We start from the raw sequence: 72,089 nt of genomic DNA on the forward strand, positions 1-72,089 counted from the left end.
AAACACCCAAATATGCTAGGATTTAGACTTAAAAAAACTTTCTCCTTTTGCCTTGTTTGTGCCAAAATCAAGAGAAGAAAAAGAGAGAGTTTTTGCACTTGAGAGTTGAGAGAACACTATAGCAAATGCATGTAACAATTGTGTGTTTCCAATGTAGCTAGTGGGTTATGTAAAACAAGCAAATGCATGTGCATTTTTGGGTGGGGTTGGCTGGCCACAAGGTGAGACCACATGGGTCTCACCAACTCAAAATCCACTTGCATTTTCCTTTTATACAATATATATAAATGTATTATAACATGTTATATACCTTATGTAACATATTATGTATTATACATAACACACATAAGTGTTTATTTTGCCAAATAAACACATTCACATATTTCTCAAAATAAATATCCATATAATTTACTTATATTTCTTAAGTGCATTTATTTAGAAACCCATTTCCTAAATGCTTCAAGTATTGATATTTATTTAAAGATCATATCATATAAATACATATCATAAGTGTTTGTCTAACTTGTTATTGGGTATGACCTGACTTGGATCATCACATACTAGCCACGTCAATTTAATATGTGTCTTGGGCATCCGAAATTCCAACAATATGGTTATTTACGGTGAAAGAAATCAAGACTCATTGCCTTTATGCACCTTTTCTCGAGCCCGCCGACTTATCTCTCGAGGGTGCAAAGCTTTTCTTGCTTATGTTGTTGATTCCAATAAGGAATCTAAGTTGATATCGGAAATTCCTATTGTGAATGAGTTCGTAGATGTTTTTCCTGAAGATCTACTGGGTCTTCCTCCCGATAGACAAATTGATTTTAAAATTGATCTCATTCCGGGTGCTACACCTATCGCTAAGGCTCCATATCATCTCGCTCCAACCGAAATGCGAGAAATGATGGATCAACTCCAAGAACTACTTGATAAGGGTTTTATTCGCCCAAGTAGTTCTCCATGGGGTGCCCCCGTATTGTTAAGAAGAAGGATGGTAGTTTACGGATGTGCATTGACTACCGTGAACTCAATAAAGTTACTATCAAAAACAAGTATCCTTTGCCTCGTATTGATGATCTTTTTGATCAACTTCAAGGAGCCTCATATTTCTCAAAGATTCATCTCTGATCGGGATATCATCAGCTTAAAATCTGTGAAGAAGATACCTCGAAAACTGCATTTAGGACTCGATATGGTCATTATAAATTCATGGTTATGCCTTTTGGGTTGACTAATGCTCCGGCAGCCTTCATGGATCTTATGAATCGTGTATGTCGTCCTTTCCTTGATAAATCCGTTATCGTTTTTATTGACGACATTTTGATCTATTCGAAGTGTCCATCCGCTCATGAGAAACATCTCCGTGAAGTCCTGGAAACCCTTCGCCGAGAGAAGTTATACGCTAAATTTTTGAAATGTGAATTTTGGTTGTTGGAAGTGAAATTTCTCGGTCATGTTGTTAATCAAGATGGAATTAAAGTCGATCCGTAGAAAATAAGCGCCATCATGAAGTGGGAATCTCCTAAGTCTACGACGGAAATTCATAGTTTTCTTGGTTTGGCGGGTTATTACCGTCAATTCATTCAAGATTTTTCTAAGTTGGCGTCACCTCTTACAAAATTGACTCGGAAGAACGAGAAGTTTTATTGGAAAAGTGAGCAAGAAGGTGCATTTCAAACACTAAAAGAAAAGTTTAGTCAAGCACCTATTCTTACCTTGCCGGATGGAGTTGATGATTTCTCGGTGTATTGTGATGCCTCGTTCAATGGTCTTGGGTGTGTCCTCATGCAAAAAGGGGCGAGTTATAGCTTATGCATCGAGACAATTAAAAACTCATGAGAAGTCTTATCCCGTTCACGATTTAGAGCTTGCGGCGGTCGTCTTTGCATTGAAGATTTGGCGTCATTACTTGTATGGCGTTAAATTCTCCATTTATTCGGATCATAAAAGTCTTAAGTATTTCTTTGAGCAACGTGATCTTAATAATCGTCAACGGAGGTGGTTAGATTTATTGAAGGATTACGATTGTGAAATTTTGTATCACCCCGGGAAGGCCAATGTGGTAGCCGACGCCTTGAGCAGAAAAAGCTCTCATTTTTCGATTCGTGTTTCACCTCTTTGGGTAATGCTTACCAACGATTTCTTCGAACGAATAAAGGAAGCTCAAGAAGAAGCCTTGAAACGCGACCCCAAGCAAGAGAGAATTAAAGGGCAATTACAACACCTCTCTAAAGACTCCCGTGGTCTCATGGTTCGTTATGGGAGAATTTGGATCCCATTCTCGTGTACGATGAAGGAAATTCTTCTTGATGAAGCACATAAGTCCAAGTACTCTATTCACCCCGGCGCAACGAAAATGTCTCAAGATTTTAAGGTCGATTATTGGTGGCCGGGCATGAAACGTGACATCGTCAAGTATGTGGAAAAGTGTTTGACTTGTTTACAAGTGAAGGCGGAACACCAAAAGCCATATGGGAAGCTTCAACCGCTTGATATACCACAGTGGAAATGGTAGCATTTGACAATGGATTTTATTACTAAACTCCCCAAGACGCCCAAACATCAATTTGATTCCATTTGGGTAATTGTAGATCGATTAACGAAAAGTACCTTGTTTCTGCCCATCCGTGAGTCATCATCTTCCAAAGTTCTAGCTGATATATATGTGAAAGAAGTTGTAGCTCGTCATGGCATCCCCGTCTCTATTGTTTCAGACAGGGATACTCGATTTACCTCCCATTTTTGGAGGAAACACAAAGATATGGGTACTAAGTTACATTTTAGTACTGCATACCACCCGCAAACGGACGGTCAAAGAGAAAGAACCATCCAAACATTAGAAGATATGTTACGTGCTTGTATAATTGATTTTGGGGGACCATGGGATGCATACTTACCTTTGGCGGAATTCTCGTACAATAATAGCTACCATTCTAGCATTAAGATGCCACCGTACGAAATGCTTTATGGTAGAAGATGCCGAACTCCCATCTGTTGGGGAGACGTGGGCCAACGGGAATTAGGAGGAACCGATGTCATTCTTGAAACTACGCAAAAGATAGACGAGATTCGTGAGAGACTTAAGGCGGCTCTAGATAGACAAAAGTCGTATGTCGATGTTAGAAGAAGGCCCATTGAGTTTATGGTTGGTGATCGGGTTATGCTAAAGGTATCTCCATGGAAGGGTTTGCTACGATTTTGCAAACATGGAAAGTTGAGTCCACGGTTCATAGGCCCGTTTCGGATTACTGCTCGTATTGGCAAAGTGGCATACCAATTGGAGTTACCCGAAGAGTTATCTCGTATTCATAACACTTTTCATGTATCACAACTCCGAAAATGCCTTGTCGATGATGCAATGTGTGTTCCATTGAATGAAATTGAACTAGACAAGAAGTTAACTTACGTTGAAGAACCGGTTGCTATTGTTGAAGAAGAATTGAGAAAGATGAACAATAAGACGGTACGGACTTTCAAGGTACAATGGAAGCATCATCAGAACTCTGAGTATACGTGGGAAACCGAACATGACATGTTGGTGTACTATCCGTCTTTACACATGGCATGGATCACGGGGACGTAATCGATTCTAAGTGGGGGAGATTTGTAACATCCCAGTGTTTTAAAGTAATAGAAAATTAACCTTTTTCGTAGTTTCGACATTAAATTAGTTTCCTAGTATTTTGTTTTGAGTTAAGGGGTTAATTTAGTTGGAACTTTAGTGGCTAGCGGGTATTTTACCTACAAAATACAAAGTGGGACGTGGCTAGCAGGGAGAAAAGCCAGCCACTATGTTGATGATTCATGTTTTCCCACTCAAACTCTTTTCTCTTATAACTACTTCGCCTTCTCAAAATCCTTAAAACCCATGCAATTGAAGCTTCAAAACCAAAAGTAAAGAATTGTAATCCTGAAGCAATAACTATAATCATCTCCAATTGGTTTAGAAATTGAACTTTGGGGCTTTTTTGGAGGTGGTGGTGGCCGAAATATTAAGGGGAAGAATTTCAATTTGAAAAACCCTAATTCTTTGTCTCTCATTCTTGAGGTATTGATTTCATAACCCTAGTTTGATTTGTTATTAAAATTAGGGTTCTTAGCCTTGAAGTTGGGGATTTTTGCTATTGGGGTTTTCAACTAAAACCCTAACTAAATTTGAATGATAAATGGATTATTGTTTAAAAGAATTTGTTGTTAGTGAGAATCCCCTTTGGTAAGAATATCATGGTGTTTGGCTAGTGTTTATGAAATAAAGCTTTATTTTGAGAAATTGGAGATTTGTTGGAAAGTGTTTAGTAGCCAAACACCATAATCTTAGAGTTGTTGAATATAAGTAGTTGAGTCATGGAACTCATAGATGATATGTGATTACTCTTGTATAGGTGTGGAAGATTAAATTGTTAATCTTGTAGCCTTGTTGTGTCAACTAGCCAAGTTTAAGGTGAGTGTATATGCATATAATCATGTTCTTGTTACTAGAGGTCATAGGTGGGTAAATTCCTATGACCCATTTGATAGTTGTTTGTTAGAACTAGTAGGTGGGTAAATTCTTACTAGTCAATTTGTTTGGAAGAGCTAGTAGGTGGGTAAATTCCTACTAGCCAAATTATCCATGGCCATGTTGAAAATGAATGTATGTTGTTTGGAATGTATGAAAAGGCTAGCTTGCTAGGATTATATGGTGCTTGATGCACAAAGTTGAAATGACATGATTATGATTATATGTGTATGCATTCACTAAGCGTTGCTTATGTTTTAGTTGTTTAACTCTTTTATTGGAGTTGGTAGTAGCAAAGGTAAAGAAGCAATCGAGTAAAGTTAGAATTGGAAGCTCTTGCCATTTGGAAGGTTGGCATTTTCGATGATTTGGGTAGATGATCCCTTTAGTACCCATTGGTTTATGATACATGTTATTTGGTTAAATTATTTTGGATGAACTTTTGAAAAGTTGTTGTTGCGTTAGAAACATTAGTAATGGTAGAATTTGTATCTAACTTGACAATTACCCAAGTAAGGTTATCGACCCGCTTGTGGAATTTTGTAGTCAAAAGTCTTAGTAAAAAAAAGAATGATTTTCATGTATGGGTGATTTATATGATTTAAAGGTCATGTTTTGGTATTTGGAGATGTTGAAGTTGAAATGGTGTTTTGGTTTTAACAAAAAGAGTCAAGTGCAGGAAAAACCTGATTTTTGTACAAAAGTCAGCTATAGGTAGTAGCTCCACTGCGCCACAGTGGGAGCCTGTCTTAGCTCACTGCACCGCAGTGGGCTTTTGGGTAATTGTTGCCGAGGAATAACACTGCGCCGCAGTGGGTGTGAGGTGCCTCACTGCGCCGTAGTGAGCCTCCTTTCATTTTCTGCCGAAGTTTTCCACTGCGCCGTAGTGGGTATAAAAGAAATATATATTTATACGATTTTGTTTAAAAAGGTTTGGGTTCTTACACTCATGCTGACATCATCACGACCTTGATGATGCCTTCTCTTCATCATAATCAGCCCTTGGAATTACATTGCAATGGACAATAATCTATGCACGAAACGTGCATCTACAGACTCCCCTTTTTCCGTTGCAATCAATTCTAGATGAACTTTGATAATCAATAGCTACCGAAAAACCTGAATCCACTGGCTTTCCCTTAACTCATGATATCAAGTCTTCTTGTTGAAACTCGATCTTGTAACATCACATCCTGATCTTCAAACTGCAAAGTTCCTGTCCCTCTATGACAACCAACTAACCCAAGACATCTCATTGTAGTTCTCCCCCTCAAAAGTTAATCACCTCTGAATTAAGCATTGCCACCTTCCACTTAGGATTGTCGCTCTCCCTGCCTAATCGGCATAAAATAGAGAAGTTGAATTTCCAGCAATCAGCATCAAATCAACCAGCTATCACAAAGATAAGAAACTCTACAACCTGCATCACAAAATGTAATACCATAGACCATGTCTCAACTATAGCAGCATCAAACTCCGTTTTGTATCTCCACAACTCTACTAATCACCTGAAGTCTTTCTTATCGGATCTCCCCTTCAGTTATATAAACCGCCAATGACATAAAGATCTTAATCTCACAATGAAACTTATATATTGCCTGATTATTATCCTTACATCGTGGAATATAGATAGGTTCAATCTTCAAATACTCAAACAACAAATAACCAGCTTCATCATTTCAATACATCAACAAAGTTTTAACTATGTCTCGTATCTTCATCGCTCCAATACATCAACATTTATTGAATAGTGTAAATCAAAACAGAAAACACTATGATCTTCATTACTCGAGAGTTTTGAAAGTGTAAACACCGTCAATTATTAATTCTAACAGAATAACACTTTGATCACCACTTTGTCTCGAGCATATCAGAGTTTTGCGGAGAAAACCGAAGAACATTCTTGAAAATTTTATTGCCCCCTTTTTCTCGGCAAATACTCTCAAAATCAGCCTATAATAGGTTACGGTATCTCTCATTCTTGAGGTTCTTCAAAATGCTTTAGAGCTCACGACGTTTAAAGCTCTTCGCCAAACAGGGTATACCCGTTTTCCCTCCAAATTTTCAGGGAAAACTCATTTACGTGAAACATTGGTATTCACGTAAATTTTTATTAATAAGGCTCTGGGAAAAATTTGATAATTGCCGAAAATTTTCATCCTAAACGTGCCGAAAACGCACAAAAAAAAAGGACCGAAATTTTTTTGACCGCTACGAAACTTCAAATCTCCATGAATCATGACATTTTAAGACCATGGGCAAAAATAATTTTTTCCCGCCAAAAAACTTTTTTTTGGCTTTTCTACTACCCTGTCTTGTGTGCTTTAATATATATGTATGCACACAACTTGGAACCTCTTTACTCGATTTGCTTCTTGTTATAAGATTCAAACAAGGAAGTATACATCTTCGTGATAATGTAACCACGAACTTGTTTCAGATCGACATATCATCTTCAGCATGACGTCAGTGCGAAATAAAGAATACTAAGGCATGACGTAAGCACGAACTTGATTATGATAATATGATTATCTTCGTCATGATGTCAGCACAAGGGAAGGTCCTCTTTGTGGTGTCGTTCACACGAACTTAATCATTAATTCGTGATAACTTGTCCATTAACTCGTGGTGACATAAGCACGAAACAAACATCTTTGTGGTGACATAAGTCATGAATTTCACGCGAAGAACTGAGTTCGTGTTGATGTAAGCACTAAGCAGAACTCTCTTCGTGCTGATGTAAGCACGAAGTAACACGCGAATTTCATCATCTTCACGAATTTGAACACAAATTCAACAGAAAATCCTCAATTCAGATCGCGATTGAGAACAAAATCGTTCCCCCCGCTCTGATACCAATTAAAAGTGCGGTTTGGATCGATTAAATCACGATCTAACAACATCTAAATGTGCGGAATCCACTTAGATTTGTCTTAGAGGTTTCTGAATAATTATGAACATATAATCATGAATACACATAGAATAAGAGATAAGAATAGATGTAAAACTCGTGAATACCATTAATCATAAGATTGCAATCACCAAATCAGTATACATCTGACTGGCACAGGGTATAGATCCCTACCCCGTGCGTGTTGAATAGGCTGTAGAAACGGACTGGGCTTCCATCTTGTTCATGGGCTTCGACTTCCTTCACACGAACTAGATGCCTCATGCTGACGTCATCACGAGGTGATGATGACATCATCACGACCTTGAAGATGCCTTCTCTTCATCATAATCAGCCCTTGGAATTGCATTGCAATGGACAATAATCTATGCACGAAACGTGCATCTACAGTGATGATAATAATTCGCTACTTTGCAGCTGAACTACCTCAAGACGGTCCTACATTTAAATTAGGATGTCTTACGCATAAAGCGTTTGTAGAGAGTATGAAACACTTGTCAGGTAGAAATGTTCTGGATCATGTTGATAATCCACCATTGTTCGAACATTTGATTAATCCTAACTATGTTGCTCCTCGACAAGGTTGAGAAGATGAAGAACCCGTTGCTGTTATTGCTGATGATCAGGCTCAAGATAATCCTCAAGAAGAGGGAGTTGATCAGTTTGAGGGACTCAATGATGGAGATCTGGAGAATGATCCAGATATGGATGCTCTTATGCAGGATGTTGATGATCCCGCAAATCTTGTTTCACCAACTACTGGAGTTTCTTCTTCTGCCTCTGCTCCAGTTGTTGATGATGTTGGTCCTTCTGAGCTACCAGTTACTGTTAATGCGGGTGATGACTCAGAAGATGATGAAGAAGAAGAAGAAGAAAGATTGCCAAAATGAAGAAGGAGACAAGGGAAAGGAGTTGACGCTGTTGAGCGATTACAGCGTTCTCAGACTGAAGTTGATAGAGATTTTGCTGCATATCAAGCTGCTATGGAGAGGTCTCATGCACCTAATGTTGGTGATACTCCATCAGTTGCTGCTTTAAGAGCTTTTGTGTCTGAGATTCCTGTTTCTGTGCCTCCTACTTCTGCTGGTGTTGTTATTGGGGAGAGAAGGTCGAGACCAAAGTTTATTATAAGAGGAACTGGTTCTCGCGCACAAGTTGTCACTGAGGCTACAACTGTTACGATTCCTACTGCTCCGGAGTCTATAGTTCGTCAAGAGCCAAAGTCGACAGCTACTGTTCCTAGACCTTCTTTTACTTCCATTCAGGTTATAGTTCCTGTTTCTACTGTCATGGGTCGTTTGTTTCTACGATGCCTCCAACAGGAACTTTCAGTGCTCGTATGCCTTCATTTGAAGCTACGATGCCACCCCATGCCTCTACATCTGATGTTGCTTCTATTTCACGTCCAGTTCCTCCGGTTCAAGTGCAGCTGATTTGTCTGTTTTCTGAGAAGAAGATGTTAGAGATAAGGGTTACAGCTTTGGAGAGTCAGCTTAAGCTCCAAGCTGCTAAGCATCAAGAAGAGATGGACTTGATGACAACTCTTGTTCATTCTCTTGGTTCTAGACTTAACCAATTCTTGGCTCAAGGAGGAGATAAGGATGGTTGTAAGGATGATGAGCTAGCTAAGAAGACTAGCGATGATGATCATGAAGATCAAGATCCGGCTAAAAATCCAAACCATGGACAACCAATAGATGGTGAGCCAGAGAATCAGGGTCAAGGTCAAGATGCTGATGCTACTATAGATTCAGAGACTGATTCAGGGTCAGAGATTGCTGGTACCGCTGGTGCTAGTACTTCTGGGACTCAAGATAAACGTAAAGCTGTGGTGGTTGCTCCAGATGCAGATCCTAATGATCCAAATGATGATGATGAGAAAGATTCCAATTCAGGTAACTCCAATTCTAATTCTGATAGAATAGAAAGGGAGAGTCGAGAAAAGTTAGTGAATGATCCTCATAATCATATTGAAAAAGAAAATCTTAGCAAAGGAAAATCTGCTCATGATAGTGAGTCAACTAAGATTGATTCTACTACCAATATTTCTACAGAGTCAGATTTGTACCCATTGATTGTGCATAGACTAGAAAAGAGATTGGGATATGATCCACGGGCTCATATGAGAGCTAGAGCTGAGATTATGGATTATGATGATTATTATGATCCTGGATCACTTAGGGATCAAATGAAAGAACGGTTAGGGTTAACTCATACTTCTTCAGAGTCAGAGTTAGATACGGATTATGAACCTTAGTGCTGATGATTTAGTATTTTTGATGATTATTAATAATGATTATAAGATAAATATGAATGTAATTGCTATATTATATTTATGATATAATATTATTGTTGTAAGTTAAAATAGATAAAAATTATAATATATTAATGTAATTGTTGCATTATATTTATGATATAATATTATTGTTGTAAGTTAAAATCGATAAAATTTATAAGATAAATATTAATGTAATTGTTGCATTATATTTCTGATATAGTATTATTTATTTTAATTTCTTTTATGTATTTATACTATTTATTATGTCTTGACTTACGTTTTAGGTTCTTTATCTTTGCATATTTGAATTGTTTAAATTGCAGATAAGCTTCAAAAGATAGGTGCATTGGACGATCTTGATGCTGAAGATGACTGTTTCGGTCAAAAATTACCTAAGATAAATTTAGAAAGGATTTTAGACAACTAATGAACCGAAGATTTGTCAGTGGGGTTTGGTGATCAAGGATCTTCAAATAAAAAGGAAAGTTTTCTTATCAAAAATAATTAAACTAAGAGTTTGTTCTAGAAACGAGTTCGAAATGATCTTTGAGATCGAAATACTTTGAGTAAATAAGAAAACGGTTGAAGATAATCTAAATAGTGCCAAATAAAGTATAAATCTTAACGAAATACGAATAAAAGTAAAGATCTTAATGAAATGCAAATAAAAGTAAAGACACCAGAATTTTGTTGACGAGGAAAAACCCTTGATCCAGTTAAATGATCTTAGGTAAAAAAAACCCCGGGAGGATACAATCGAGCCTTCCTATGTTCTTTTATTATTTATGTTGATTACAATACAATGAATGAGTGAGTGATTTGATCGAAGTTATGAAAGTAAAGCAATGAATGAGTGTGTGTGATTACAAGTGTGAGTACTGAATGCTAAGTGCCTAGACTTCTATCAATCACTTGTTATTTATAATGTAAACAACTAACTAACTATCCGAAATATCCGGGATCTTCCGCGTCTTGTTAATCAACATGTTGAAGTGGGAAAATACACGTTGAGTCTCCTTTGACACGTTTATTCTTCTAGTCTGTTCCGATATCCATGGGATTGCATATTGACTCTCTCATGAAACCCGTTGCGTAAGTGTTGATACACATTTTTGACTGTTAGCCATTTCCTGAATATCTTGTATCTTGATTATAGAATCCAGGATCCTGCAAAACGTATAAATATTATCGTGTACAACAGAATTTCATGTTAGTGATATCTTTATTCAGGATCACAATTATACAAAATCTGACCCTAAACAATTGTCCCCAAATTAATATTTAACTTTGTCTTCTAAGTAAATATAAATTTCATAACCATAGTTTTCAAAAGTATCATGTTTGCTATCGTTACTAGAATCTAGACGGTTTATGCCCATTAATTATTTTTAAAGTGCGTTGCAGAGCTACAGTGAAGTAATCATGTAAAATCTTTTAAGTTACTCGGTGATGAGACGTTTAACCTATCCTTTTGTCCCCATGACTCCTTATTACTCCGCCTATATATATTCCTTTTAGTTTTCAACCGTTCCCCACAAATCTTATCCCATATCTTCCTCTATAATCTTCAAAGTTTCCTTTTTTCTCTCAAAAACCTTTAGTTTCTCATACATGGCGTCTTCATCTTCATCACCAGTTTGGATGAACAAGGTAAAAATCTATCCCCCTTTTTCCATTTTATAATCCCTCTTATCTATCTTATACTTGTCTTTATTTTGTAGCATCTCGATGAAATTACTACTCGTTGCGAAGAACAATCAAAACCTCACAGTAAACTGCTTCAAGACATCATTTCCTGTTATTTATCATCCAAATCCCTTTGCCTACTTCAACAAGACCTTACCACTGAGATCATCAGCAAATGGAGCGATGATCTTCAAGCTCTCAGGGGGGAAATCCTCCAAACTTATGCTGAAGCCAACGCTGCCCGTGATGAACTACTGGAGGCCAAGAAGAAGATCACCTCCCTGATACCTGTGGTGATTTCTTTAAAGAAAGAATTCCCTGAAGTCAATGCTAGTCTCTCTGACGTAATTCTTGAAGGAGGCTCCTATTTCTAGGGTTTTTTAGGATTATGTGTGACGTAATGGTCATGGTCTAGTCAGTTTTAATACCTTTGCAAAAACCAAGACTCATTGAACTTTATTCTCCTGTTACAAGACAAAAAACATTCACAAAGAAAGTTATTGATTAAATCATTTGTTAGTCCTATTAACCACTTTATTTTCTTTTTCACCAATCGTTTTTACTTCCAATAGAGATATTGTCCCTATTCTCGTTTGAGTGATCGTAGAGATCGCGAACCCGTTTGAGTTAATGGAAAAGTCAACAACCATTTGTTTAAGTCCTAATTGTGAGGTTCTTCCCACAATTAAGAGTTTTTTAACGTGCGACCCGGGCGAAATGAGGTGTGAATGTTAAGCCTCAGTTGTTTGGGAAGGTGTACCCTTCAACCTATGATTGAAATGTTTAATCCACCGTAACTTAACTACGGAATTCAAATTTTGTAAGAAACCGCCTCGTCTTGTACCTTGGGTAGCAACTTATGATCTTCATTAGCCAAGATCATGAACGTTATTATACACAAATAAATCAAAATAATTTGCACACCAAGAATAGACATTAATCGACTTTGACTAATGCCACTCCGACGCTCAAGTTAGTATCATATTAAAACCATAGTTTCCTACTGATAATAAGCTTTAAGATGAATTGTATTCCATGCTCTTTGGAGCATTCTACCTTCTGGCTCTTGGAGCCAATAAGATCCTTTACCTGCTTCTGAATGTATAAAGTAAGGACCTTCCCATTTTGGTGAAAGCTTTCCATCAGACTTCTTCGTAGTGTTTCTGAATGCTTTTCTCAACACTAAATCTCCAACTTTGAATCTTCTGATCCTTATGTTCTTATTGTATGCCTTTGTTACTTGATGTTGGTATGCAGCTATTCGAATTTTTGCAGCTTCCCTTAATTTGTCAACCAAGTCAAGATTTTCAAATAATGCTTGATTATTATCTTGAACCGCCTGCAAACTGCATCTTGCTGTTGGCACCATCATTTCCGCTGGGAGTACTGCTTCAGCTCCAAACACCAAAGAGAATGGCGTGTGTCCCGTTGCGTGCTTTACAGTAGTCCTATCATCCTATAATACAAATGGCAACTCTTCTACCCACAAGCCCTTCTTGCCTTTCAACCTTTTCTTAAGATTATTGACAATTATCTTATTGCTCGACTCTGCTTGTCTATTAGTTTGAGGGTAAACGGGATTAGTAGTAATCATTTCTATACCATAACTCTCACAAAATCCAGTTGTCCTTCTTCCAATAAATTGTAAGGCATTATCACAAATTATTTCAGGTGGTACTCCAAATCTGGTGAGTATATTTCTTTTGATGAAAGAAATCACTTATGTTTCTTCTATTTGAACAAAAGCTTCAGCTTCTATCCACTTCAAAAAGTAATCCGTCATTGCCAGCATAAATCTTTTTCCACATGGTGCCTTTGGCATTGGTCCAACTATATCTATCCCCCATTTCATGAAAGGCCATGAAGAAACAATGGGATACATCTTCGTATCTCTATCCATAGTTGGCCAGTAATATCTTGTTCTTAATATCTTAGCGCATAATACTCTAGCTCCAGAATGATTTCCACATTCCCCATCATGTATTTCTCTCATGACTTCTCGTGCTTCCTCTTTTTCCAAGCATCTTAAATATGGACCTGCAAGTGATTTCCTTTACAACCTATCTTGTATGATAGAGAAATATAAATCCTTCATCTTGAAAGCTCTGTGATTTTCCTGTTCTAGAATAATTCCTTCTAGCAAATATTTCATAATTGGTTCAATCCAGGATTCTGAATTGTCACCAGAGCTAGACTTTCCTGATACTTGTTCATCAACTGCTTTAATTTGTAATGTTTCTATGGCCGAATTCATTATTTTTATTATAGGTATCTTAGTATCGGGTGGAATATTGAGTGAGAATCCTAAATAAGCTAAAGCATCTGCTTCCATATTCTCTTGAGTCGGGACTTGTTCAATGCTTAAGGAATCAAAGTGTTTAGCTAAAGTTCTTACTATTTCTAAATAAGCTATTAATTTTTCACCTCTAACCGCATAAGATCTATTAAAATGATTCGCTAACAATAAAAAATCTACATAAACTTGCAAGCATTTAATACCCATATTTTTTGCTAATTCTAATCCTGCTATTAAAGTTTCATATTCTGTTTCATTATTAGTAGCAGTAAATTTACAACTAATAGACTAAGGTAACATATCCCCTGTAGCGATTTTAGTATGATTCCTAAACCTATTCCTCTTACATTTCCTGCACCATCAGTATGCAATATCCACTTTTCACACAGTTAACATTTTAACTTCTAAATCAACTTCTGGTTGTAAATCATTAGTAAAATCAGCCACAAAATCAGCTAAGGCTTGCGATTTAATAGCAGTTCTAGGTTCATAAGTTATATTAAAAGCACTTAACTTAACAGACCATTTAGCCAATTTTCCTGATAATTATGGTTTCCGAAGCACACTTTTTATAGGATAATTAGTTTTTATATGGATTGGGTGTGTTTCAAAATAATGCCTAAGTTTAGTTGAGGCCATTATTAAAGCTAATATTAATTTTTCTAAATGTGAGTACCCAGTTTTAGCATTTAGTAAACTTTTGCTAACATAATAAATAGGATGTTGTTTACCTTCGTGTTCTTTTACGAGCACAACACTTACTGCTTCTGATGATACCGAGAGATATAGAAAAAGTATTTCACCTTTTTCTGGTTTCATTAATAATGGTGGAGTTGATAAATAGACCTTCAATGCTTGGAATGCTTCTTCTTGTTTTTCACCCCATTCAAACTTTCTATTTTTCTTCAGCATATCATAGAATTCCTTGCATCTGTCCGATGATCTTGATATAAATCTGTTCAGCGCTACTAATATGCCAGTTAATCTCTGAATATCCTTTACATTCCTGGGTGGTTTCAGATCCATAATTGTCTTTATCTGCTCTGGACTTGCCTCAATTCCTCTTTTGGTTACTAAATAACCTAGGAATTTTCCTGCACCTACTCCAAAGTTGCATTTTGCTGGATTGAGTTTCATATTGAAGCGATCCAATATGTCAAAAGCAACTTCAAGATCCTTTAGATGATCTTCCGCATTCTTCGATTTCACAACCATATCATCGATGTAAACTTCCATTGTATCCCCTAGTTGGTCTTTAAACATCATGTTCACCAACCTTTGGTATGTTGCACCTGCTTTTTTAATCCAAAAGGCATAGCAGTGTAACAATATATACCTATCGGGGTCATAAAAGTTGTTGCTTCTTGATCCTCAGGCTCCATCTGAATTTGTTGAAAACCTGAGGCTGCATCCATGAATGTCAACATTTCATGTCTAGCTGTGGCATCTACCATTGCATCTATGTGGGGTAATGGAAAAGGATCCTTAGGACAGGCTTTGTTAAGATCCATGAAGTCCACACAGACCCTCCATTTCCCATTCTTTTTCTGCACTACCATGACATTCGCAAGCCACTCTGGAAACTTCACTTCTCTTATCATCTTTGCCTTCAGTAGCCTTTCAACATCTTCTTGAATAATTGCATTTCTTTCCGGAGCAAACTTTCTTCTCTTTTGTTGAATAGGCCTGAAACTTTTATCAATTCCTAATTTATGAGTAATAATATCTTTAGAGATACCTGTCATATCTTCCTGCTTCCAAGCAAATGTAGATCTTCTCTTGCTTAGAAAATCGACGAGATCCTTCTCTAGATTTTCTGGTATCTTCTTTCCTATGAACACCTTAATATCAGGATCTTCATTTGATATCTGGACCTCTTTTACATCTTGATTTTCAGATTCCCTGATAACAAAAATGTTCTTCCTTGATTGCTATGCTTCATTAGATTTATTTGTAGATTTCATGGAAGCCGTATAACATTCATTAGCATCTTGCTGGTCTCCCTTTATCTTCACTACTCCCCAGGGTGTTGGGATCTACACGCATTGATGATAAGTTGAAGGAACAACTCTCATTTCATGTATCCATGGCCTACCTAAAATAATATTGCAACCAGGTAAAGAGTCAATAACACAAAACTTTTGCATTGAATTTACCCCTTCGACATAAACTGGCAATTTTATTTCGCCATAAGTATTCTTTGTTTCTCTGCTGAAACCAACAAGAACTGTGGATTTCCCGCCAATTTCTTCTTCAGAGATTCCCATCCTTTTCAAGGTTTCTAATCTAATGATATTGACTGAACTGCCATTATCAATTAAGATCCTGCGCACAAAATGGTTAGCCACATATAAAGTTACTACCAACCCATCGTGGTGAGGATCCTGGACGCTTTCCATATCATCCTCTTCAAAAGTCACTTTATCCATTCGTAGCACATTGGATTTCTGCAGTGGCTTTTCTCCTTTTTCTGATTTAGCTTCCTTTGCATTCCTCTTTGCTACCGAATAGGATGTACCACATACTTCCGATCTCTCTGAAATATAATTAATAATTCTAGCATTAGTCGGAGGTGATTTGGGCCTCGCTGGCTGCTGTTGAATCTGCTTGCCCAAATCTTTAATATCGATATCTTGAGCCTTCTTTTTGCCAAATAGTTCTGTTAAATATCCTTTGCCAAGGAGTATCCCGACTTCCCTCCAGAAAGCAAAACACTCTTCAGTAGTATGCCCAAAATCTTCATGATAGGCACACCATCTTGACTTGTCTTTGTTTGCATCATTCTTAGGATTCTTAGGAGGCCATTTGACTTTGTCCCCAAGATTCTTCATTGCTGCTACTATTCCTGCAACATCAACAGGGAAACAATATTTAGATAAGTCAGGATATTGACAACTTCTAGGCCTCTAGACTGTATTTTGTTGCACAGCTCTCGTATATGGCTTGTTTCTGCTTGGTCGAAATATAGGAGTTTCTGTTCTCTAATTTGGATGATCATATATTGATGGTGTCTCCATCTTCTTCTCAGTATTTCGTCTTCTTCTAACATGATGAACCTCAAAGCACGATTTCTTGCTTCGTCAAGTGACCTGCAAGGTGTCATAACAAGATCCTGATAATATAAAGAATCTTTGCTTAATCCCATCTTCAGAGCTTGAACTTCTGTGTTCATGTCTAATTTTGGAATCTGCAGAAATTCCCTTGTAAACCTATTGAGACATTCTTTCAAAGATTCATTATTTCTTTGAGTGACTTGATAAAGAACACTCGTTATCTTTTCAAAAAGTCTCCTATAGGAAAATTGTAAATTAAACTGATTAACTAAATGTGCAAAAGAAATAATAGATCCATTTGGTAAATTTAATAACCACTTCAGGGCTTCTCCTGACAATGTAGCCCCAAAATCTTTGCATAAGCATACTTCCCTCAGATCCATTGGAATTGGAACTGTTTCCATTCTTTCCAAATATTTGGCCCCATGTTCTTCTGGGTCAGTGGTCCCATCATATGTTTTCATATGAGGTGCTGAGAATTTCTTCGGAATTTCCACGCTAACAATAGCCGGTATAAACCTGGAAACCCTATACATATGTGGATCGGCTTCTGGGATTGGCTGGCAGTATCCCAGAACTGTTGAGATTAGTTCCTTCATTTTCTGCAACTCGCTCGCTAAATACGCATTTGCCACATTGTCTTGCATACCGTTAGCATTATTTTCATAATTAAGAGGGGAATTAGTCAAACCTGGAGTTACCTTATAAGACAGAGGAGTTTGTTCATTATTATTGTTATTGTTGTTATTATTTGAACTATTTCCTCCGTAAAAGAAGGAAGCAGATCCGGGTTTTGCAGGAGGAGTAGAGAATAAATGACCCAATGATTGAGACGTCGACGCTCCTTGAGTACTGGTTCTTTCAAAGTTAACACTCCTATTAATTGCAGGTGAATTCTCTTGAGCTTCTAAGTCATGAATTCTGACTTCTTGACTTCTAGATCGTTGGCTCCCACTTCCTATCATTCTAGATGCCAAAATATCGAATCTAGCAATATTTTATGATTGTGCCGTTGCTAATTGTGCTTACAAACCTTTAATCATGGAAGCAACATCTGGGTTAGCGTTAGTTTCGCCATGATTAGTTCTTACCTGTGATCCTGCAAATGGATAGAAATAGGGTTCCGACTCCTTAGGTTTCGGGCCAATTGGATCAGATCCTGCAGATGAATCATCAATAGCTTTTCATTAAATTCTTCAAAGTTGTAGATCCAGAAACAACAGAAGAATCATTTTGGGAGGTCGACATTCTTAGCTCATTAATTTGGTAAAAAACTCTTGAAATCAGGATTAAGATAATGTGATCAAATTACAAAAACACCTTTTTGCCCCCATAGTGGGCGCCAAATTGTTTCGGTCAAAAATTACCTAAGATTATTTTAGAAAGGATTTTAGACAACTAATGAACCGAAGATTTGTAAGTGGGGTTTGGTGTTCAAGAATCTTCAAATAAAAAGGAAAGTTTTCTTATCAAAAATGATTAAACTAAGAGTTTGTTCTAGAAACAAGTTCGAAATGATCTTTGAGATCGAAATACTTTGAGTAAATAAGAAAACGGTTGAAGATAATCTAAAATAGTGCCAAATAAAGTATAAATCTTAACGAAATACGAATAAAAGTAAAGATCTTAATGAAATGCAAATAAAAGTAAAGACACCAGAATTTTGTTGACGAGGAAAAACCCTTGATCCAGTTAAGTAATCTTCGGTAAAAAACCCCGGGATGATACAATCGACCCTTCCTATGTTCTTTTATCATTTATGTTGATTACAATACAATGAATGAGTGAGTGATTTGATCGAAGTTATGAAAGTAAAGCAATGAATGAGTGTGTGTGATTACAAGTGTGAGTACTGAATGCTAAGTGCCTAGACTTCGATCAATCACTTGTTATTTATAATGTAAACATCTAACTAACTATCTGAAATATCCGGGATCTTCCGCGTCTTGTTAATCAACGTGTTGAAGTGGGAAAATAGACGTTGAGTCTCCTTTGACACATTTATTCTTCTAGTCTGTTCCGATATCCATGGGATTGCATATTGACTCTCTCATGAAACCTGTTGCGTAAGTGTTGATACACATTTTCGACCGTTAGCCATTTCCTGAATATCCTGTATCTCGATTATAGAATCCAGGATCCTGCAAAACATATAAATATTATCGTGTACAACAGAATTTCATGTTAGTGATATCTTTATTCAGGATCACAGTTATAGAAAATCTGACCCTAAACAATGAGTTAGACAGTATCAATGATGAAGATATGGAAGAAGGAGAGTTCATTACTTCAGAAGTTGATAGGAAAAGGTTTCTTGATATACCTTATGACTTTGATCGTGTCTTTAATGAAGATGAAGTCTTTCCAGTTGAACCGATAGCTGAAGTAGAACATCTCAATCTTAATCCAATTAGAGACAGTCCAGATGAACCTGGGAATGCAGCAAATTTGAGGTTTGATGTATCTGCAAATATAATAGATGAAGGGCATCACAATATATTTGTGTTATATTGGAATATTGATGCTACACGAGAGGTTAATCTTAGAAGATTTAATATACTGTAAGTCCTAATTTATGAGCAGATATATATATATATATATATTTAACCCGACTGGAAAGTACACACAAACTGGAAGAAGACTAGTTTGTGGTATGATCCAGATTATGGATATAAACAAGTAATGAATGCAAGTAACTTAAAGAACAAGTGCAGAAACTATATAAATACTAGATATAATCAAGTATGGAGCATTGAGACACTTAGTATTTTTCAATGTATTTTCTTTATTGGTATAAACAAAATACAAGGATTGTTGTGGAACAAAGACAAACACGAAGTGTGTAAGTATCTAAACAATCCCGAAATACAAGTGATCTAATAACTTGGAAATACTCATAAGAATTACTTAGAGTATATCTCACAAGTTGCAATGCAAGAGTTTCTAACATTTTGCAAGTTATGAGAAGTCTTGTATTTATAGGCCAAGATGTCTTTGATGACATGGCATGGCCGTACAAATATGGTTGGGAGCATTTATGGATTTGTAGGACAAATTCATAACATGCTTGTTTAAGGTAAAAGTATGTAAGTCAATTGATGTGACTTGACACTCTTTATTCCCAACCTTTAACGCAAACTAGCACAATACCAGGTATAATGTTATTAACCGGTTAATGGCTGTTAAAGCACTTTTGAAAAGACTTCCTCGTAATCAGTGTAAAAGTGTTGTAAGGGCTTTTACACTGAGTTGCTTCAGTTTCATCTTCAGATAGAATCCTCTCTCAGCTCTGCTTCTGAGATGATTCTCTTCTTCAGTCTTCAGTCTTTGACTTCAGTCTGAATGTCTTAAGTGGTGTTGATTCTGAAACTGAAGTGAAGCTTCAGTGAGCTTTATTCTGAATGACTTCAGAATCCTGAGCAAGTTTCCTTCACTGAACTTCAACTATTTTGTACAAATCATACTTGGTCGATTTTTGACCCAACAAATTCCCCCTATTTGTTCAGAAATAGTGCATGCATTTTAGACTTCTATCTATACAAGTTTGTAAGTCTAAAAATGCAAGTTTTAGTTGAAGTTGTAAAATATTTCTAAGGTCATCTTATAGATTATTGATGCCTTAAGAAATTTTCTTGTGATTTCTCAAACTTAAATCTACTTCCTAGCAATTGTTGTAACTCGCAACATATATATAAGATACTGAGATGATTTTTTGTTACAAGTACAAATGAAATGGAAAGATATTTTCAAGTACAAACATATTTACATAAAAAGTAAACTACTTCTTTGCTGGCCTTGAACCTGAGGGAGCATTAGTAGCTTTCCTTTTTGTTGGCGAACTGACCTTGCCAAATAGCCTTCCTTCCATCTCCACCTTGGCCTTCATCTTTTGTTGAATTCTTGACATCCAAGCACCAATCAGGTGAGACTTAGGCTTCCCTTCAGAGCATGTATCATTTTTTTATGCTCAGAGATCCCAAACTCATGTACAGAAACTTGCTTGTATTCTTCTCCTGCCTTTCCTTCTCTCCTTACAATCAAATCAACCAACCTCAGACCATCTTCTTTAACAACTTCAACATCCAGAATCTTTTCAGAATTAGACCTCTGTTTCATGTAATAATCATATTGATCTTTCTCATGTTTATTCTGAATCTGAACAGCGTCTTCAGAAATTGGTATGAAGGTGGAAAGGTCAGAATCACGAGCATGTTTCCTTTATGATCTTGGTCCAGTAAGCTTTGGCTTCTGGGGTGGCTTGTTCAGTTGCCTCTCAACCTTTTGCATTTCAGCATAATTTCCTTCTTCTTAATTTCCATTTCACTCATTCAATTTTTGACCAAGTCCTCAATGGACATCTTAAATGTTAGACTCTCTAGCTTCTGTTCTAAAGGTGAGTAATTCTTACCACATTCATATTCTTCAATTTCGGCCAAGGCTTTCTGCACTCTTGGATCATTCTTGATTTTCAGATATCTTTCCAGTAAAAGACCAAGAGCTGCAGCATCTAAATGATCTAGGGTCCCCATCTTCAGATGTTGTTCCCTTTCTTGTCTTCGATTTTCCCTCCACATAACAAATTGGTTAGAGACTTGTTTCTGCAAGGCTTCCAACTTTTTGTTGTCTGCATCAAGATTACGCAAAGGGTAGCCTTGTTTATCCACCACAAGTCCAGATTTCTTGGACTTGGACTCCTCAACCAACTGGGCCTTGCCCTTATCTTTCTTTTCAGCTTCCTTCCCAGATTGTTGTTCCCCCTGAGCATGTGCAGAAGCACTTGCTTTAGTCTCAGCACTCTTCTTTGTCATCTCAATCATTTCCTGAGTGCTAGACAGTAGACCAATTCCCCCTTTGGGGACCTCTGTAGGAATCTTGGAGTATGCTTCAATGTTTGCTTGCATGGTGATGAGCGACAAATATATAGACTTTTACTGCACTTGTCTTGGCCATTTTATAGTTATTTGAGTGAACTTATGATACTTAATGGCATGAATATGTGATTTCAGGTTCATTGCTAGAGGCATTAAAGAAAACATCAAGAAATGGTAATGAAAGACTTAAAGGAAGATAAATGATAGTTCGATGAAGATTCGGGTCGAGATTCAACACTTAAGATGAAGAAACTTGTGTTGACGCGAAGCATATGACCATGTGTTAGTATTTTGGGCATAACTTCTTCATACGGATTCCGTTTCTGACGAATAAGCTATCCACGGAAAGGCAAGAGAAAGATCTACAACTTTTGTGTTGAACCTGAAGCTTCTAGCGCCGCTCATTTCTCTCCAGCGCTGCTGGAAGTCATCCTGAAGCTCACCAGCGGCCGCTGGAGTCTCACCAGCGCCGCTGGAGTTGTCCTGAAGCATACTAGCACCGCTCCCAAGGTCGGTTCAGCTAGGGTTTTCCCGAAAACCTATAAATACCCCTCTAAAACCCTAGGGCCGCACCATACTTATTCCAGACGACTTTGTGTAACACCCCAACTAAGGCGGAATGATGAGATGTACAGAAAGTCGAGTATTCAAAACAAGGATTATAAATAACATTCACCATAGCTTTATTTGATAAAAAGGAATTTACGAATGTACAAGCATGTGAACCAATTTCCAAGTACAAATGCGTCCACCATACTTGAATATTAAGTTCACGAAACAAATATCAAGCACATGAATAGTATACTACAATGATCAAGGCGGATTCCATTGCCCTTCACAAGGTTTGATATTCGACTCCAAAGCGCAATGCAAACAATCATGATGCATATAAATCCTCAAAGCTTATGCTAATTCCTAAAAAGCATGAAGAAAAAGTGTCAACTACGAAAACGTAGTTGGTGAGTGCATAGGTTTTTATATAAATCTTGGTACATCACCGTTTTAATACTTAGAAAACCGATTACTATTACATTTTGAAATATCCAAACCATATGATTGACAAAATTTTCATATCCTGTTATCAAGTTTCCAATTACCATAATGTCATATTAAGACTTGGAAAAATCCATAGTAAAATTTCAGGTTCTCATTTGTTAAATCATCATGAGAGAAAAAGTATATAAATCGATTAATCGTATATTATACCAAAATCATTCGGTTACCAAAATCATTTCAATATCACCATTTTCAACGTCTTTCAAGATATCATATGAGGGACGATACCCAATCCGTATGTTCAAACAATTTCCACTTATCAACAATATTAATATCAATTTCACTTAGCCACAAGGGCATAATTCAATATCAATTTCATTTAGCCACAAAGGCGTGATTTACATAATTTTGATGAGTAAATGCTTGAGCCACTACTACTACCATTTTTTCAAAGTCCAATAATAAATAATACAAATCTTGCACAAGCTGTCAATCAAGTGCCGTAATAATAATAATAATAATAATAATGGGTCGTGCCATGGAGACGACCTAAGTAAGGTAGCTAGAACACCCGTGGTCGGACTGGAAGTGGAGGTTGTCACAAAGGCAACCAACCTTCCACCGTTACACTAATGGGTGGGTGGACGAAACTTAGTTGCGCAACTAACTAACTACAGGCTTCCATAATCGGAGTAAATAGTAGTGAACCGAAGAAAGCGGTTTGACAGAACTCAAGCTCATCATATAAATCATTTATCATAATAAACATACGAAACAATTTCATTTCATAATCATACTATCAAGAATCATTTCATATATATGTAATAATAAAAGCAATTTAGCTTATATATCATGTTTTTCACCCCGATAGTTAAAACACATAAAATAGTTTGAAAGTGGGCTATGACTCACCTTGATATGCCGCATATTATATTCACTTATCCAAAATAGGTACTTCCCATCAATCTGTAACACCCCAACTAAGGCGGAACAATGAGATGTACAGAAAATCGAGTATTCAAAACAAAGGATTATAAATAACATTCACCATAGTTTTATTTGATAAAAGAATTTACAAATGTACAAGCATGTGAACCAATTTCCAAGTACAAATGCGTCCACCGTACTTGAATATTAAATTCATGAAACAAATAACAAGCACATGAAGTAATATAAATGATCAAGGCGGATTCCATTGCCTATCACAAGGTTTGATCTTTGACTCCCAAGTGCAATGCAAATAATCATGAAGCATATAAATCCTCAATGCTTAAGCTTATTTCCTGAAAAGCATGAAGAAAAAGTGTCAACGAAAACGTAGTTGGTGAGTGCATAGGTTTTTATATAAATCTTGGTACATCACCGTTTTAATACTTAGAAAAACTGATTACTATTACATTTCGAAATATCCAAACCATATGATCGACAAAATTTTCATATCATGTTATCAAGTTTCCAAATACCATAATGTCATATCAAGACTTGGAGAATCTACAGTAAAATTTCAGGTTCTCATTTGTCAAATCATCATGAGAGAAAAAGTATATAAATCGATTAATCGTATATTATACCAAAATCATTCGGTTACCAAAATTATTTCAATATCACCAATTTCAACGTCTTTCAAGATATCATATGAGGGACGATACCCAATCCGTATGTCCAAACAATTTCCAATTATCAACAATATTAATATCAATTTCACTTAGCCACAAGGGCATAATTCAATATCAAATTTCATTTAGCCACAAAGGCATAATTTACATAATTTTGATGAGTAAATGCTTGAGCCACTACTACTACCATTTTTTCAAAGTCCAATAATAAATAATACCAATCTTGCCGTAATAATAATAATAATAATGGGTCGTGCCATGGAGACGACCTAAGTAAGGTAGCTAGAACACCCGTGGTCGGACTGGAAGTGGAGGTTGTCACAAAGGCAACCAACCTTCCACCATTACACAATTGGGTGGGTGGACGAAACCTAGTTGCGCAACTAACTAACTACAGGCCTCCATAATCGGAGTAAATAGTAGTGAACCGAAGAAAGCGGTTTGACAGAACTCAAGCTCATCATATAAATCATTTATCATAATGAACATACGAAACAATTTCATTTCATAATCATAATATCAAGAATCATTTCATATATATGTAATAATAAAAGCAATTTAGCTTATATATCATGCTTTTCACCCCGATAGTTAAAACACATAAAGTAGTTTGAAAGGGGGCTATGACTCACCTTGATATGCCGCATATTATACTCATCTATCCAAAATGGGTACTTCCCATCTATAGCTTCCTTGACCATATATCCATTATGTTCCTCCATCATATTTCAAGCCAAGACTATCCCTACGATAGGACTAATATATGTGAGTTCCTATCTTAAGCCATCACTTAGAAATGCCATTTTTATTATGTTGCTATCAATTGTGGGGTTCAAGTATATTGGTAACACTCGCATCGTTTTGGTTGTAAACATTAATGGTGTAAAAGGTTACTTTCATTACATGCGTAGTTATAAGTTGTTATATTTTCGGCAACTTGGCTTCATTTGTGGTTTCACTTGATATCTTAGGTTATCATATGCTAATGTCATATTAGTTTATATTAACCTTATTCATCATTTGTTGTGTAACCGATTTTAGCGCGAATTAGCATTTGTGATATCAGTATATAGCTTGGTTAACATAATTACTTATTCCTATCTCACTTGATTATCTTTGTTTTATTTGTATTACACTTATCTCATGAAATTCGTTTAAGTGTTATGGGCCATTATCAATTGGGCCTTAAGTGTCATGGGCTTTTAAATGTTTTGGGCTTACATTAGTTATTGGGCTTTACCTTATTTGGGTTAGGTGCTTAATGGGTCATAGTGGTTATTGGGCTACAAGGCTTATTGGGCCAAGTGGGCCTACTGATTTGTGTTCCTTATGGGTTCATTATTTGGGCCGGGTTAGCCCATTATGGTTCTTAGTTCATTACCTAGCCCATTATGCCATTTATAAGATTACTTACAAATTTTCTGTTATATACTTTATTTTTAAGAAATGATAGCTACTATTTTGAGGTCAAGAAGAATTATTTGGACCTTCATGATTTTTACACAGTGACTTACATGTATCTAGTATTTTTGTGAATTTTTGGTGAATTTTTAGATGATGTTTGGTGTCCGTAAAAATTATCCAAACACAAACTATCCCGAATGGGCACTGCTTGCGACATTAGAAGTTTTATAAAAGTTCTTGATGTTCTGATTGTTAGAAAAATCCCATTATTTTATTTTAAGTTCACAACACATTGAAATTACTTTCCACCAAGTATGACCTCCTGGAACTTTATGGATTAGGAGATAGAAATTGTTAAAGTTTATAAAATATTCATACAAATTTACAGTTTTGACCAGTTTTAGTAGAAAAATCATATCTTTCGTTTGGTTCAGTATTTTTGAGTAATTCCAGTTGGAGGTTAATCTTAACTCATTTTTCTACAACTTTTATTTTGATAGTTTTTCTTGAAAATGCCCTCACAAAATCAGTTTACCCGTTCTAAGACAGGAGATCAATTCTGTCAGAAAGTTTATTGGTTATATCAACTCACCAATGGTTTTGGTTGCTTGCTTTAACCTCTAGATTCCCACTAACAAGATTATTACTTTATTTTGTATCTCTTAACATCAAATATACAGATTTCAATCAATTTCAAGTTCATCAATCATTCTTAAAAGATCCATCTCAAGTCCCATATCAAAACCAATTTAAACTAGTGCAAGTCTAAGCATGCATGTAATCATCTCATCATATTAACAACAAATCTTTATCCATCTTTAATTCAACAACTTAAAAACATATTTTTATGAAAAACTCCAGAAATATATTCATCAAAATATATAAAAATATGACCATATTTCAAAGGAAAAATCACTTTAAAAGTTATTTAATCTATAACAACACTTTTGGGTCTTAAACTTGTTGAATCCTTGAATCTTTCTTCTAGATTTCGACATGCATGAGCATGAGGAAGAAGATTCTATCAACTTGCCTTCATCAAGTGTATTTTCAAGAGGAAAATCAAAGAAAAACATGGTCTTTGATAAAGATCTTTTAGTATATACAAAAACAAGATAGATTAAACTAAGAGATGAATATTTATACCCTTGATGAACTCGAAATAGGGGCTGTTTTGGGCAGAAAAATTCGTGGCCTCATGAGCTCCAAATAACACTCATTCCAAGCTTGAAATAACCCTTAAACCCTACTTGAATCAACCCTTGATTAATCTACCTTAAACCCTTATTATTATAATTGATTATATTAGAGATATAACTTCCATTTTTGATGATGTGTGAACCAAAATAAGAGAAGAGGGAGGAGGAAAAGAATGCAGAATTTTTCTAAAGAAAGAGAGAGAGAGAATGACTTGAATGTGTGTGTGAGAAAGTGTGAAAGCATGAGGAAGTGTGTAGGAGGGTGTGTTATGTGTATGGGGAGTGTAAAGGAGGATGTATTTTGATTGGAGGAGTTTCATGGGGAGTGGCATAGGGCTGGTTTTGGTGAGGGAAAAATGGGAGGGGATTTTGAATTTTTGGGGTATAATATAAGTGTATGTATATTTGTATGTAATGTAGGTTTATTTAGTGTAGGTACATGCATGTAATCCTTAACTTGTTAGTTGATATTGGTGCTTTCAAAGCTAGTTATGTGCATGTATGTGTATGGACGTGTATGTATGTATGTATATATTTGTTGTGCCTTTAATTTTTATGGCTTAACTCATTATTTATAAACTTGTATTTACAATAGACATATATATTTACTTATTATTATTCAAGCTCACTTTTATGTGCATAATGGTTTAAATTTATTATTTAGAGAGGGTTATATTATATTTTTATGACCGTTTGAACTTTAATTAGCTTGGTGTTTAAATTGTTGGACATTTATAAGTATTTTCGGTTGTTATCACAGCTTATGAACCTTGCATCCATATTTGTATAATCCCAACTTCTCGAAATAATATTTTTGGTTCATTGACATTTCACCAAGTTTGATTAGAACTAATTTATACTTTGGGATTGTATTGAATGATTATAGTTATTGTTTATGGCATTTCTAAGATAGCTAGTCATCTAGGGTGTTTTATTGAACGAGAGGGCAACTATCACTATGCCTTGAATGTCTAAAAGGTCAATTCTCTTAATAAATCTCTAAGGATAAAGATCTAGATAAGTCCAAGTAAATTATCCTAATTGAAATTTGAGGGTTGTTACATCATTACCTCCTTAACATCAACTTCGTCCTTGAAGTTCGCTCATTCACACGGTGATAAAATGAATAGATTGGCAATAAGGATAGCTTCATGGAGTCGTACAAAACGTGAGAGTTCGTATAGGTTTTATCGCGACCTTTCGGTTACTTACAGACTTTTTAACCTCCATAGTTGGGGGCATCTTTTCCCTTGCTGCCCTAAATATCGCTTGATTTGAAGCTTTGAAAGAGTTATAATTGTTGCTCACTTCTTGAGACGACTTGAGATTAATCGTAAGAAATCATTATGGGTGGCCCATTTTGCTTAGATCCATGTTAAGTAATGGGATGATGTTGGACACGCTTGCCGCTACTAGAAAATATTGACTTTGGTTGTGACTAATCACTTGTTAAGGGATTACCCCCTTAACAAGGGTGATGCTAATTCGAAATGCCAAGTTGCACTAAAATTGCAAAAGTACATCTTCGTAGCACCTTATTTTAGGGTATTCTAGTGTTGTGTTTGTTGTTTTATGGCGTGCAAGGGAAATTGGTCATGTAATATATGATGATAGTTCCATCTTGTTCCTCATACTCACCTTTCTTCTTTCAATTTTGCCCTTATTTTCCCAAGATCACCTTTTTTCTGTTATTCGCTAAGTCACACCATTAATAAATTTTTTTTTTTCCTATGCATTCCTCGCGATTGAGTTTACACAATCCTTATGTCTACAATTAATCATATTATATGCTCACCAATTTTGGCAGGACTAACACTTCAAGCCCTTGTTGGTATGAATCCCTTCTCAAGGACGATTCTCTTTAGGTCCTTTTAGGCCTCCACAAAACTTCCAATTACCTTGCTCTCTAAAGTCTCATATCTATATTCTGGTTTTCTAAGCTAAGCTTCTTTTCGAGTACACTGAACTAATACTCTTAGGTATTGTGATGTAACATAATTTAGGTGAAGCTTCACACCTCATCCTTTTTACCAACCATTTAGTTTTCTCCATTTTTCTTTCGTGTTCTTATGGCTCACCATACTCCTTGCCATTTCGCCCCTCAGATCCATCTCTTACTAGAGTGATTGTTATTATGGTTGACATACGCGCAGTCGATAGTCCTTGGAGTTTATCTCAGGGGTACTTGCGAGATCATAGTGATAGGGATCCTTGGATCCTGACTCGTCACAGATGCATGTTATCATTATCACGCTTTCGTTCCAGTGTTTTGTAAGTAGCCCTTTCCAGAGTTTGTAGTTTCTTAAAAGTTAATTCAATGACTAACTTCCTTAATCGTTGTGGTGGTATGTGCCTTAACTTCTAACGTTGTATTCCTTATTTGTCTTCACTACTAACTTAGCGATTTCATGTTGTTTTTTGTTCTTCACTTTTCTTGGTCGCACCACTTCGTGGGTCAATGGTTCTTGACTGTTGACCATGTGTTCCAAAATATTTTTTTTTCTCACTCGGGTTCATCTCATTTTAGCTTACCTTTCTACAAACGTTGACCTTGAGGGGTTAACCTTCATAACCCACCTTGCTTCTAAACTTGTGTGTTGAGCGTATACCGCTTTCTCTTGGCTTAGTTGATCTATTCTATTAATAGCTTGGTTTTCGATAGTGGTTTTGCAAGTGGTATTCAAGAATAACATGAGGAGTGCCATAAGGATGAATATTTCCGGAACTATATCTTGTAGATAACGTCGATGTCCTCACTTTACCGTTTGGGTTAAATCGCCTTCCTTTACTTTACTCTTTACTCTAAATCACTTTCAATGATGCTACTGAATAATTCTTCCTGAACGATAAAGGATAGTCTTGCGCTTCATTCTCCATGTTCGAGTATCTTCTTTTGTTGTGATTACCCCCTTAACAATTTTTCTTCTAGAAAAATGTAAGGGGTTTCGTGCTTTTCGTATCATCTCGCTTTCTCTTCTAAACAAGCTCATTAGCCACCTTCTTAACTAGGTTCCTTGAATTATCTTACTTTCTTGCGTTCTTTGGCAGTCTTCAATCTGTCGAATCTTCTTGTCATTCTCGACGACCTTCAATTTGCCAGATTTCCTAATCCCACTTGTAACTACTCTTGTCCCCCAGAGTAGTCCCAAATCATTTTTGATTTATCTTCAAATCGCGGGGGTCACATAAGTCTTATATTACTTCTTATCCTCCTTAATTTTGCATCTTCGCTCCAACGATAACTTTGGAATTTCTTCTAATTTCCGTCGAGGCTCCATCTTACATGGATAAAAGGACCTTTAATTCCTTCATCAGTTTAAGGCCTCGGTTCAATGGCCTCTACACTCGCTCACATGTAGACCATATCCAAGGCATTGCTTTCATTGGGTATACTAGTCTATAGTATCTTCTATACTATACTTCTCTGACTCTCTAGTTTCTTGAACTCCCTTGTATCGAGTGAGTCCTTCTCTTAACGTCGTTGCGAGTGGGTGATGTTAGTTATTTGGTCTCACCACTTGGCATCTTAGGTTATCATGTAGAAATATCATATTAAGTTATGTTATCCTTATTCATCATTTGTTGTGTAACCGATTTTAGGATGAATTAGCATTGGTGATATCAATTTATAGATTGGTTAACGTAATTACTTATGTTCATTCCGCTTAGTTATAGTTCGCATTACAATGTTTACGCTTATCCTTTAACTCACATTTTTCTCAATATGTCGTATGATTAGTTGGGTTTATGAAATTCATTTAAGTGTTATGGGCCATTATCAATTGAGCCAAAGTGTGATGGGTTTTTAAGTGACTTGGGCTTAATTTATTTATTGGATTTACCCTTATTTGGGTTAGGTGCATAATGGGTCATAGTGGTTATTGGGCTATAAGGCTTATTGGGCCAAGTGGGCCTACTGATTTGTGTTCCTTATGGGTTCATTATTTGGGCCGGGTTAGCCCATTATGGTTCTTAGTTCATTACATAGCCCATTATGCCATTTATAAGATTACATACAAATTTTCTGTTTCATACTTCATTTTTAAGAAATGTTAGCTACTATTTTGGGGTCAAGACGAATTATTTGGACCTTCATGATTTTTACACAGTGACTTATATGTATAGTATTTTCGTGAATTTTTGGTGAATTTTTAGATGATGTTTGGTGTCCGTAAAAATTATCCAAACACAAACTGTCCCGAATGGGCACTGCTTGCGACATCAGAAGTTTTATAAAAGTTCTTGATGTTCTGATTTTTAGAAAAATCCCATGATTTTATTTTAAGTTCACAACACATTGAAATTACTTTCCACCAAGTATGACCTCCTGTAACTTTATGGATTAGGAGATAAAAATTGTTAAAGTTTATAAAATATTCATACAAAATTACAGTTTTGACCAATTTTAGTAGAAAAATCATATCTTTCGTTTGGTTCAGTATTTTTGAGTAATTCCAGTTGGTGGTTAATCTTAACTCATTTTTCTACAACTTTTATTTTGATAGTTTTTCTTGAAAATGCCCTCACAAAATCAGTTTACCCGTTCTAAGACAGGAGATCAATTCTGTCAGAAAGTTTATTGGTTATATCAACTCACCAATGGTGTTGGTTGCTTGCTTTAACCTCTAGATTCCCACTAACAAGATTATTACTTTATTTTGTATCTCTTAAGATCAAATATACAGATTTCAATCAATTTCAAGTTCATCAATCATCCTTAAAAGATCCATCTCAAGTCCCATATCAAAACCAATTTAAACTAGTGCAAATCTAAGCATGCATGTAATCATCTCATCATATTAACAACAAATCTTTATCCATCTTTAATTCAAAAACTTAAAAGCATATTTTTATGAAAAACTCCAGAAATATATTCATCAAAATATATAAAAATATGACCATATTTCAAAGGAAAAATCACTCTAAAAGTTATTTAATCTATAACAACACTTTTGGGTCTTAAACTTGTTGAATCCTTGAATCTTTCTTCTAGATTTCGACATGCATGAGCATGAGGAAGAAGATTCTATCAACTTGCCTTCATCAAGTGTGTTTTTCAAAGAAAACATGAAGAAAATATAACCTTTTGATAAAGATCTTTGAGTATAAGTAAGAACAAGATAAATTAAACAAAGAGATGAAGATTTATACCCTTGATGAACTCGGTTTTGGAGATGATTTTTAGGCAGAAATTTCATGGCCTTTGTGCTCCTAATAACCCTTATTCCAAGCTTAAAACCACCCTTAATCCTTGTTTGAATCAACCCTTATATATTCTAGCAGAAACCCTTATTATTGTTATTGTTTGGATTTGATTTTGTCTTGTCTTTTTGTTTGTTGTTTGAGCCGAAATGAAGAGAAGAAAGGGGGAAGAAAATGCAGAAAAATTAAGAGGAAATGAGAGAGAGAAGGTGTTTGTGGGAGGGAATAATGTTGTGTGTGTGTTTTGGGGAGTGTAAGAGTGTGTAGGTTGAGTATTGTGTGAAGTAGTGTATTGGAAGTGTAAGAAATGAAAGAGTGGTTGATTTTTGATTGGGTAAGGTGTTTTGGGAAGGGGGAGGACGAATTTTAGCTTATATTTTGAAAGGGAAAATTTGTTTTTGTTAGTTATTTCATGTCTAGGTACATTATGTATGTATGGGTGCATGTGTGGTTAATTTAAATTACTAGTTAGTAGGCTTTTAAAAGACTTGTGTGATTGTATGAATATGTATATATATATGGCCATATATATGTGTATGTGTTCATATATATTTGTGTTTTAATTTGTTAATTGACTCTTTGTTTATAAACTTGCATTTTATATAAGAGATATATATATATACTTATTATTATTCAACACTTTTAAATGCATATTAGCATATAAATATATTTTTAGATGGTCATCATATATATATATATGTGTGTGTGTGTGTTTGCATATACCTCGATTCTCTTGATGTTTAAATGGTTGGACATCTATAAGGATTTCTTGATTGTTATCACAACTTGTGAGCCTTCTACAAATATTTTTGCAACTTAACTTCTCGAATGAAACTTTTTGGTTCGTTGGCATTTCATCAAGTTCAATTGAAATTAATTGATAGCTTGAGGTTGTTTCGAATGATTATAGTTATTGTTTATGGCATTTCTAAGATAGCTAATCATCTATGGTATTTCTAAGGCATTTCTCTTAAATAACCTCTACGGATCGATACCTAGATAAGTATAAGTAAAAAGTCCTAATTGGAAATTGAGGGTTGTTACATCATTACCCCCTTAACATCAACTTCGTCCTTGAAGTTCGCTCATTCACACGGTGATAAAATGAATAGATTGGCAATAGGGATAGCTTCACGGAGTCGTACAAATGTGAGAGTTCATATAGGTTTTATCACGACCTTTCGGTTACTTACGGGCTATTTAACCTCCATAGTTGGGGGCATCTATTTCTTGGTGTCCTAAATATCACCTGATTAAAAGCTTTGAAAGAGTTATAATTGTCGCTCACTTCCTGAGACGACTTGAGATTAATTGTAAGAAATCACTGTGGGCTGTCCAGTCTGCCTAGATCACTGTTAAGTAGTGGGATGATGACAAGAATATTAGTACGGAGGTGTAATATGAGCAAACGGTTCGTAACGTGGGTTATAACAAAAATAGTAAGAGACGTTGGAATATCAATCGTTGGTGGCTACTCTTTTCCCATTGTTACTGTGTATACTTTCCTTTATCGTTTGCTTTGTCCCAATAAAGAATCCTCCACTGGCTCCTCGCCTACTTTTATCTTTCTTTGGTTTAATGTTGGACACGCTTACCGCTACTAGAAAATATTGACTTTGGTTGTGACTAATCACTTGTTAAGGGATTACCCCCTTAACAAGGGTGATGCTAATCCGGGATGCCGAGTTGTATTAAAATTTGCAAGGGTACATCTCCATAATACCTCATTCTAGGGTTTTTAGTTCGTCTTTATTATCTCATGGCGGGCAAGGGAAATCGGTCATGTAATGTATGATGATAGTTCCATCTTGTTCCTCATACTCACCTTTGTTCTTTCAATATCGCCCTTATTTTCCCAAGATCACCTTTTTCTGTTATTCTCTAAGTCTCATCGTTAATAATTTCTTTTGCTCTTGTCGACATTGGCTTTAAAAACGTTTCATGGCACCTTTACTTCTTCCTTTTTATGTAGAGGTATTACCCCTTTACAAGCACCAGGCCGCAAGGTTGAGGCATTACAAGCACCAGGCTGCAAGGTCTCCAAACACGAAGAGACATATTCATTGTTTCTGCAGGATAAGAGCAAGAAGGTCATGAGGGTGGTCAATGATGTTTTTAAGGCCGGTCACACGTTGGGTGAGCAATGCACTTGGGCCGAATCATACAATGACGACTGCGGAGAAGACAAATCAACGTGGGAAGTCAAATGCCCCCAACACGACAAGTGGTGGCTGAACGAATATGCTAATCGTGGCTTAGGAAAAATGTCAGTCAACGATGATGACGAATAATCGAAACGTTATTATGTATTTCGTGTTTTAGTCATGTAATGTGTTATTTGTTTTGATCATAAAATGTGTTTTGATAATAAAATGTGTTTCATTGTTACAAAAAAATAGCCGTTAAGGACTAAAAGTGACACTTCTATGAACCACTTTTGATAAAAAAAAAAAAAAAAAAAAAAAAAAAAAAAAAAAGGATGATGAGGGACCTGTTTTGCCAACTAGCCAAACTCCTAAATAGCCGTTGGAATTCAAAAAAAAAAAAAAAAAAAAAAGCTCCCTCTCGTCCCTGCAGAAACTAGTCCACCGGACGAGCCTATCGAACGAGTGTGGAACGAGTCCACACCGTTTAGTCCCACCCAACGGTGTGGACTCGTCCCTGTGAGGCGAACGAGCTCGATAACGAGTCCATTGGGGACCTTCTATGTTGCACAAAACGTCCTTGTGGTTTTCACACTAAGTTGCATAAAACGTCCCTATGAAGAAGAAAAAGACGAAAAAACCCTCACATGTGGGGCACGTGATGCCATTTAACGAAAAGATTTTGACGTTGTTTCTGAAAAGGATGTAACTTGCTAATAAAACTTGAATTAGTTAAAAAAACCACTAAAATAATCTTAGATAGATGTAAACTATAAATTTATGTAAACCACAGGCACGTTTTATACAATTAACTCAAAAAAAACTTCCCAAAAAGAGCATCACTCCAAAAAAAAAAAAGACAATCATTAGAGGGAGCCTCCACCACATGACGAAAGTTCCCCTCGTATAGGAAACCCCATTTGCCACCACTCCTAGTAGCCTTCTGTAACAATTTCTAATACCTTCCTAGGCCTCCACTTGTCTCTGTTTTGAATCCGTTCACATCAGCAACTCATTAATATTCGTTTGACTAAAGAATAAACATGAGAGTGGTACCGATCCCGAACATAATATCAATCATGGTCTCATATGAAACATTATCCGTACAAATCTAACATGAAATTCGATGTCATTTTTCAATATCAAAACTCGGACAAAATCAGGATTTTGAAATTGACCCTAACACTGGTTTGAAGTTACAATAAAAAGCACGAAATTGTGGAACACATCTCTAATTGTAATCTAAACTAACTGTAATCGAATCGAATTGGAAAGCAAAAGCTGCAAAACACAAAAGCAACATCACACTACTCATGTGAATCAAAGTCATTAATTACCTAGTATACATAAATCAAAGTTCTAATAACCCTACAAATTAAAAACACAACAAATCCCACCCAATTAACATCCATCCAAACAAACAAAACACAACCCGACTAAAAACAAAAACACAAATTAACTTAATTATTAAGCATCCACAACACCAGCCATCTCGGGTTGAACCTTTCTTGGTCTCCCTCTTGGCCTGCCACTTCCTGGCTGAGGAGGGGTAGTAGTTGACTTCAGCTTAACCTTCTTTGGAGCTGATGGGGCATTTGGGTCCTTTTTTGGGCGCCCTCTTCCCCTCTTAACTTGTGAACCACTCTCACCTTCAACAGCAGCAGCAACAGATGGGTCCTTGGGTTTTGGTGGACGACCTCTGCCACGTCTCAACGGTGCATTCGGGTCGGGTCTCATATAGTTATTCTTGAAAAACACAAGTTCACCATGAAGTCTTAGTCTGTTCAAATGTTCCATTAATAAAACGTTATGACCCGCTGGTAAATCCCCATATGTTGATGCTATGAAGTTGGATATTGATGATTTGTTTAACCCTTCTTTTTGTTTCAATCCATCAATTGCAGCAAATATCATCTGATCCAATTATAAAATAACCATAAATATTTACAAAATTATTTAGATCCATAAAATTACTGAGAAGCACAGTAATATAATACATATTAATTAATTAATTACCTGAGGGTAAGGAGGGAGAGAAGAAGGTTTGTTAACTTCCTCAGGAGCCATTTTTTGAGATTATAGCTTTGCCTCCAAAGCAACCCCACAAAGAAATCAAGACAAGATGTGAATTTGTGTGTGTGTGTGTGTAGGGTTTATCTTTATGGGAACAGACTTGAAGAACTTGTTGTTTGTTTCAACATATTTGACGGTCAAGATTTCGAATAGGTTTTGAACGGACGATGCTGATTTCATTTAGGGAAAGGGCATTCACGCGGATCCATGACGTGGCTAGATCTATTTGCCTCTAGTGTTTTTCTTCATGTACCTTATCTTTTTCTTTTTTTCCATTCAAACTAAAGACGGCAAATTTTATAAACTTCAATTTTCATACGAGTATAATTTTAACGGCAAGTTTCATTACGCAATCCAATAACGCGACACCAAATTAATGATTAAACACTCGACATGATAAAATATCCGTTTTTATTTTTTAGTTAACTCATTGGATGACCATCGTATTTTTCTTCTTGTACATGGTTGCCCATCAAACTAGAAAACTAAGCTGTATGACCAACATACTTTTTAAATTTGTACACGGTTGACCAAAAGTTGACCGGTTGCAGTGCCGTCTCCGAAGATTTATAGGTCTTGGCCGAATGTCAAAAAAAGGGCCCATAGACTAAACGCAACAACAAGTTTCATATTATATAAGCTAATCTTTAAAAACGACGATAATAAACATAGCAAAAGTTATTTTTCAAGAAACTATAAAAAATATGCAAAACATACTACAGTATTAAATTAACATATCATAATAGCTAGTCGAGGATTCGAGTAGTTCTCTTAGCGTTTTTCATAGCAAATTGGTTAATCAACTCTTCATAGTCTATATCATCTAAGATTTCATTCTCGATCGCTATCATCGCCAATCCGCTTAGTCTTTCTTGACCCATGGTAGATCTTAAGTAAGATTTCAGTAACTTTAGTTTCGAAAAACTCCTTTCTGCAGATGCCACTGTTACTGGAATAGTTAACAATATTCTATAAGTAATGCTTGCATTGGGAAAATAATCAAGTTCTTTCAAATGATGCAAAACTTCAACGGGGCTGCTAAATTGACTAAAGTCAAATGACTTCAACTCCATATAAAGTTCATCAGCATCAACATCCGATCTTTCTACAAACTTGAGTACATTTTCAAGTCGTTGACAACACAACTTAAGATCTTTATCATCGATTCCCCGTAAGTTATGTGGAAATAAAAAGCCAAATAATTTCTCATATTCCTTGAATTATTCAAATCTTGTTTCAAGAGAACCAATGGCTTTATCAACAATATATAAGAAATAATTTACTCTAAAGTTCTCTTCTGCTGTAAATGAAACTTCTTAGCTACTTGAACTCTCATCAAATTTCCTTTTCCTTTGGATCGCGCGCTTTTGATGAAATACCGGATTAATACCCATTTCAATAGCAATCTCCTTAGCTTCATCAATTGCTTTAAAAAAAGCCGTTTCTCTATAATCTTTGAAGTACCTGATCAATTTGTTTGTTTCTTCAATTGCAGTATCAAGATGCATATCCTTTAATTGTAACTTCTTACTCACAGCATTCACCTGGTTTAATACTTGATACCATATGACTATTGATACCAAAAACTCAAAGTCACAAAGTTCTTTTTCTGCTAACGAGTTTGCTTCATCTGCAATTCCAGGATGAGTATCTTTTACTCCAACTTCAAGTAAGGCTTCCCGTACATCAATAAGTTGCATTCTAATAGCCTTAACACTTTCAACACGACTTTCCCAACGAGTTTGTGACAATGACTTAAGACTCCAAGCTTTGACATTATCTTTCAAAATTTGCCACCTCTTAGTAGATTTTGAAAAGATAGTATAAATACGTTGGATATGTCCAAAAAAACTTTTTCCTTTAGGAGTGGTGTTAGCCATATCACATAATGACAATCACAAGGAGTGTAGAATGCTCTAGGATTTATATCTAAAAATCTCTTTTGCACTCCTTGGTGTTTTCCTTTCATGTTAGCCCCATTGTCATAACCTTGTCCACGCATATCATCAATATCAAGACCAAGAGACTTTAACTCTTCTAATGTAATATCAAACAGTCCTTTTCCAGTAGTATCATTAACATTCAAAAATCCTAGAAAAGACTCCTCAATAGTAACGGAATTAGATGAGAAATTTAAATACCTTACTATTATAGTCATCTGTTCTTGGTGACTTGAATCAGGAGTGCAGTCAAGTATGAGTGAGTAATACTTTGCTTCCTTTATCTTCTTGATAATTTCTTTTTTAATTTCTTCTCCAAGCAGAAGTATTATCTCGTTTTGGATGTTGTGTCCAAGATAATGCACATGAAGTTTATCTGTTAAGATCTTCCGCACATGCTCTTTGATAACCGGGTCAAACTCTTCCAACATTTCAATGCCACCCAGGAAAATTCCATTACCTTTGCATACAAAATATAAAGTTGAATTAGTTAAAAAATAAGTATTTGATAGAAGTAAAAAAAATAAATAAACTATAATTACCTTTTTGATACAACTTTTCTTAGCTTCCACGAAATGCTAAATTATGTTTAGCAAGATACTTCACTAGTGCAAAAATTCTCAGAAGGACTTGTTTCCAGTAATCTCTTTCTTTCTTGAACTGCTCGTATTGAACTTGATCGATTGTTTTATTCAACTTCAATCTTTTACGCATATCAAACCATTTAGTCATATTTGTGAGATGATCTACGGATACTTCATGTTTTCGGAGAGAAGTGAAACCATGATGCCAATCCGCATATCCTTCATTAGCCAAAGCACCTCGCAAAGCCCCTGTTTTAAACACTTTACAACAAAAACAAAATACTCTATTTAGCTCTTTTGAATAAACGAGCCACTCTCTATCACACTTCTCCATATTTGATAAAGTTCTTGTATATAAAGCAGTGGAAAATCGTCTACCAAGTGCATCAGAAGGACCATACACAATACTAGTATCTCTTTTAGGACCTTTCTCGACCAAAAGTTTTATCTGATCAGAGTTTAATCCTTCCCACCTTCTTGGATCAAATATATCAATCGGGTTATGCTCTACATGCTCTTCATTTACATTAGGCTCGACATACTCTTCTTCATTTGCTTGCTCTTCTGCCTTTTCTTCATTTATATTAGCCTCAACATGATCTTCTTGTTCAACATCTTCAATGTTAGTCTCAACGTGTTCTTCAACAGGTTGTCTATGGATAAATATATCTAGAGCACCGGCTTGTGACTTTCTCATTTCTTCATCAAGTTTTCTCTTTTTACGTTTTTGACTACCAGATGGTGCTTTAGGAGGCATAATTTCTAAAAATCAAATTCAAATTTGAACCGCTTAATAATTTGCTATTAATCTAAATTCTAAAATTAACAATCAAATATTAAAGTTAAATGAAATAATACCAAAAACATTAATAAAACTTTTATACGTTCAAAACTACAAAATTAATAAATTCTGATTTATAAACAACAAATCATATTATTGTATTGTTCAATTGATACTCATAATACCATTGATATAATATTATATCTGTTGTTAATCGTATAAAAAATTAAACCTTTTCTTTTATAATAATTAATAAATAATAAACATTGATAAGGTTATAATTATTATCTCCATAAAATAAATTAATAAAAAAAGAAAGCATTACCTGTAACTTGAAACAAAGTGGGGATAAAAAAAAAGGATGTGATCACTAAGCACCGCTCGAGATTGAGATGACTGCGTAGAAATTTTTTTTTTCTTTAAAAGCCGGTATAAAATTTTTATTCTATATATATAACTTAAAAAAAAAAAAATTTGGCCCCCTAAAAAAACGGGCCTCGGCCCGTCGCCCACTTTGTCCACCCCAAAAGCCGGCCCTGACCGGTTGACCGATGATAGCCGGTTAAACGTATTTTCTTTTAGGGTTAAGTCACTGGATAACCATTGTACTTTCCTTCTTGTACATAGTTTCCCATCAAACAGAAAACTAAGTTGTAAGACCAACATACTTTTCAAATTTGTACACAGTTGACCAAAAGTTTACCTTTTTACCGGTTACATTATTTTTTAATGACGTGACAATGAAGTGGATTATTTTTAACGATGACTTGGATGGCCAGTCAGCAATTATGTGTAAAAACGTATTCCTAATTTGTATAATAATAATAATAATAATAATAATAATAATAATAATAATAATAATAATAATAATAATAATAATAATAATAATAATAATAATAATAATAATATTGAATTAACACCAGCAGATTCCGGGCAGAAGAAGCAGACTCTAAAAAAGTTAACCAAACATAAATTTTCATATATTGAAAACGAACTCATACATGCTCATATTTGGAAAACGAATTCATTACAATTATTGTCAAATAAATTTAGGGTTTTCAAAACCCTCAATTCCAAACTAAATTCAATACAAATAAATCTGTTATACATGTAACAAATCTAGAAATTTATTTCCTAATTCCAAACTAGGGTTTTCAAAACCCCCAAATCCAAACTAAATTCAAATACATGTACAAATTTTGGTCAGCCGGCCAACTTTGGGTCAACCGTGTACAAATTTAAAAAGTATGTTGGTCATACAGCTTAATTTTCTGGTTTGATAGACAACCATGTACAAGAAGCAAAGTACGATGGTCATCCAGTGTAACATCCGTAAAAACTTCGATTCTTAATCAAGATTAATTAAGTTAATCTTTCTTTAATTATGAGATGATTTAAGGAATTAAGGCATGATTAAGTGATTAAGTGTATATTAAGCTTTTATTTTATTATTTATTGGTCAAACTATTACATGAACTACCTTAGTAAATTTTAAATCATTGATAACGAACAATTAGCGAAATAAAATATCCAGCGACTAGTTTAGTTGCTAGGACACTTATTTTAGCTTTAAACTTTCGTAAATACTTATAAAACCATTATAGAAACAAAAACTCACTAGGTGATCACTTTTACATAGTAATACAAATGCTTACATTTATATAAGGAACTTGACAAAATAATTATATGTATGCATATATGCATTTCGAAATGCATAAAAGAAAAATGGGAAAGTGAGCTAGTAGCATACAAGACTTTTTGTACCATTAAATCTCTTTTTGATTCACCATCATTTGACTATCAACTTGCCAACATTTAATACATGAAATCCAAGATAGATACAACACAAGGAGCCCCTTTTTCTTCCTTCTCTTGATCGATCTACACTAGAATAAAATGAAAGTAAAATTTACAAGTTTGCTTGTATTTTGTAATAACACGATTTTTGCTATTGATTAGATCTCAACAATTGCGTTTCAAGTGTGTGTGTTCTTGGTGTGTTTAGTGTGTGTGATTTTCCAGAGAGAGAGAGAAGAGATGATCTGTATTTGTTGTATGTGTGAAAATGAATAAAAGGCTTATTGGTTGTTATGATTTCTAATGTATTGAGGGTATTTATACTCTAACACTACAAATATCCTTATTGTCATATCTAACCCCTCAACATTAGAAATCATTTCACCATGTCTTAACAACAATAACATCCACTAACTTAAATTACAATTTATCACCATTTTTGGATTTTTAACATTCTCCCCTTTAGTGATATATTGTAATGAATGAAGTACGTGTTATTTTGTCTTGTAGGAATTAAGTTGATGAGCCCGATGGTGAAGACAATTGGTGTGATGAAACAAGTCTTCAAAGCTTTCTCATTGTATTTGGAGAACTTGAATCAATCTTGGTCTTGGACTGCTTGTAGTTAAAACATGATGAAATTCTCAATGTTCTGTTTGAACAGAGAATAAACTGAATGAGCCTAGAATCTTTGAAAATTGTTGAACCGTGAATCAGAGTTGTCTTTTGAAGTGCGGAAGGTATAAATTTGGCTTTAGTTCTTCAATCTTCGATTCTTGAATTAAATTCGTTTCCTTGGAATGAAGTATTCAAAAACTTGTACTCTCCCCCTTGATATATGCATAGAAGCTTCTTGATCAAGTATTATTATATGACTTTGAAGATCTTGAATGAAATGTGTTGATGAAGACTCTTTCGAAGTTTTACTTCTTTGTCTTGAATCTTCCAATCAATCTTTTCAACTTTTGTAGCTTTGATCTTTGTCATTTTGACTTAAACACTTTGGAGAGTAAACTTTTGAACAAAACTTTGAATTAATTATGCTCCCCCTCAATTCATGAGTGTAAGCATTTTGGAGCATCTTTGAACAATATCCTTGTTTTCGATCTCATCCTTAAGATTTTGGCGGCAAAATTCACTTCAATTTCAATGACAATTACATTTCATTTCATTCCACCTTTACTTAATCTTTTACTTTTCCAATCAATCATAATCTTTTCTCCCCCTCATAATGACAAAGTTGGGAACCAATGTCAATATGTAAACATTGATTGATAAAATGCGAAAAGAAACCTCTTGCATGGTGGTTTTTGTGATTGTGAGATAAGGAATGAAAGACCGGTTAAGGATGATCCGTTAACATGTTCAAAAATCAAAAGGATTAATGAAATGACCGAAAGAAATGTATGACATTTTTCGGATTTCCTATGTATCATTGAACTACGCACAAAGCAATTTTCTAACATAGTTCGGTCTTGTAGCTTTTCAACTACGAGATTGCTTCAAAGAATAGAAATCATGGTCAGTGTCACCTAAGGCGTTCGATAATCACAATCTATTATCCTTAAAGACTTTTTAGGAAACATCCGAGGTCACTGATAGACTTCTCGTTCACTCAATAATCACATAAATGTAATTATGAGACCTACGTTCAATGTTGGAAAATATGTTAGCATTGGTAGGATTTCCATTTGATCATTGTGGAATATCAATTTAGATATCACTACAAATGTTCCGGCTATATCACATAGATATGCAATAATATCACAAAGATATGACTCGAATGTGTCTTAAGAAAAAAAATTTAAAGATCAAATCAATGATCAATCAAGATCGCTCTAGACACAAAGTGATCAAATGAAGTCTGGGACCGGAGCAGAGTGTCGCCCTTATTCAATATCAACATCTTCCAAATGAAGAGTCAATAGAAATGTGAAAATCTCCGTGAGAAATAAAACAAGCATTTGTTAAGAAACACTTGAGTGGTTAGGTAAAGATGTGCATCGCTTCATTGGGGTCTATGAAGTCTTAATCAAGATATCAACAAATGACATCCGATAGAAATGTGTTTTACCTGGCGATTTGAGAATTTTAGGGAAGGGTATCATTTCTTTTAACCCTTTTCTCACAACATATCACCATAACCTCTCACTTTTCGACTTTACTCCCTCCATCCTAGTTGCACGAAATCATCACCACTCAAAATACCCTTACTATCTAATGAAAGAAGTGAATACTCCGGGGTTAGAACTCATCGGCGATGATGAAGTCCATGGAGTAAATTTTGAGAAAAACCTAGTTGCTCATGTGCAAACTAAACACCGAACTTCAATTGATGAAAATCATTTGAAAATCAACAAATGTGTGTAAGAAAATGATTTGATAACACATTTGAAGTTTTGAAACTTTTGAAATCACAAACTCCCCTTTAATCTATGCAAAGGTAGATCTTAAAAGTTTTCATAGAAAGGTAGAGCAAAAATTGGTTTTTGTGAAGTCAAAAAAAAATCTAAAAGTGAACAAGATTTTAAGTAACATAAATTTTTGCGTCAACAACAATGTTCATAGTAAGATTACTCGGGAGTACACAAAGGCGTTCAATCCTTTGCATCTTATATCAACAAGTTGGATGCAAATAAAACATTTAATCATAAATTTAAATCAATCAATTGTTTAAAATGAGACAACTCAGGAGTACACAAAGGCGTTCAATCCTTTGCTTCTCATATCAACAATTGAGAGTTTTTTTTTGAAACATGAAATTCATTTGAAAAATTTGAAGTAGTTTTGAACAAAATCAAGACTCTTGAAGAGAATTGTTTGCAACTTCAATCAAATGAAAAATTGCTATGACACATACATATTCATATAAGACTACTTGGAAGTACACAGAGGCATTCAATTCCGCGTTATCTTATATCAATTTATATGTAAAATAACACATTTTATACCAAGTTTGAATAAATAGCTCAATGAAGAATGGGTTGCATACAGAATATATGCAAGCCATCAAGATATAAATAAAACTATGAAGCCCGGGTTACATACATAGCATATGTAAGCCACTTTGAAAAAGAAAAAAAAATTAAGAAAATCTTTTTGTTATTTTTCACAATTTTATATTTTTGTATTTTTAAATTTTGTATTTTGTTTTTCAAGAATGTATCAAGAACAAAATAAGTTAAGGTTCAAGATTTAACATGCCAAGCTTAGAGATAAGAAAGTTAAACCTTTTCTCATCCAGTGGAACAAATCTGCAAGCTGATAGTCAGTTCCCACAAAGTAGAGCTCGATGTCACCTTTCTCAGTATGATCTTTGAGAAAATGATATCTCACATCAATATGCTTTGATCGAGAGTGGTTTACTGAGTTGACTGCAATAGCAATGGCACTTTGAGAGTCACAATAGATGGGAATATGATCATATTTCAGACCATAATCAGTAAGTTGAGTCTTCATCCATAACACTTGAGCACAACAACTAGCCGCAGCCACATATTCAGCTTCAGCTGTTGATAGTGACACACAATTTTGTTTCTTGGAAGACCAACTCACAATTTTATCACCCAAAATTGTAAAGTACCAGAAGTGCTCTTGCGATCAAGCTTACAACCTGCATGATCTGCATCTGAATAGGCAGTTAAATTGAATCCAGTATCCCTTGGATACCAGAGACCTAAATTGGGTGTACCCTTCAGATAACGAAATATTCGTTTCATAGCTTGAAAATGTAAATCAGTTGGAGCAGCTTGATACCTAGCACACATACATGTTGCAAACATTATATCTGGGCGAGATGCTGTAAGATACAACAATGAACCAATCATACTTCTATATCTCTTTTGGTCAAATAGTTTCCCATTTTTATCAGCATTAATACTTGTACGAGCAGCCATTGGAGTTGAAATTGAAGAACAAGTAGTCATATCAAACTTTTTCAACATGTCATGAATATACTTACCTTGTGATATGAAAATACCATTTGGTAGTTGTTTGATTTGAAGACCCAAAAAGTAGTTCATTTCCCCAATCATGCTCATTTCAAAATGATTAACCATTAGAGATGAAAAGTTTCGACAAAATGTTTGATTGGTTGACCCAAAGATAATGTCATCAACATATATTTGGACAAGAAGAACATGCTTACCTTGTTTGCGAATGAATAGGGTAGGGTCAATTGTGCCTTTGGTAAAGCCACCTCTAATCAAGAAAGTAGATAAGGAATCATACCATGCTCGGGGTGCTTGCTTAAGACCGTAGAGAGCCTTGTCTAACCTGTAGACATGGTTTGGTCTTTTGGGATCAACAAAACCTTCTGGTTGTTCAACGTAAACTTCTTCTTTGAGATCACCATTCAAGAAAGCTGTCTTCACATCCATTTGAAACACAGTGAAGTTTTTGAATGCAGCATAAGCTAAGAAGATCCGAATGGCTTCCATTCTTGCAACTGGAGCAAAAGTTTCGTCGAAATCAACACCAGGTTGTTGGCAATAACCCTTTGCGACTAATCTTGCTTTGTTCCTTACTACCACTCCATTCTCATCCTTCTTGTTCTTGAAAATCCACTTTGTACTAATAGGTTCATTTTTCCTTGGGTTAGGAACTAATCTCCATACTTTCAGTCTCTCAAACTGAGCGAGTTCGTCTTGCATAGCTTTGACCCATTCTGGATCTCGAAGAGCTTCAGAAACAGTTTTGGGTTCAATGTTGCTAAGAGAAAGTGCAACCAGACACTCATTCACTGAAGTACGAGTAGTTACTCTGGCTTGTGGATCTCTAATAATGTTATCAACAGGATGATCTTTTCGCATACGTGACCATTTGCGACCATGAGGAAGAGGATCTTGGTGATTGACATCAACATCATCATCATTAAAACCAGAGTTTTGCTGAGAGATGGAATCATAGCTTGGTAGAACAGCTTCCTCGTAAGATGGATGATCGAAGTCGAGAGGCACATATACATTTGGAGTGTTTATCGGATTGGTAGTCTAGGTAAATTGGGTAGGTTGCTCTTGAACATTTACTGGCGAAGAATTATCAGCAAGGATTGAGAAGAAGAATCATTAGAAGAGGATGAAGAACTACTACTTGAAGAAGTAGCAACTTGCTCAGCAGAACTTGATGATGATTCATGAAGGTTGTCAGGAACTGGATCATTGTTCGGAATTGGTTCAATGATGACTTGAGGTTCCTCATCATGAATCGATTTTGATTTGTAGAATTCTTCAAAAAGAATGTCTAACTCATCACTCGTTGGAGCTGGAAACTTCTTGAATTTGGATGCTAGAGTAGAAGTCCTTAATGAAGTACTTGAATCACTTGGACCATTACTTGTTGGTAGCAAACTTTCTTGCTCGAAAATCATGCCCGACATCTCATCAAACCAAACATTCATTGTTTCTTGAATCATATTTGTTCGGCGATTGTAGATTCGATAGGCAATTGATGTCTTCGAATAACCAACAAAGTAACCTTCATCACCTTTCTTCTCGAACTTTCCAAGATTCTCCCGATCATTTAGAGTATAACAAACACACCCAAAGATATGAAAATAGTTGATGTTGGGTTTCCGTTTGTTAACAACCTCATAAGGAGTCTTCTCAAAACGCTGATTAACAATGGACCGAATCTGAGTGTGACAAGCAGTGTTAACAGCTTCAGCCCACATGTTGGAAGGTAACTTAGAATAAGCTAGCATGGTTCTTGCAGCTTCCACAAGCGTTCGATTTCTCCTTTCAACGACACCATTTTGTTGTGGGGTACGAACCGCAGAGAATTGGTGAGTAATGCCTTTGGATTTACAAAATTCATCAAACACAGCATTCTTGAATTCAGTTCCATTATCCGAACGAATGTATCGGACTAGAAGTTGAAGATTCACTTGAGTTGAAGTGATAAAATTGATCAGAATCTGAGTTGTTTCATCTTTTGAGGCAAGAAACTTGACCCAAGTGTATCTTGAATAATCATCAACGATAACTAAAATGTATCTCTTCCCATTTCGGCTTTGAACTTTCATTGGTCCACAAAGATCCATGTGAAGCAAATCAAGAGGTGCTAAAGAATTTGGAGATTTCTTCGGTTTATGAGAAGCTTGTTTTATCTTCCCAACGGCACAAGAAGGACAGACATGCTCACTTTCATACTTATAGTCTGGCAAGCCTTCAACAAGATGCTTATTGACTAAAGTATTGCTGGTAGGAAAATTTAGGTGAGAAAGTCTTCTATGCAACAACCAAGAATTCTTTGAAGTAGCCTTTGAAATGAGACAAATATTATCGGTTGGTTGGTTATCATTGTCCAACACTGAACAAATTATGACTTAATCCTTTAACATAGTGAACTTTCTTAATGACAATTCCATTGCGTTCAATGTCGCCATAGCCTAAGATAGGAGCGAAATTGTTGTTACCAAAACGAACAGTTCCCATGAATCGTTCGATAAAGTTCTTGAGCAATGCTTTATTGCCAGTCATGTGTTTTGAACACCCAGGGTCAAGTATCCAAACACAGATGGTTATTTCCTGCAATCAAATAGAATTAACCGACTTTAGGTACCCACTTGAAGACGGGTCCTTTGTGGTTACTTAGCATAGGCAGGGTATATAACTTAGGTGATGCATACAAACATGCTTTCGAATCAACATACTTATTAACAAGCACATTATCAACAAGAATATTTGGATCAAACAAACGAATATTAACACACGAATCAAAAGTAACATGTCTACCACCATTTAAACCATACAAATAAGAGCGAGAATTAACATTGTTTACACCATCACAAGGCATTGCCTTGGCATCATTAACATTTGTTTTCAAAGATGACTTAAAAGATAAATTGTTTGAAATATCAGAAACAAGCTTCTTCTTACTATTTGCTTTTCTCCTTTGTCTTTTCTTCTTTTTCTCAACTTTAGTGATCTTAGGTACTAATGACTTAGCTACCCATTTAGACTCACTAATCAAGCTCTTTCCACCTATGGGATTGACACTAAGAAGATTAGAACGAGAATTTTGAAGAACTTTTATCTTTTTAGTCTCTTTTGAGGGTGTGGAAACTTCTTGTTTCTTAGGTTTATCATGAGAAAACCAGCCATATCTATCCCTATACCTAGTTGCACCATTTGAAGCATCCCTAGTTAGCAAAACTGAGCTAGATTTAGATACTTTAGGTAATGAACTAGATTGAGAGTTAGATGAAGAAACATTTGAGTTGATTTCCAGAAGTTTCTTTTTATTGTATTTGATTTTGGGAATGGTCTCAACTTGTTTGGTTTTGACATGCTTTTCAGAGGTAGGACACTTTGTTTTTAACTTATTGATTCTTGGTTTTTTGATAGTCTTTGGTTCAGTCTTGATAAGTTTTGGAATGACTTATTTCTTAGAATAATGTGAAGTTGGATATTTGGGAAACAATTTTGGAGATTCCTCTTTTGATTCAACTTTGATTTTGGTAGATTCAATCCTTTTCTTAGTTTCAGAATCAAAAGCATATTCTCCCTCCATGAATTTATCAAAATCACCTTTTGTGAAAGGTTCAACCGGAGATATTTTTGAGAAATCAGGAATCTTGGCATCCAACTTTACACTATGGGTAGTCTCAGGAATGAAATCAACTTGAACTAACACATCTTTGGTTTCACAAGAAATTAAAGTAGAAGTATCAACACCTATACTAGCACTAAGCTTAGGGTGAACAACTAACTCTTCAAGAGACTCACATGTGAAAAACCTAAAGTAGTACCATATCAAAACTAAACTATCCGCAAGTTCGTCATGAGTTAAATCAGATTGCACATAATCATCAGCTATAACAGTAGCAGCATTTTGACATGAACACTCAAGAGAATCAGTCAAGGTTTAGGTGGAGGAAACAGTAGATGAAACACAAGTAGTCTGAGTGGAATGGTCTACTAAAGCACTTAGGTCAGTTTGAGTAGAAGCATCCATACAAACTCTCTTAGTATCCACAACAACTAATTTATCCTCCGAATTCAAACTTTGAGACTTAAGTTTTTCCATTTCATTTTGTTGAGTTTTCACTGTTTGTTGCAAACCTTCTATTTGTTTTTCCAAAATGGTAGATGGAACATACATTTTAGTAGGTTTAGGTGAATTACCAACTGATTCCTGGTTTTGGAAATTTGATGCTATTTCTTCCAATTTGAAAATTGAAGATTCTTTCGAGTTATTTGAAGCATTAATAACATCATAGTTAACCAAAAAATCATTTTGTGGTAATTTCTCAACTTCATCAGTCTCAAAATCGTCATCCAGTGGACGAATAAACTGTTGTACCATACCAAGGCGAAGAAATCTTTCATCATACAAGGGTTCGATTTGTTCTTTGGCTTTTTGTAATGGAGAGATATTCTCAAATCCCAACCCATAAAGAAGTTCCGATCTGTCAATCTTTGACTTGTTGAAATAGGCGGTAAAATCCAAAAGAGGGTTTTGTTCGACTTTATATAACTTCTCTTGATAGAAAAGTATATTCTTTTTAAATTCCTCTATTTGGTTTTGAAGAGTATCAATCTCAACGCCTTTCTAAAAACAAATATGATTTAAATCAGAAATCTTTCGTTCAAATTCAACATTGTTAGGTTTGGATTCTAAAAGTTTCTTGTTAAGAAACCACTCATTGGTCTCGCATTAGGCCGAAGCCACTCATTGGTCTTTTGGATTTCAAGATCTTGATTGGCTTTTTCAAGATCATGAATGGTCTTTTCAAATTTGTGATATTTATGTAATAACTTAGAATCAGGAGATGCATTCAACTCACACTCTTTAACCAACATTTGATCTTTGTAGGTTTGAAAATCTTGTTTAATAGTATCATAATCAAAAAGTAATTTCGAATGTTCTTCAAAGAGTTTTGAAAATTCACTTTTAGAAAATGAAATACTATTTTTCAACTTCTTATTTTTGTTGGCTAAAGACGTAATATGAGTTGTCAAGTTAGATAAAGCTAAATCAAACGACTCTTTATCTTTAACCAAGAAAAGGTAGAGTGTAGATTTACCTCATCATCCGGGTACTCATCATCAGTGCTTTCAGCTTCGAATGCTTTGTTCTTGGCCAACCTCGCCATGAAGCACACATTTGCAGAGAGATCTTCATCTTCATCATCTGATAGCAAAAGCCACTTATCATCTTCAGCCAGTAATGCATGACCAACTTCCACTTGCTTTGCTAAAAGCATCTTCTGCTTGTAGTACTCATAGTTTCTCTTGCGGGGTTGCTTGCAATCAATTGCAAAATGACCATGAATACCATAGTTGTAGCACTTTTTATTAGAAGCTTTCCCCTTCTCAACAACTTGTTTGTCATATCCTTCAACTTTCTTTTCCACATGCTTGGATCCACTTGATTCACCTTAACCATTATTCTTTGAATGATAGTGTTCCTTCTTGGGAAATGCACTTGTGGAAGAAGTGCGGAGATCGTTGTTAGTTGGCCTCGCTTTGTAGTACTTTTTCTTGAAGTGCTTGGTAACTGCGGCAAGAGCTTGATATAATTCGTCAGAAACACCATCTCTTGGAGCCAACATATCATCTCCCTCCTCATCAGACGAAGAAACAACTACCATTTGCCTTTTAAGAGCTTCAGAAACCTTCTTTTCAACAATTAATGCCAAAGGATCAGAAGATACAACTTCTGGCATTTTGTTCGATGAAACTTTGTTTAGTACTTGATGTTCATTGAGTTTGAAGGATTCATGAAGATTATAAATGGAGAACTTGGCCAGATTTTGATGTTGCTTAATCTGAGTTCTATACTCTTCCCACTCAGGACCAAGAGTTTTAATGAATTTGATGTTTAACTACATCTCTGATTTCTTGACATTGTTCTTCCTAAGTTCATTTATGACATTGCAGAATCTACAGTAGACAACCTCTAGAGATTCATTTGGCAATTTGCCGAAGTTGTCAAACTCAGTCAACATATTTGTCAATCTAATTGTTGAAGTTAGGTCAGATCCTTCCATTTGTCTTGCCATCTCATCCCATATCTCCTTGGCTGTATCAGAAGAATCAACAGAACCATAGATTTCATCTAGCAGTGCTTTGTATAAGCATGATCTAGCTCTGTAATCTGCAGCTGTTAGATCTTTTTGTTCAGCATTCAAAAGATCAAGAGTGAGTATTGCACCAGTGGTGGGATGGCGATGAACTGCAAGTCCATTAAGAATTGAATCTTTAAGAAGGTGACCATTTGGTTGACATTCTACATAATCCGTGAATCTTTTCTTTCATAGTCCATAAGAACCACGGTAGAGAACTGGAGGTCTTGTGTCAGAACCTAATGCCAAAGCTTCACAAGAAGCCATTAGAAAGAGATTTGATTTGGAACTTGAATTGGAATGAAAGTTGAAAATTTCAGAAGATGAAACGATCTTGGGAAGATCGTCTTAGGATAAGATCGTCTTAGAAGAGATCGTCCTAGATGAATGAAAGTAAGAACGACTTGAAACAAATCGTCTTGAGTTTAAGAAGAATGAGACGATTCAAAGAAGATCGTCTTGAATGAAATTTGTGAACTTTGGCTAAGTATTGAATGAAACTGAAATTGAGGAATGATTTTGAGTTTTGGAAATGGAAACTATAAAAGGAATTAAAGGAAATTGAAAATGAAATTGAAGTATAAAGAACTTTGGAAATGAAACGATCTTTGATAAGATCGTTTTGGAATTTTTGATAAAGAAAATGAAACGGTCTTGATAAGATCGTTTTAGAAGACTTGGAAATTTTTCTAAGTGTTTTTGAGAATTTTTGGACAGAGATTTGTTTTGAATTGGAAGAAATTCGATTTGAGCAAAACCAATCAATAATGATCAGTTACCCAGGAAGTGTGTGATTCTCAATCACAACAACTTCAAATAATCAACCACACCAACTCAACAAACAACAGACACTAAGACGATCTTGGTCAAGATCGTCTTAGTAGTCAGGTAACTGAGACGATCTTGGCAAGATCGTCTTAGTTTCTGCCAATTTTTCAAAGTAAAATACTTTGAATTTTGACCAAACTAATCCAAAATGGATCAGTTAGCCACAAACAACACTTTTCCAACAAGCACACTTGCTAGAACGATCTTGTGAGGATCGTCCTACAAGCCATAACACAAAATGTATCAAGTATGAAGAATCAAACACGGAGACGATCTTGTGAAGACCGTCCTAGTGAAGATCGTTTGAGGTCGTCTCCTCCAACAGAACACAAAGAAGAAACTCCATTGATGAATTTTAATTCTTCAATAACTTTTGATTCAGAAGGAGTTAGAACTTGAAATCACTTGCAAACTATTTGTTTTTCAGTCCGCAACAAATCCTTAAACATAATTCAGCTTATAACACAACAGAATCAAAACCCAAATTTTAGCGCCAAAACTAAGATTTCAATCTAGAGATTTAGATCGAATTGGAACTTGAAACTTGACAGGATTATGTTTAAAACTATCAGAAATCTAATGGTGAACAAAAATTGATGATTTTATGTGATTTTTCTGGTGAAAAATGATGAAACAGTGACGGTATGAAAAACGGTTTTTGAAATGAAATTGAATGAAAATTGAGATCAAAATCAGTTATGGATCGATATCAAAGTGATGTTTTGCTCTGATACCACGTGTAATAACACGATTTCTGCTATTGATTCGATCTCAACAATTGCGTTTCAAGTGTGTGTGTTCTTGGTGTGTTTAGTGTGTGTGATTTTCTAGAGAGAAGAGACGATCTGTATTTGTTGTATGTGTGAAAATGAATAAAAGGCTTATTGGTTGTTATGATTTCTAATGTATTGAGGGTATTTATACTCTAACATTACAAATATCCTTATTGTCATATCTAACCCCTCAACATTAGAAATCATTTCACCATGTCTTAACAACAATAACATCCACTAACTTAAATTACAATTTATCACTATTTTTGGATTTTTAACATATTTCCATGATTTACTCTAATATGTCTAAATCTCTAGCAACCAAAGTACACCATCACCTTACCTCTACTTACTACTATACATTTCAACAACATTGCAATAAAATATGGTCTCCTTTTCTCCCTCTAAACCCACGACTAGCAACTACAAAAATAGAAAGGATTTCAAGTTTGATATCCAACAAAAATCCTTTAGTATATTCAATTCTATCATATCCTAGTACACTACTATCATGTCACCATATAATACACTAGAAATAACAATTGATGAGCTCTTTTTCCTCTTGCAAAACCCACGACACAAACACTTTAGGATAAAGAAACACATGCCTAATTTACTAGAAAATCTCTTGATATTAATCACTCCCTAAAACTCTTTTCACTTACATCACCACCATTACATCACCACCATTGTACCACTTGTACCTCCTTAAATTACTAGACAAAATCACACACTACATTCCCTTTGGTCTGCTTGAATTTTCGGCTAACACAAAAGAATGGCAAGAGTTTTCTTCCAATCACCTCCTTAAAAACCCTCCTTTAAGACTAACCTTGTACCACCATCTTTGACCACCATGTTCACCACCTTTTGTGACCTCATTCTTGCTCTTTTGTCCCTCCCCCACTTCGATACACTCACACACCATGCAAACTCATGGAGTCTCAAACTTGCCTATAAATACTCCCATGCATACACCACCTTTCTTCACAATTCTCCATCTTTCTTTACTTCTATACTCTTTTACTACTAAATATATATTACAATAATAATTCTAGAATGCTAAGCAAAACATAGAGTGTTTACAAGGTTTTTATACTAGAAAGTAAGCTAGAAAGTGCTCTTTGATCTCCAAGTTCATAATTTTATCAAGAGTTCTTGTTATGGGTCTTCAAATCTTCATATCTTCTTAAGAGGGGGCTCCATATTTGTATCATCTTCATTGGGATTGAGTCCATATTATGGCTATCTTCATCCTACTAGCTTTAGTGTTCTTGCTAGTTTGGTCACTTTGATCTCATATCATCAAGTTTTCTTCAACAAAGTTGTTATAATCTTCAAGTGTTCTTCTAAAGGGTCATCTTATCGTTTTCTTCATGGATTCAACTTCATCTTCTAAGCTTTCCACCATTTACATTGGTGTTCTTCCCCTTTTAAGATCATTTTTGGTCTTAAAAGTGTATAAAGCCTTCTCTCTTTGTAAGTTTCTACAAAGCCTTGTTCAATACACTCATTATATAACCTTATGATTTTAAGTTACATGTTAGTATGCTTATCAACTTATTTAACTTAATTTTCCCCATGACTTAGTCTTAATACGTAAAAACTATATGATTAGGCACTAACTAAGCTATTGGCATTTATATGAACATTGTGGATTAAAAACTCTGTAAGTCCACCTAACAAGATGTACAAAAGATCAAGATATAACAAGATATAAGGTTAGACAATAATAATAACAAGTTATATCAAGAAACCCGACTGGCAAGTAAGTCGAAACTAGATATGACTATTTAGAATTACGATCCAGATAATGGGTAAGAATAATAAAGTACGATTGCATGAAACTATATAAAATACTAAATATAATCAAGTATTATGGCAATGAGTCGAGATGTATTTTTCAATGTATTTTATTTATTGCTATAAACAAAATACAAGAGTTGTTGCGGAACAAAGATAATCACACTTGTGAAATTATCTAAACAACCCCAGAAATACAAATGATCTATGCGACAAGGAATTACTCGTAAGAATACTTAGAGTAATATCACACGTTGCAATTGCCAAAGTTCCAAGCTATTTTGCAAGTGTGAGAAGTCTTATATTTATAGGCAAACATGTCCTGATGACATGGCAATATGCCGTACAAAATATGGTTGGATGGATTTGTGGGACAAATCCATAACATGCTTGTTTAAGGTAAAGTATGTAAGTTTCTTTGATGTGACTTGACATACTTTATTCCCAACCTTTTGCTTAAAACTTTCCCAATCCCAGGTTGATAGTAATTAACCGGGTAAAGGTAGTTAAAGCTGCAAAAAGACTTTCCTCGTAATCAGTGAAAAAGTGTTGTAAGTAATTTTTCACTGAGCCTCTTCAGATTCAACTTCAGGTAAAATCTTCTCTGAGCTCTGCTTCTGAGATGATCTTCTTCTTCAGTCTTCAGTCTTTGACCTTCGTCTGAACGTCTTCAGTGTTGGTTGATTCTGAATCTGAAGTGAAGCTTCAATGAGCTTTATTCTGAATGACTTCAGAATCCTGAACAAGCTTTCTTCACTGAGCCTCAACTATTTTGAACAAATTATACTTAGTCGATTTTTGACCTAACAAATTCCCCCTATTTGTTCTAAAATAGTTCATGTTTTTAGACTTCTATCTATACAAGTTTGTAAGTCTAAAAATACAAGTTTTTGTTTAAGTTGTAAAAATATTTCTAAGGACATCTCATAGATCATGATGCCTTAAGAAAAATTTTCTAGTTTGTTTTCTAACTTAAACTATTTCCTAATAATATGATGTAACTTGTAACTATATAGAAGATACTGAGATGATTGTTCAGTTACAAGTACAGAAATGAAATGGAAAATATTTACAAGTACAAATATTTACAAAGAGATACAACTACTTCTTCGCAGGCCTTGAGCCAGAAGGTGCTTCAGTAGCCTTTCTCTTTGGAGAGCTGATCTTTCCAAACAGTCTTTCCTCCATCTCAACCTTGGCCTTCATTTTTTGTTGGATCTTCAGCATCCAGGCGCCATTCAGATGAGACTTTGGTTTTCCTTTCAACGCATTGATCATCTCCTTGTGCTCAGAGTACCCAAACTTATGCACCGAAACCTGCTCATATTCTTCTTCAGCTCTACCTTCTCTTTTCACAGTCAGATTGAACAGCTTCAGACCATCTTCCTTCAGAATTTGCACATTAAGGATCTTTGCAGGATGACACCTGTGTTTCATATAATAATCATACTGATCCTTTTCATGTTTATCCTTCACCTGAGCAACTTCTTTGGAAATGGGTATGAATGTAGAGAGGTCAGCATCTCGAGCATTCTTTCTTGTTGACCTTGGGCCAGTAAGTTTGGGCTTCTGAGGAGGCCTGCAGATTTCTTTCTCAGCCTTCAGAACACTGGACATTATTTCCTTCTTTTTAATCTCCATCTCTTTCTTCCTATTCTTTATCAGATCTTCAATAGATATCTTGAAAGTGAGATGGTCCAGTTTTTGTTCTAAGGGAGAATACTTCATCCCATACTCATATTCGGCCATATCCACCAAGGCCTTCTGCACTCTTGCGTCATGCTTGATTTTCTGATATCTTTCATTAGTGAGGCCAAGAGCTGTAGCATCCACCAGATCAATGGTACCCATTGCCAAGTGTTGGGCCCTTTCTCTTTCTTGAGTTTCTCTCCACATGATGAACTGATTGGAGACTTGTCTCTGAAGGGCTTCCAACTTTTTTTGATAAGCTTCTAAATCTGGCAATGGATAACTATGCTCATCCACATTCTCTCCAATCACAAAACTAGAGTCCTTGGTCCCCTTTTTCTTTGGCTCCTCAACCATCTTAGCTTTGCCTTTGTCTTTTCTTGCTTGTTCAGATGGTTGGGGTTCAGATTGCATCCTTAGTCGTTCCCCCTCAGATCCAGATGGCCTCTTGGTTGCTTCTATTAATTCTTGAGAGCTGGCTAGCAAACCAATCGGCACATCATTTCCCCCTTTGGGAATCTCCGCAGGCATCCTTGCATATAAATCAATTGCCTTCTGCATGCCCTGCAGAGGTTCCCAATTCTGCTGGGAAATACTATCAGAAATTCCCTTTGACATAGTGGCAAACTGAGCTCTTAGTCTGAATGTAGAGTTCAGATTCAGCTTCTCATGCTCCAGGACTTCGTTCAGTAACCCCTTGTCTTCATCAGATAAAGCACCAGAGGGAGGAGGAGTAACAACTTCAGGAGTTTTCTTAAGCAGGGCCAGGATTTCATCCAGTTGCTTTGACTGGTTCTGAACTTGTTGATCAAGAGTTGACATAGAATTCTTCATTTCAGTTACAGCTTTGTCAACCTTGTCATTTGTTGCTTTGGAGACCTCAGAAACCAGCATCCTGACCCTCTCTTCAACCTTTTCAGCCACCAACACTGAAATCTGAGAAATGAGATCTTCAGAAAATATGGATTTCAGTGTCGTAGAAACCTTTTCACCAACAGAGGCACCAAGAGACTCTTCATCAACACTCGGCTTCTTAACCAACTCACCTACTTCTTTTTCAAGTGCCAAGAAAGAATTTTGTATCATAAGTAGCCAGGATTGCAGATTCGCAATGACTGAACTCTACACATCCCTCTTGGTCAACTTGAAGGCTTCACCAATAGCCCTAGTCAATCCATTACATGATGACACCAATTCGTGTAACTTCCCAACCACCAAGCTCTCATTAACTGCTATTCTTGTAAATTCAGTACCCATAACATCCTGGGCATCCTTCAAATCGGCCAGAGACTTAGTGTTGGCAGCTAGAGATTTTGATAAGCCCTCAACCTGAATGAGAAGGTTTTGGACTGCAGTTTGTGATTTCTCTAACTGAGCTTCCATGCTCAGAGGTGCAGCAGTCGAAGTGGAAGCTGAAGCAACAAAGGGAGTTGTTCTGATGCTTGCCAGAGATCTCTCCAAGATTCTTTCTGAGGGACCATCAGACTCGATCTCAGAATCTAGTTCTTTCTCTTGTTCTCCTGGCAGATCATATGTCCTCCTTGGTGGAACAACATGGATTTGAGGGTGAAGAAATTGAAGAGGTGGTTGAAAGACAGCAGATGTAACATATGCTGGAGTTGTGCCTTGTGGAAATAGAGGATGTTGATGAGAAATTTGTGGTGGTTGATAAGGTGGATCAAGATCGATGATATTTTGTTGTTGTTGTTGTTGTTGTTGTTGTTGCAAAAGAGGTGGTGATGCAGGTTCTTCAACAGGAGTGAGGGTTGGCTCAGAATCTGAAAGATTCTCCCTCAACAAGTCTTCATCAAAAATAAAGTCCTCGAGGTTTCCCTCAGGAAGCTCATCGTCATCCCAGATGTTTACATTCTGGTCAGATATGCTCTGGTCTTGATTCCCAGAATCCAAGCCAGCACCCAATTCAGCAGCTGCTTCAGCAGGTGCATCGTCACTGGTCAGAATTGGAACAACTTCAGACGATACCAATTGTGCCTCAGTAACTCTTGTGCTGGATCCAAGAGTCTCTTCATTGGTCGTAGACTTTGAAACCTCCATTTCTCTGGGTATCACCTGAGAAACATCAAAAGTTTGTGCATGCAAAGAGTGTAAGATTTGTGAATTTACAGGGAGTGCGTGTGCAGACTCAACTTCTAATGTGTGTTGGGCTGACACACCAATATCTTCACCATCTCCTCCTAAAGAAGTTTTGGAGATGGCTGCTTGTAGGTTTCCCATTTGACCTTCTTCTGAAACCTGTTTTGAGGTTTCAGAAGGCTGAGCTTGGGTACTAGTATCCTTGGGTTGTAAGGATTGCCTAAAAGGACGCAGTTTTAATAAACCCTTTGGAGATCCTGAGGAATCTTTTGGGAGATCCTCAAGTTGGTCAGTGGAAGATGAAGGTGGCAGGGAAGAACTTGTTTTGGGTTTAAACAAGTGTCGCCCAGTGATCTTTCTGAGCCAACCGGTCGTGCTGCGTAAGTTTTAATATTGTGACTAAGTACCTGAAGCATTGCAGGGGACAGTTCAGGTTCGTCCTCAGACTCAGTCAGCTTGGAGAGGTCTTTGCAAAATTCTGTCTGAGAGCTCTCCTGAAGGATATCAGAGTATCCTTCTCCCAGAATTGCCAAAAAACAAATACTCAAAAATCTAGGGAAGGCAATGTGAATGCTCCTCTTCCCTTTCAACTTAGTCAACAGCTGAGCAAACAGCATCTCAGCAAAATCCACCTTCATCCCGTGCCATAGATAATAGCCCATCTCGACTTGGATCAACGAAATTTGATCCAGTCCTCCACTGTTCCCTCCAAGACACTCTACAATCTGTGTCCAAAAATATCTCCAGCACCCCTTGAAACCAGCAATGAAGATGTGGCCAGACGTCTTCAAGTTGCCATCATCATCAAGAATTTGATTGTGGCCAGTAACCAGCAAAACTTCCCTGAAGTTAACCCCTTTTTGTCTTTTCGTATATGGGGTGTTGGGAGGCAAATAATTCAACTTTAGCGCCTCCCTGAAACCGTCAAGCGTTAATACGCACTTCACCGTACCTTCCTTCAGCGTAAATGCTATCGACTTCTCATCCTTGGCAACTTCGGCCGTATACCAAAACTCCAGCAAGTAACGATGGTATAAACGCTCTGGATCAGCAGTTAGGGCGTAGGAAATGGGACAGCGTTGAAGAAACGCGTTTAATCTGCCCAGAACCCCTTCAGATTTGGTATTTAAGGCTGCCTTAAAATTGTTCATATTAAACCGAATGGTTTTAGATTCAAAGTCTTTTGGCCATTGAGAACTGGGTTTAACAGCAGATTTGGGTGGAGAGTATTCGAAAGCAATGAGTGTTTTAGGTTCTTTAACGGTAGATGAAGAAGCCATTTAAAAGGAGATAGAATGAAATAAAGAAAGGAGATGAAAATGTGTTAAGAAAATTTAGGGTTTGAAGTTATGAAGGAGAATGAAATGAATATTTGAGAGAAAGAGAGAGAAATATGATTAGGAGTAAATGAAGTAAATGAAGGAATAATCTTGGAAAAAGATATATATATTTTCAAGAAATTCAAAAGGATTTTCCGTTAAAAATAAATAAAAAAAAAATTTTGGAATTCAAACCCAATGAAATATAATGATATTTTATTGATGGTAATTTTGATCGGATTTGAAGTCCGAAATAATTTTTGGCGACACGTCCGCATTAAATGCAACAACGGCCATGACCCCACTTTTTCGAGAAAAATTCAACCATTTTTAATGCAAAAGCAATTATCATTTTCCTTTACGGCGCAAGTAGTATGACACGTCAGCAAAAAGGTATTCTGGAACAGTAAAAATCACGTGTCCACTTGCCAGCTAGGTATCCATTGTATAATAAAAGGTTTTGATGGACTTCAGATTGAATAATTTGAAGTTCTGAGAAAGGTTAAGGAAGTGCAATCTGAACCTTCTCATATTCTAGAAATTCTGAAGTCCTTCAGTTTCTGAGTCATTTCAGACAAAATATTTTCTGAGGCAAAAATTCCCCTTAGAAAGAAAAATTTCTTTTTCTTGTAAAAACATTTTTGTCTATTCCCCCTGAATTGCTACACAGGATTTAGCATTCCTAACTCACTGATGAGATGTTTAAAAGTTTTGACATCTAAAGGTTTTGTAAACACATTAGCCAGTTGTTTATCAGTGGGAATGAAATGAATTTCAATGTCACCTTTTAAAATATGATCACGAATGAAATGGTACCTGAGATCAATATGTTTGGTTTTAGAGTGCATGACAGGATTATGAGATATTGCAATGGCACTTGTGTTATCACAAAATATTGGCGTTCTTGTATACTTAACACCATAATCAGTTAGTTGATTTTTCATCCATAAAATCTGAGCACAACAACTAGCTGCAGAAATGTACTCAGCCTCAGCAGTTGATTATGATACTACAGTCTGCTTCTTGCTTGTCCAACTAACTAATTTGCCACCAAGAAAATGACACCCACCTGTGGTACTTTTCCTATCTATCTTACAACCTGCATGATCAGAATCTAAATATCCCATGAGATCTAGACTTGAGCCTTTGGGATACCAAAGACCTAGTCTGGGGACACCTTTCAGGTATCGAAAAATCCTTTTTACTGCATTCTAGTGTGCTTCTCTAGGATTAGATTGAAATCGTGCACAAAGACATGTTACAAACATTATGTCTGGTCTACTTGCAGTTAGGTACATCAATGATCCCACCATACCACGATACTTTGTGGGATCGACAGGTTTTCCATTAGGATCTGAGTCTAAAGTTAATGGTGCAGAAATTGGAGTATCTTTAGATGAGACTGAATCAAATTGATATTTCTGTAATAAATCTTTGACATATTTTTCTTGATTAATAAAAATACCATCACTGGTTTGTTTTACTTGAAGACCCAGAAAATATGTCAATTCACCCATCATACTCATTTCATACTCAGAAGACATAATTTTTGAAAACTTGTCACACAATTTTTTATTTGTAGACCCAAACACAATATCATCAACATATACTTGTACAAGTAAGATATCACTTTTCTCATGCAAGATGAATAAAGTGTTATCTATAGCACCTCTACGAAAACCATTATCTAAAAGATGTCGAGTTAAAGTATCATACCAGGCTCTAGGTGCTTGTCTCAGACCATACAATGCTTTGTTCAGTCGATACACCCAGTGAGGTTTTTCTTTGCTTTCAAACCCTGGAGGTTGATACACATACACAACTTCTTCTAGCTCTCCATTTAGAACTGCACTTTTGACATCCATTTGGTAGACCTTAAACTCATGATGAGCTGCAAATGCTAAGAATATTCTGATAGCTTCTAGTCTTGCCACTGGTGCAAAAGTCTCATCAAAATCAATTCCTTCTTCTTGTACATAACCCTTTGCAACAAGTCTGGCCTTGTTTCTGATTACATGACCATCTTCATCTACCTTGTTTCGAAAGACCCATCTTGTCCCAATTGGTTCTTTCTTCAGATTGGGGGGACATGGAACAAGCTCCCAAACATTGTTCCTTTCAAACTGGTTGAGCTCTTCTTGCATGGCTTCAACCCAACTTGGATCTTTCAAAGCCTCGTCAATCTTCTTCGGTTCTATCAGTGACAAGAAGCTGACATATAAGCATTGATCGCTTGTAGCTCTTCTGGTCTGAACCCCTCTACTTGGATCGCCAATCACTTGATCAATTGGATGTGAGCGAGTCCATTTAGAGTAATAACCAGGATGAATAATGATATCAGTGCAAGAACTCCTCTGTCCTACTTCAGAAGATGGATCAGAATAAACTATTTCAGTTTCATCTTCTTCATCATCTTGTAAATCACGATTTGCATCATGAAATTCTTCGTTCTGAGATATTTCAGGGGATACTGATATCTGAGGAGTAGCACGCACATCTGATCCAATAGTCAATTCAGTAGGTAGTTTGAATGTGACTGAAGGATAAAATGGAATGTTATTTTGCTGATTAGTAGTTGGTTCTGAACTGGATTGAACAGAAACATGTTCAGGTGACTGATCAGATTTGTCATTTTGATCAGAATCACGGAAACTGAAAGGATTTTCTGAAGGTGGTTCAGAGACTGGCTTATCAAAGATTGCAGAATTTGATTCATCAAAGGTAACATGAACTGACTCATCAACCTTTTCAAGTCTTTTGTTATAGACTCTAAAGGCCTTGCGAATTGTTGAATAACCTAGGAAGTAACCTTCATCAGCTTTGGCATCAAATTTGCCCAATTTGCTGGAATCATTCAGAATGTATACTGGACATCCAAAAACATGAAAATATCCAATATTAGGCTTTCTATTTCTGAGTACTTCATAGGCAGTCTTCTTATGTCTTTTGACATAAATGGAACGATTCTGAGTGTAGCAAGCAGTTGCAACATCTTCAGCCCAAAAACATTTGGAAGACCTGATTCATTCAACATACTTCTGGCAGCTTCTATCAGCGTTCGATTCTTTCTCTCTACAACACCATTTTGCTCTGGAGTATGTGCTGAGGAGAAGTTCTGAGATATGCCAGTGTCAGTGCAGAAGGTTTCCAGAGTGGAATTTCTGAATTCAGTGCCATTGTCACTTCTGAGCTGACGTACTTTTCGCTTGTGCTTGAGTTCAATTTGTTTGATGAGGGCAATAATTTCAGCAGCAGCTTCACTTTTATTTCTGAGGAAGATTACCCAACAATATCTTGAATATTCATCAACTACAACCAGAGTGTACTTCTTCCCCGCTCTTGTCTGAACATTCACAGGACCAAAGAGATCCATGTGTAGCATATGAAGTGGTTCAGTGATGCTGAAATTTTGCTTGGTCTTGAAAGAGGCTCTTTTCTTCTTTCCCATTTCACACCCTGGACATGGCTTGTCTTTATTGAAAGACATGGCTGGTATCCCATCAGCAAGTTGTTTTCTTGACAACTTATTTATATTTTTGAAATTGAGATGGGATAACCTTTTGTGCCACAACCAATTGGTGTCCTCATCAGCCTTTGTATAGAAACATTGTTCAGAAGTAACACTGTTCATATCTACTACATAAATGTTTCCTTTTCTGGGAGCAATCATTACTACCTTCCAATCTCTGTTGAATATGGTACCTTGTGAAATATCAAATAAAACCTTAAAGCCATCATCACAAAGTTGGCTGACACTGATCAGGTTATATTTCAAACCATTCACATATGCAACTTTTGTGAATTTGACCTGACCGTTATTCACAATACCATATCCTTCAGTCTGTCCATGATCGTCATTACCAAAAGTTATTGAGGGCCCTTCTTGCACCCTATATTCCTCTAGCAGGGATTTGTGACCAGTCATGGTTCTGCCAGCAGCACTGTCAAGAAACCAAGTGTTCTTTTTGCGGTCACCCTGCACATACACAAGATTAGTTCTTTTTGGGAACCCATCTTTTGATGGGTTCACTGGACTTTCCCTGAACAGCCTCGGATTTCTTTGGTATATGGGGAACAGATGGATCAAAGGGAATTTCAGTCATGATTTCAGATGACACAAAGACAGTTGGTTTAACGACTTCAGAAACCTTTTTCTTCTCAGATTTTTGTTTTTTTTGTTTAATTTTCTTTGAAAAAGGTTTTGGGTTTTGTTTGGGATTTTGGGGAGTGCTTTCAACATTTTTTAATCGTGCATTACAGCTTTGCACTTGCCTAGCCAAATTTTGAAATTGACTTTCAATTCTTAACAAAATAGATTCTTGATTAGACACCTGAGCTCTACCAGAATCTGAGGTAGAAGGCTCAGCAGGGATGACATTCTTCTTCTTTTTCTGGTTCTTGGAAACCTGATTTGAAGATTGAGGGGAAGGCTTCTTGGATTTAGCCTTCTTGTCTGAAGCACTGGTCTGACATGCTTCAGATTTGCCCTCAGGTTGTTCTTGGGCTTTATCAGTTATCAGTTTTAATTTTCCAAGTTCTTTAAAAACAATTTCTGGTCTCATTTCTTTTGGAAGAGCATCAAGATCAGTTATTACAGAAGCAAGATGAAGATCACCAGTGCCATATGCTATTCTTTGGTTCTCAAAAGTTTTCTTTATGGCAGCTTCAGGAAAAGGTGATTTCATCCAAGATTTTATTATTTTTTGTTCTTTTTCTAAGATGATTTTCAGTTCTTCCTTTTCCAATTCTAATTTTGAAACCATTGACTGATAACTTTTCAAGGTCAACTGAACATCTTTTAGTTATTTCAATCTGGCCTGACTAGCGTTCAGTTCAGAAGAGTTTATTTCAAAATTTTTAATACTTTCTGAACGCACAGTCTCAACATATGATATGTCAGCCTCAATTCGAACTAAAAGATCCAGTTTTAGTCCTTCATCATTCTCAAAACCAAACTCACTAACCTTTTTCATGATAATATCCACCCAACGACCAGATTCCACATCAGACTTAACAACATGACTTTGATCTTCACGAGCCATGAAACACATATCCCTTACTTCTTCTTCATCATCAGATGACACGTCAGAATCCTCCCATTTTTCAGTGTCTGCTACCATACAACTATTCTTGTTGGATTCTTGTGCAATCATTGCCATGTGGGCTTTCAGCTTCTTGTACTTGGCTTTGTACCCATCATCTGGCTTATGAAAGATAGAGTGGTTAGGGGCAGTGTGTGATGAGGAAGGTTGTGATGATCTGCATTCCTTCATAAAATGTCATTTCTTTCCACATTTAAAACATTCAAGATTGGACTTATCAACAGTGTTGTTTGAAGAAAATTGTTTGCCATTTCTTTTGGTTTTAAATTTAAAACGATTAAAAGTTTTGGCAATCATAGCAACCAGATCATCATCATCATCCTCATCACATTCATGTGATGCATAATCAGAAATACCAACTTTCATTAGTTCAACTACTATCTTCTTCACAGAGTCAGACTGATCACTCTCAGAAGATAGTAGGGCAGTATCTTGTGGTTCCGAATAATGAACCAGAGTTGACTTGGTAGATGAATGATTCTTTGCATCTTGCTCAGCCACAGCTCTCTCTGCTTTGTTTTCCTCAGTAAATCTAAAAGCACCATACAGAGAGGCCAGAGTGTGGTTGTGAAGGGTGTTGCCTTGTCTTAACACCATGATCAAATTTTCCCATTTTGAAGGCAAAATATCACAAAATTTGTCAAGCAAAATTTCTGTGTCTTTTGTGACACCAAGAGCTTTTAATTGATTGACCAAATTTGTAAACCTAAGATATGTTTTAGTTAAAGATTCATTTGGTAATGCAAAAAATGCTTCATATTTTTTATTCAAAGACACTTTTCTTGTGGTGACAGTTTCCTTTGTTCCTTCAAATTGTGTTAGCAATTCTTCCCACATCAACTTAGAATTATCAAGTAAAACAAGAGTGGGTTTCAAACTTTCTGGGACAGCAAAGAGAATCATGTTTTGTAATTTGGAATCTAGGTCAGCTAAACGATGATCTTCTTCTGACCAATGATCTTTCTCTTTGGGTGTTAACCTAGGGGTCCCATCTTAATTAAAAACAACAGTTGATGCATTCATGGGAACATAAGGACCTTCAACAAGAATGGTGGTCAAGTGTCTTTCAACACCAGCGATGTACTTGAGCATACATGCCTTCCAAGTAATGAATGTGTCACTATTTCCATTAAATTTAGGTACCGGATTATTTGGAAAGTGAACATGAACACTGGGTTGAACTGGTGGTGGAGGTGGTGGATTTTGATTCATATTGGCATTTGGGTTAGGATTCGGTTGTTCGGTTCCAGACATCTTATAGGATCAAAAAAGGTATAACAATTTAATGATTTAACCTGGGAAATCTCTAATACCAAATGTAAGTCCACCTAACAAGATGTACAAAAGATCAAGATATAACAAGATATAAGGTTAGACAATAATAATAACAAGTTATATCAAGAAACCCGACTGGCAAGTAAGTCGAAACTAGATATGACTAGTTAGAATTACGATACAGATAATGGGTAAGAATAATAAAGTACGATTGCATGAAACTATATAAAATACTAAATATAATCAAGTATTATGACAATGAGTCGAGATGTATTTTTCAATGTATTTTATTTATTGCTATAAACAAAATACAAGAGTTGTTGCTGAACAAAGATAATCACACTTGTGAAAGTATCGAAACAACCCCAGAAATACAAATGATGTAAGTCCCTCGATAGCTATAGATCGCTCTCGAGATCGTCTATGATTATGTCGTGAGTGCGGAATCCTCACGAGATAACTAGTTTGATTAGTAAACTGGTATATCGCAAATTATCAAGTAAATAATCAGCCGTATTGTGCTATCTTCGTTTCTATAAGCTATAGAACGAACTTAGGTGTCTGGAGTACTTGTATGTCGAAGATATATAATCTTAGGGTATTCGTTCGTATATATATGTTTCAGGTCGAACTGGGCTTGCTGGGCTTTGTTCTTACGAACTTAGCTGCCAGCCCATCTAACGAAGTTAATCTTCGTTTGTACCAAACGAAGTTTATCTTCGTTTGCCTCTAACGAAGATATACTTTATCTTCGTTAGATGTAATACTTGGTTATATTCCTAAGTGTTTCATCTTAAGGAATCCTAACACATATTATGTTTGTACTTGTATATCACACAACAAACATCATACATAACACATATATATATATACAACTCCAAAACATGTAATCGATCATTACCAAAACATAAAGTCCATAATCTATCAATTACATATATAGATACGACATAAATTAACATAATGTCTCAATCTAAACAACATATGAAATCTAAGTTGCTGTTGTCACATCAACGTGCATCAACAAACTCCCCCTTGACAGCAGCACCTTCGATTTCTTAGTCTTCAAAATCTGATCATTCATCAAACAACAATCTTTTGCTATTTGCATGAATATCTTCATGTAAGCAGAGCTGAAGTATCTTACGATATCTACTTTCTTCATGCTTCCAAAATGGCAAAAACGAGCACTCCGTATCGTATAACTTCCTCAGATCATTTCTTGAGAAGTTCACCAGCTGCATCGGATCATAAACTCTTCTCAACAAAATCTGCTTCTTTGAATCTGCATACATTTTGGCTTCACCAGAATTTCGATCAATTTCCCAATTATCCATCTTGTCCAAGACATCTTGTGCCCATTTCTTGGCAGGAACCTTGATCATACATTTAATATCATGTTGAACAAACTTAACTGTTTTATCTGGCTTAACCACTCTTTTCTTCGATCTTGGCTCAATCTTAAATTGTGGTTTATCAGAATCTTTCATGTTCTTCCTTAACCAAAAATCTTTTCTAAGATTCTTACCAACAACGTCAGCTAAGCCATCATCACTTGGATTGATAATCCAGTTATTTCCAAGCTCATGTAAATCTTCTTCACACAAACTTCTGAAATGTCTCTCACACCATGCTAAGTACTGACAACCTTCTGGTCTTTTAAGCACAAACAACTTCAATTCATCATCATAAAACCAACTCCAGATGATTGTCTTGTACTTTGCAGCATCTTTATCTGAGATATGAGTCCAATACAAATTCGGTTTCCACGTTTCCCTATGTACTATCCAATCATTTACTCTTTTCTCGGGAACACGTCGATCCACAATATGTAATGAATCATCATCTCTGAGAGAAACTGGAAAATCATTTGAATTGAATGGTCTTGTCACATTAATCTCATATTCAGATGGAATCGACACATCACCATTCTTAGCATACACAACAAAATGTAGAACTTGAGTTAGGCTGCTGAATGGGACTTGAAGCATTCTTTCTCTAATATCTGATCTCTGCTGATCCAACACTCTATTTTCTTCAATCAACGGATCTTCAGGAATTGAGTCCCACACTTCATCAAACCCATAAGGCTTCTTGAATATATCTAGATTTGGTTCAGGGACAAATTCGCCTTCCTCGAGCTCATCACCATCAAAGAATAAATCTGTATAATCTGGATCATCTATTTAAATTTACACAAAATGAACACCAGAATAAAAGAATAAACATAATAATTATAATAAAGATGAAATGTACTTGTATTAAAATAAGATAAATTACATTTTCATTACATAAAATGTCATAACTTATTACACACAATCAAGTATACATTCTATCTATCAATCTTTATCATAGACAAAATTAGAAACCTGAATCACGAGGAGCACCAGAAGGACCAGCACCAGAACCAGAAGCACCTTGCTGAGAAGTTTGAGAAGTATCACCTCTTGTCTCCCCCTCGATCGCTGCACCCTTTCCTCTATCTTCAACTGGGCAAGAAACATTCCTTGCAGCAGCATTATCAGCATCATCATCGTCATTCTGACGTCGTGGTTGAACCGCTGACAATCTGCAGACCTCTTCCGGAACTTCTCCCCCTTAATTTTTGACCTAGTTGATCAAAAATGTTAAGGCAGCGCGAGTAGCAGTGAGATCTGACTCCAAAGTGCGAACTCTGGTCTCCAAAAGATCAACTCGATGACCAAGAACAGGAACAACAGCAGCAGTCGGTCGTGGAGAATCAGGCATTGCTACAGAAGAAGCTTCAACAACACGTCGACGCTTAATTCTGGTATACTGAAGATCAATACTCCCTTGCCTCTTTGCTGGACTAACCGAACTTGCTCTGTTTATAGGATCTTCCATATCCTCAAAAATCTCACGTAATTCAGAGTCATGCTGAGCTGCAACATCAGGATCAATCTCAGCAGCAACAGCAGGAGTAGAGACAGCTGAATCTGAAAGAGCAGGAATGGCATGACAATTCTTGCTTCGACGCTCTCTATGAAACGCAACACCTTCTTGATCAAACGACTGATGCGAATGATCACTTTCAGAAGCAGCGGCGACATCATGAATCAGCTTAGTTCGACGTTCAGCAGCAGTAGAATCATCTGTGTCTGTCGCATTTGTAGCAGCAGAACCGTCAAAACTATCAACATCATCTCCATCATTTCCAACATCCAAACCAGCAGACTCATCCCCGGAGTCATCATCAGAACCATCAACAGAATCATCCGAACTTTCAGAATCACCAGACTCAGAATCGTCATCAACATCATCCACAAACATATCATTCTCAAGACGAGATCGATAGTTTGGATTAATCAGGTGACCAAAAAGTGGTGGATCATGAAGACCAGCCACATTACTCGTATTGGCTTCAAGATCAGCAAAAAGACGCGAAGGCCAAGCATGAAGAACGTAGCGAGGACCTTGGTCATAGTCTAAGTCTGAACAAAAATGTCTAACGATAGCCATCACAAATCGAGGATACAGAAGAAATCGCTTTCTCCCCCTAGCATTAATCTGATCAACAAACTCTTGATAAAAATATCGGGAGAAAGGATAAGGGCGATTATATACCAAAGCAACCATCTGCGACGCAATCTGTGCAGATAGTTGATCAAAGCCAGCCTTGCGATTGCTCAAACAGACAAGCAATGCATACGCCAGATACCTCCATCTTCCCTGAAAACCACTCTTGTCAAAAGGAAGTTTGACCTGGCCAACAAACCCCATTCTCTGAAAGCAGCGAAGAAGGAGTTCGAACTCGTAAGTCATTTCAACGTCTTCCTCTTCATCTACGTCTGATTCTGCTCCTAGATGCAAAATAGTTCGAAGCGATTCAGCATTGAAATCAAATGTTGTGCCTTCAACAGTTGATCGTACAAAACTTTGGCCATCAATCATGACTTCATGAGCAGTAGACCAGAAAGAATCAATATACAGCTTAATCAGTCTCGGCGAATCACAGAAAGCAAAAGATAATCGCGAGCGAGCAATGTAGTTGAACATTTCATGAAAATGTTCGCAATTATGCTGATCTGGATCTAGGTTCAGGGCAAGATTGTGTTTTTTCACAAATTGACGAGGAGCAAGAGCCATTTCTGCAAAACCAATCACAATATCGAAACAAATATAAATAATCATGATAAATGGATTGTAGAATTGAAAAACCCTAAGTTGAAAAGACCCTAATCTGAAAAAACCCTAATTCTTAATTTCTCAAAATAAGTCTGAACGAAGATAACCAATAAATTCGTTAAGTAGACAGAACGAAGATAGAAGCTAAATTCGTAAGCAATAACTAAACGAAAATAGGTCTTAAGTTCGTAAGAATTAAACCTAAATTAACACCTAACGAAGTTTAAGTTCGTTAAGACTAAACTGTACATGCAAGTTCGTAAGTTATAAAACTTATCTTCTAAGTTCGTAACCTATAAACGAAGTCTAAGTTCGTTTGAATAAACCTAAGGGTGTTAAGCTAAATTCGTTCCTCATCAACTTAGATCTAAGTTCGTAAGGCATAAAAGTAACTTCGTTTCTACCCAAGGTAAATTCGTTCAATTCAAATCTAAATTCGTTTGATCAAACCAGGTGAATGATTACAAGAATTTTATAAACATAATCAACACAAATCAAATCGAAGATACATGGAAACCTAAATCATATTCGTGAATGAAAAGAACATTAAAAACTTACTTAGATCTCAGTTTGGACAATGAATCAAGAAAACGAATTAAAGTGAGAGAAAAGAAAAAAGTTTGTGTTTTAGGGTTTTTGCTCGAAAATAAGAGTATTTTTCGTTTGATAAAGAAATAACGAAGAAAAACCCCTTTATATATGGAACTAACAATGGGCCAACTATGGATCGGGCATAACTTCACAAACGAAGTTAGCCAAACGAAGATAAACTTCGTTTGAACAAAGGTGTGTCGAACGAAGATAGCAGCTATCTTCGTAAGAACAAATCTGAAAATATTCCGTAGTTCAGCAAAAATTTCAGAGTTTCATCCAAGCAATCTTCCAAAACACAACCCTTTATCACAATCTGTACATAGCAAAAAACTCGTTAGATAGCAACCTGTTCATGCCTTGTATTAAAAACTTGCTTAGCACCCAAATTCATAATCATAATGTACGTAGATAACCGAACATTGTAATCTTGAATGAAAACCCATGGTTTAAACGCTATCCTGAAAATAATCAATGTAAATATGAACCTCATTACCAATATGATTATGACACCGAGAACTTCCTTGGATCATAGATATGCATGACAGCAAACCATCTTGAAACACTTAAGTCCCATTCTAGATGCCGTCTACAAGACTTAACAAACAATGAACTATCCAACAAAAATTCACTGAAGAACTTAGTAAAGTTTCCAAAAGTATGTCATAAATCACAGCATGAAATTCAAAGGAAACTAATATCAAATTTGATTATTTTCATTAAATACATGAATCATAAATAAATAACTATTCCAAAAACCAGTTCATGTATTCATCCTTCACATGCTCTAATCTGCATCACAAATATTATCACTACACACCAAGGATCTTATTGTAATGATATCATCCATGTAAATAACAATGCAGTAACAGAAGTCAGCATTCCAACGTTATCTTCTTAACCTGAACACTGCACACTTACCACAGAACTCATCAACGCATTGAGAACAAAATAGTATAATGCAGAAAATTCAAGTTACAATCATACTCAATCAGGGTTAACAAATATGAAATAACTAAAAATCTAACAAAAGATCAAGGGAGGTCATTTCTTGTCAAACCTTAAAATGTC

The 72,089-nt window shown here is 35.9% G+C and overlaps 1 protein-coding gene and 1 pseudogene across 1 annotated transcript; both read right to left on the reverse strand.

The window, feature by feature from the left end:
• Positions 1–35,442: 35,442 nt before the first annotated feature.
• On the reverse strand, positions 35,443–36,320 carry LOC122589433 (HMG-Y-related protein A-like). Its single transcript, XM_043761725.1, has 2 exons — positions 36,174–36,320; positions 35,443–36,071 (listed from the first exon to the last, which is right to left on the reverse strand). Exons 1-2 carry the CDS (start codon positions 36,222–36,224, stop codon positions 35,625–35,627), a joined length of 498 nt encoding a protein of 165 aa, XP_043617660.1. The 5' UTR covers positions 36,225–36,320; the 3' UTR covers positions 35,443–35,624.
• A 656-nt stretch (positions 36,321–36,976) lies between these two features.
• Positions 36,977–57,388, reverse strand: LOC122587730 (annotated as a pseudogene).
• Positions 57,389–72,089: the final 14,701 nt, after the last annotated feature.

Source organism: Erigeron canadensis, chromosome 2 (genome assembly GCF_010389155.1).
Source record: "Erigeron canadensis isolate Cc75 chromosome 2, C_canadensis_v1, whole genome shotgun sequence".
In the NCBI taxonomy this organism is placed as follows: Eukaryota; Viridiplantae; Streptophyta; class Magnoliopsida; order Asterales; family Asteraceae; genus Erigeron; species Erigeron canadensis.

What these genes read in the sequence shown, in the direction of transcription:
- LOC122589433 (XM_043761725.1), bottom strand. Translation starts at nt 36,224, where the DNA reads ATGGCTCCTGAGGAAGTTAACAAACCTTCTTCTCTCCCTCCTTACCCT. An exon ending in CTCTCCCTCCTTACCCTCAG is followed by an intron (nt 36,072 to 36,173) that starts GTAATTAATTAA and finishes TAATTGGATCAG; the next exon opens with ATGATATTTGCTGCAATTGA.